We start from the raw sequence: 71,553 nt of genomic DNA, 5'->3' as shown, positions 1-71,553 counted from the left end.
ACACAAAGAACACAAAAACACTAATTCAAAAGATACATGCGGCCCTGTGTATATTGCAGCATTATTTACAATAGCCAAGATATGCAAGCAACCCAAGGGTTCAACCATAGAGGAATGGATGCAGAAGATGTGGTATATATATATATACAATGGAATCGTCCTCAGTCATAAAAAAAGAATGAGATCTTGCCATTTGTAGTAACATAGGTGGAGCTAGAGAGTATTATGCTAAGTGAAATAAGTCAGGCAGAGAGAGCCAAATGCTACAGAATTCACTTCATGTGGAATCTAGAAAACAAAACAAATGAGCAAACAAAGAAGCAGAAACACACTCATACCTACAGAGAACACACTGATGGTTGCCGGAGGGGAGAGGGGTGAGGGATGGGTGAAATAGGCGAAGGGGGTCACGAGGTACAAGGTTTCACTTATGAGATGAAAAGTCACAGAAATGAAAAGTACAGCGTAGGGAATATAGTCAGTAATAACGTAATAACGTTGGCACACGGGGGTTACACTTATGGCGGTGAGCATTGAATAATGTGTAGAACTGTTGAGGGACTATGTTGTACACTTGAAACGTGTGTCACATTGTATGTCAACTATGCAAAAAAGGAGAAAATGAATAGTTTTCCTTGACGATCCCACTGAGGACAGCAGTATAACAACTTGTGTCTGCCCCAGAAGGACAGCGATATGTCCTGACATCACAGAGCTGGGGGGGGGGGGGGGGAGAGGATTCAGTGCGTAATTAGATCACACACTCCGAGGATCTCTTCCTAACAAAGCTCCTGACTTTAGGAGACCTGCTCTGGGGGTGCTGGAGATGAGATGGGGGAGGACAGCATGAGAGCAAGAGGCTCCCAGGAAGGGATTCCTATATTCCCACGGGGCTGTGGGGCTTCTGACCTCAGAAGGGGACTGGCACCCTAGGTAAAAATCAGAACTGTTGAGGAGGGACCTTTCTATCCCTGACAAGGACCAGATGCACAATGGCCTTCCTACTGGAGGGTAAGGAAGGAACCAGCTGTCTGTGATATGTTACCTGTTGGCCTATCTCGACTCACTCCAGATGTAGGACTTCCACATCTGCAGAGAACGTCTGTCAGTAAGTGGGGGGCCTCAAGTTTACAGACCAGCAGTACAATGAGGAGGAGCTTCTTTCCTATTTCCAGTGCCCATCTGCCTTCTAATGGGGACTAGGGTGTCTCACCAGCCGGCTCCATCCCACACAACCCAAGATGAAATCTGCTTCTTCCAGTGTCAGGTGCAGTGAGGGACCTGACAGCCCTTGATTTGCGGGGGCTTTGAGGAGGCATCACTGAAGATGGGTCCCCATCTATATGCCAGGCAGAGGTGGCCATGATAAAATCAGGCATCCTGATGAGAACCAACTCAGGTGCCTGCGGCTCTTCGTTAAGAGGTCCCAACCCTCAGGCTCCAAGGCTGTGACCCTAGGTGTGAGGGTCAAGTTCTTGCTTTCTAAGTGCACTGCCTCTCAGGACCCCTCTGGCGTCCTCCATGTTAGGTATCCAGAACCACCATCCTGCTTCCCCTTGAAGAAATTCAGCACTAACTGCCTGAAAGGTGTTCTTTTTTTTTTTAATTTTAGTATTTATTTAAACCTGCACATACCAAATATAATCATTAATGAGATAGTTTTTTTTATTTCTGATGTTTCCAGCATTCTTTTTAAAAATTTTATTTTATTATGTTATGTTAATCACCATATAGTACATCATTAGTTTTTGATGTAGTGTTCCATGATTCGTTGTTTGCATATAACACCCAGTGCTCCATGCAGAATGTGCCCTCTTTAATACCCATCACCAGACTAACCCATCCTCCCATCCCCCTCCCCTCTAGAACCCTCAGTTTGTGTCTCAGAGTCCATAGTCTCTCATGGTTCTTCCCCCGCTCCGATTCCCCCCCTTTTTTCCTTCATTTTTCATTTTTCCCTTACCACTATCTTTTTTTTTTAACATATAATGTATTATTTGTTTCAGAAGTACAGATCCGTGATTCATCAGTCTTGCACAATTCACAGCGCTCACCATAGCACATACCCTTCCCCATGTCTATCACCCAGCCACCCCATCCCTCCCAACCCCCACCACTCCAGCAACCCTCAGTTTGTTTCCTGAGATGAAGAATTCCTCATATCAGTGAGGTCATATGATACATGTCTTTCTCTGATTGACTTATTTTGCTTAGCATAATACCCTCTAGTTCCATCCACGTCATTGCAAATGGCAAGATTTCGTTTGTGTTTTTTTATGGCTGCATAATATTCCATTGTATATATATATACCACATCTTCTTTATGCATTCATCTGTTGATGGACATCTTGGCTCTTTCCATAGTTTAGCTATTGTGGATATTGCTGCTATAAACACTGGGGTGCAGGTGCCCCTTTGGATCACTACATTTGTATCTTTGGGGTAAATACCCAGTAGTGCAATTGCTGGGTCATACGGTAGCTCTATTTTCAACTGTTTGAGGAACCTCCATACTGTTTTGCAGAGTGGCTGCACCAGCTTGCATTCCCACCAACAGTGTAGGAGGGTTCCTCTTTCTCCGCATCCCTGCCAACATCTGTCGTTTCCTGACTTGTTAATTTTAGCCATTCTGACGGGTGTGAGGTGGTATCTCATGGAGGTTTTGATTTGGATTTCCCTGATGCCAAGCGGTGTTGAACACTTTTTCATGTGTCTGTTGGCCATTTGGATGTCTTCTTTGGAAAAATGTCTGTTCATGTCTTCCACCCATTTCTTGATTGGATTATTTGTTCTTTGGGTGTTGAGTTTGATAAGTTCTTTATAGATTTTGGATTCTATGAAAGGTGTTCTTTTTAAATCCTCAAATGCACACTCTGATGATAACTCAGCGGGGTGAGTCAGAACCTCCCCTCAAAAGCACCTGAGAAGGACGGAAACCTGCAAATACACATTGGGGCTAAGGAGACCCATGGGATCTCCACTCTCTACGTTGTACCTGACTTTTCCTGACCACACTTCTGTATTAAGGATCCCTGGAGATGAGTAAAGTCAAGGAGGACATGAGGCTCCTTTGGTATTTGGGATTTAAAAAGAGAGAGAGAGAAGTATAGATATGAAGAGAGTAGAATTCTTGAACTCTTCCAAGTGTTTGGGTTTCTCTATCCATGGGCACAGCATGACTAACATACCTGGGGCATCACTTACTACGGTTCCGGTCTTTATGACTCTGACTCCTATAAATACACAACTGGCCTGAGATAAGGATTGACAAGGATTCCTAGATGTCTGATTAATCAAGGGCCTGGGAGGAGAAAATTGGAAGGTCACTGATTATGAAATCTGGACAAAGGACTGTGGATGTATAGAAGGAAGTGGACATTATGTCAGTGGAACTCAGTGTTTTGTCAAACTTGAACAGAGCATCCACCACAGGTAAGACACCAAACCAACAAGCTTATACCTCTGAGCAGATGAGCTGTCCTCAGTCCTTATCTCAGGTTCCATGTTATTGGCTCACAATGTTCATGAGTGATGCAGCCATGGTGACATGTATGGAGTTTATGCATATGCCCAATGGCGTGAGTCCACCACCACCATCTTCAATAGGGAAGAGCTAATTATTGTCACCTCTGGGTATCTGAGCTGCCACCAGCAGGGACTAATACCACCAACCACTTTTTCCTACTTTTGTACATCTCATCAGTTCCCCTGGAGAGGGTGTGATGCATCAGTCCTGGGATTAGTTGTGTTCCAGCTGCAGTAAGCCTTCCTGACCCAGTGAGGCTCAGCTGCTGTCACCATCCAAGAGTTCACAGAATTTTTGGTTTACCCATGAGAGTATTGGTTGTGACAAGAAATCTAGTTTGTCATGAAGATCGTGTAACAATGAACTCATGACTATGGCATCCATTAATCCTACCATATATGACATCACACAAAAGAGTCTGCTTGGGTATGAAATCCTGTAGACTTCAGAGACTCTCCTTCAGATGTGCTATGTATTTTGATATAGTGACCGTGAGTGCAAGAATGAATAGGTTTGGGGACACTTTCAGGCTCAGTCAGTAGACTATATGACTCTTGATCTCAGAGTTGTAGTTTAAGTCCCACAATGGGTGTGGACATTACTTAAAAACAAAAGAAATCTGTAAAAAAATAAATAAATAAATAGGATTTGAAACCAACTGCTGAAACTAGGAGCGAGGTCTCTACACAAAAGTGACCAGCTGGGGAAAAACAGAGTGACCTAATGCAACAGAACCACTTCCCTTACCAAGGGAGCCTGCCCACCTCTGGACTGTTACCTTAGAGACAGAGAAATCTTGTCATACTCAATCAACTGTATTTTGAGATTTCTGTGTAACAGCCAATTAGATTGTCCTCTGACTCTCCATGGTGTCTCCTTTCAGTTTTATGAGATCATTAATTTTTTACTATTTTGTTTTGAGCACAGCCATTTGGGATTCGAGCATCATGTAAGATTCCTCTACCTAGTTCAACACACTGAGGGACTTTGGCTTTCTCTCCTGACATCAAAGCAGAAATTCCAGATCACAAGGTGTGTCAATCGTGTGGGCTGACTATGGCCCTGCTGGTCTTCCAGCTCTCATTGCATTTCCTCCCAGTGCTTCCATAATCCCTTTCCATCATGATCATGCATTTATCAATATTCTAAAATAATTAAGTGTTATAAGTTCCATGATTTGTGGGCTCCAGTCTACTGGATTTCTATATACATTTTTCCACACACTATCAAAGCTACTGGAATTGACGTATTAGATTTAACTGTACTTGTGTTCATTACCTTGAGATAGGCAATCATCTGTAATACACTTTATTTTGTTATCTACAAACAAGTTTGGGTGTTTTGCGAATTCAATCACTCTTACTTGTATCATATGTGTAATGACAATGCATGACCAATTTCTAGGTCAAGTGTCACTCTGAAACATTCTTTTGAATGGAATCTAGTCAATATATAAATTTTCTATACATTTCCAAAAGAACATCCTATTCAGGGTCATTTTCAGTTAATGACCATATCCTGTGAAAATAATGCATTTACTTATCGCTCAAAATCTATTTTTACAATAATAAAGCACCAAATTCATCACAACTCAAGCAGTGTTTGGGTTCTATATACTTAACATCCTTACCATTTTGGAGAAAAAGAAAAACCTCATATATTTAGGATTTTCCTGTGATATACAAAGGTAACTTTTGTCTCTATCATTACTTAGCTGTTTACTTTCAAAACCACTTTTGAAATTTCAGGAACCCCTTGTCACTCAGGAAAATGTATTTGAGGGAAATCAAAGACACTTGGCATTGGAATCTTATAATAACCAAAAATTTGTAAGTGTTTCTTTTGATTTATCAGATTTAAAAAAATTTTTTTAAAGATTTTTTTTATTTATTCATGAGAGACGGAGAGAGAGAGAGAGAAGCAGAGGGAGAAGCAGGCTCCCTGCTCAGCAGGGAGCCCGATGCGGGACTCGATCTCAGGACCCTGGAGTCATGACCTGAGCTGAAGGCAGACGCTTAACCATCTGAGCCACCCAGGTACCCTATCAGATTTAAAAAATTTTTTACGGATTTTTCTCACCCATACTCTCCCTGAGGACAGTTGTGTAGATCACTCTCTTGAACATGTTAATGGAAAGGATAGTGAAGTAGTAGAGAAGTAGAAAAAGGAAAAGTGAGAAAATACCACTACTACCAATCTTGGCAAATTTGATCTTGTGGAAGATATAGCCCACACTGTTCATTCCAATAAGTATTCAGTTTCTACCACAGATCTATGTCACTTGTCTGGGTACTAGAGTGACTACATTTACTTGAGAAACAAAGGCACAGCCAGAAGATTAGGTGGAGGAACCCTCGTTTGCTCTTCCTTTCACCTGACATGACAGGAGCCCCTAGATTCCCCTGCTGCTTCTGCCATGCCAGGCCGGGCAGCTGTCGGGGCCTTAACATGTGGAGCCTGACGCCCAGCTGCAAGCTGCGCCCCCGGGTCCTCCAACTCCTTCCTCTGACACAGACTCAGAGGCTCTCCTGTGATTCCCCAGAGAAGCCACTCCCTCGGGCAGCTGGACGCCCCAGGCAGGGAGGTTTGTGTGCGGGCATGAACCACTGTGCGAAGAGACTGTAGATACTGCCCGCAGTAATACACTCCCACATCGTCAGCCTCCACCCTGCTGATTCTCAGGGTGAAATCCGTCCCTGACCCGCTGCCACTGAACCTGTCTGGGACCCCAGTGTAACGGTTGGAAACCAGGTAGATCAGGCCCTGTGGAGACTGGCCTGGCTTCTGCCGGAACCAATACAAACACGTGTTTCCATTACTATGTAGGAGGCTCTGACTGGCCCTGCAGGAGATGGAGACCGGCTCTCCAGGGGTGATGGGCAGGGAGAGTGGGGTCTGTGTCATCACGATTTCCCCACTGGATCCTAGGTAAGGAGAGAGAAGTGCCATGATCGTTACAAATATATTTAGCTACTTTCATTGTTTCCATTTGGTTATTTAACCAAAATACTGCTTTTTACTCTCATTATTTGAGATTTCAAACATGCTGCAAAAATGCACATTCAATAATGAGCCTGAGATCCGTGAAGTAGAGAGAGGCCTCTGAACATTGCCCACCCCATCCCCACCTTCTCTGTCACAGTCCTCACTAGAGCACAGGTCCTTGTTCCTTCTGGAATCTTCCTCACCTCCCACATCTACACATCACCTGCCCCACCCTGGAGGTCAAGTCACACACCTCCTACAGGCACACACAATACATGTGCAGAGCAGAGGAGTCCCCACAGCTCACCCCCCACCCCCACTAATTCTCTTTCTTCTCCACCCTCTGTCCTTACCAGGGAACCAAAGCATTAGCAGCCCAAGGAGCTGAGCAGGGAACCTCATTTTGAGAAGCTGAACTGAGGAGTCCTGGTAAGTCAAAGCAAGATTCAAGCTGGCCTTTTATCTCAGACTTGCAAGGGCAGGACCTCCCTAGGGGACACTATGCAAATCCCCTGCTGGGTGCAGCAGTGTGGAAGGGGCAGGGGGGAGGTGGGAGGGGCCTACCTTTGAGCAGATTGAAATAAAAGGTCTTTGGGACCTTTGTGTTTGAGAGAAAACCAATAAAGTCAAGTCCATACTACCTGCAGCAGTGGGAAGAGCAATCCCACTGTGAAAGTGTGGATCACAGCAAGCACCCAGTGCTTATGGTTCCTTCACTCTGAGCAAGCATCAGGGAGCGGATCACACATGTGAGTCCGGGGTCCATCTCTGGAAGGTGAATGCCATGTTCCTCACACTCTTCCACTTATTTGAGTTGGTTCCAGCAGAAGCCAGGCCAGTCTCCACAGGGCCTGATCTATAAAGTTTCCAACCCTTACTCTGGGGTCCCAGATAGGTTCAGACAATGGGACCTATCATTGACAAATTCCTGGGCTTTTGTTTAAATACAGTCACTATGGAATAGGGTGCTGGGTAAGAGCTGCTCTGGGGTGTTGGTCTACCTCACCAGCCTTTATCAAATAGTGAAATAACCTGATTTTACTTCTCATGTCAGCCAGATGCAGGTCATGTGGAATTGAACAGCTCCTGAAAAATGGTACTCCTGTCAAGTTGCTTTTCTCTTACAAGTCAAATTCGGGAGCAAATGAAAAAATAGATTTTGCCATCTGATTATATGTTGAGTAGTCATCCCAAAGTCAGATTTAATTGGCCAAGAACACAAATTAACAAGGACAGTATAATATGTAAGATTCTTCAAGACTGTTTGGCCTGAATGTCTTCTTCGGAAAATCCTTAAGAATAACATTTTCAAATAATGCTGAGAACGTCATTTGACAAGGATTTTGTTGAGCTTTCGACCCTGAACTCTGGGGCAAGAATCCTGGTCACTGAGAGAAGCTGTGGTGTCAGGTGGATGTGGTATACATATGTCCTGTATCTCACTAGTGACAGTATGCTTCACCCCTTCATTCTGCTACATTAGTTTAGGTTTTTGGTTTTCTTGGCCTGGTCCTTCCTTACGATTGTAAGGAGAGTGACTCTAGGTCTCCCTTCTGGCTTCTAATGGCACCTGTACAAATAGGTGTTTCTATTAGCAGGTAGCAGTCTGTGTCCTGACAATTCCAACCCTCCTAATTAAATACACCAATGAAAGTTGTCAGAAAATTAAGTAGTGAAAGAAAGAAAGAAAGAAAGAAAGAAAGAAAGAAAGAAAGAAAGAAAGAAAGAAAGAAAGAAAGAAAGAAAGAAAGAAAGAAAGGAAGGAAGGAAGGAAGGAAGAAAGAGGAAGAAAGAGACTCTATAAATTGTAAAGCTAGTTTTGTAGGACTATTTTCAAATGTACTAAGGATGGTTTCTATACAGTATTAGTGGTTGAATTATGTCCCACCAAAATTATGTTAACTTTTAGTCCCCAGTACTTCAGAATGTGACATTATTTTAAAGAGTCATTAGAGATACATATAGTTAATTTTGATGTGGTCATATTGTGGTGGGCCCTTCATAAATATGATATCAGAAATGGAGAAAGGACACACATTCCTAATTCTAAGGAAGAATTTCTGTCTCTTTGTTTAAAGTGTACTGAGGCCTGGAGAACAAAACTGACCAGCAAGCTACCTGAGTCACTTCACAGCACCGAGAAATAAGACTTTGTATGGGTTGAAAGAACAAGGAACCCCAGTTGAGCATCAGTCTTTGGGAATCTCCAACCTTGACCATCAACCACTGAATGAAGAGGGACTTGGCAGGTGGGTCTCATTGTACTTTTTTTTTTTTTAAGATTTTATTTATTTGACAGAGAGAGACATAGTGAGAGAGGGAACACAAGCAGGGGCAGAGGGAGAGGGAAAACCAGACTCACCGCTGAGCAAGGAGCCCAATGTGGGACTCGATCCCAGGACCCTGGGATCATGACCTGAGCCGAAGGCAGACGCTTCACGACTGAGCCACCCAGGCGCCCCAGGTCTCATTGTACTTTGTGTCTGTTGTCAGATGCTGTTGGTTTGAGCTCCATAAAGCTGGAAGCCAGTGTGTGACTGTGTGACTGGGAAGACTGTCTCCTTGGGGTCTGAGTCTGTTATCCTGCAGTCCCTTTATGGGGCATGGAGACTCTGCTACTCTTGCCCATTCCGTGCACTGTGTTCTCTAGACTTTGTCAACCCAAACAGCCAGACCCACACTGCTTCGGATGAGATTAGAGACACGGAGACCTGGGCACCTCCTGCATCCAAAGGGAGGCTCTTCTCTCTGATTAAAGGGGAGTTTGTTTGTCCTTGAGTGAGATCACCCCGCCCGGCAGGGGAGCTCCCCCCGCTGCAGGTGGGCTGGAGTGGATTGCTGAGCCCTGAGTCACCTGTGACTGAAGCTGGTTGCCTTGGACCAATAACTGCAAATTGTCACCCAAAAAGGTAAAATCTGTGGCGAAGCATTCTGGTTACAGGGAGCTCAGGGAAGGCTCTGTGCATGTGTTTACCATATATGTTCTTTCAAAACACTGAGAGAAACAGTTATGTTGACATGCCCGACTTTTCTGTATCCTCAAAACCGTATTATCCATCTGCCTTATAGGAGTTTAGTTTTTTGGAATAAATACAAAAATTCTTTAGAAATACGCCACTGATTCATAAGGATAAGTGGAGAAATAGTGTGCTGGGGATGAAGGCTTTTTGTCTATAAATGTTAAACTGTCTGCTAATCCCAGCTCACCTGTAGACTAGCTGAACAGAGTAAGACAATCTAAACCTGCTTCTTCCCCAAACTATCACCACCCATGGGCAGCTGCACCACCCAGAGGAAGGAGGTTTGTGTGCAGGGCTGGAGCACCGTGGGAGGATTTTGTAGAGTTTGTTGGCAGTAATAAACTCTAGCATCCTCAGCCTCCACCCTGCTGATTCTCAGGGTGAAATCTGTCTCTGACCCGCTGCCACTGAACCTGTCTGAGACCCAGGAGTAACGGTTGGAAACCCTATAGATCAGGCCCTGTGGAGACTGGCCTGGCTTCTGCAGGTACCAATTTATTTTTTTTAATTTTTTAATTTTTTTAAGATTTTATTTATTTTATTCATGAGAGAGAGAGAGAGAGAGAGAGGCAGAGGGAGAAGCAGGCTCCCAAGGAGCAGGGAGCCCGATGCGGGACTCGATCCCAGGACTCTGGGATCATGACCTGAGCCAAAGGCAGACGTTTAACCATCTGAGCCACCCAGGCGCCCCTGCAGGTACCAATTTATATAGGTGTTTCCATTACTGTGTAGGAGGCTCTGACTGGCCCTGCAGGAGATGGAGACCGGCTCTCCAGGGGTGACGGGCAGGGAGAGTGGGGTCTGTGTCATCACGATTTCCCCACTGGATCCTAAAGTAAGGAGAGACAAATGCAAGGGTACATACAAACTTTATGAGCCATTTTCAGAATTTTTCTCTTGTTATTTATTTCAGGTTAAATCATTTAAAAATGTTGATTTCTACCCTAGAATATCCAATTTCAAAAAAGAACCCAAGATTTGCAGCATACAAAGGGGTGTCTAGAAGTCACCTACACCATCCCACTCTTTCTGTGTCACAGTCTTCATCAGAGCACAGATCCTTCCTTGCTCCTTCTGGAATTTTCCTCAGTCTCATGATCTAAACATGCCCCATCCTAGAGAGCAAGATGTATGCATCTAACATTGGACAAATATACATCATAAGCAGTTGCGTCCCCAGAGCTCCCCTTCCCCACCCCCTCCCTATTCCTTTCTCATCTCCCCTCCATCCTTACCAGTGATCCGGAGCATCAGCAGCCCCAGGAACTGAGAAAGGAAAGTCATTTTGGGAGGTTGAACTGATGAGTCCTGGGATAAGTCAAAGCAAAATGAAAGCTGACCTTTTAATCTCAGACTTGCAAGGGAAGGGCCTCCCTAGGGAACAACATGCAAATTCCTTGTGTGGAGAGAACCAGTGGAAGGGGTTGGGGAGGCTCTCCTGTGAACAAAGTAAGATCAAATGTCTCTGCATTTGAAGGAAAACCAATAGAGATAAAATCGATGGTGCTCAAAGGGTAGAGGCACACAATTACATGTCCCCTTCTATTTCCTCTACCAGTTTTATGGGTTTTCAGAACTTTCCTAGTCATTTTACATTTTAGTGGGGTTGGGTTGCCACAAATATTTGGTGATTTTTGTTTTTTTCTTATGTTTGTTTAAAAGGCTCTGGGTTTTGTCCTTTTTCATTTTGATTGAGATAAAATACATACAGAATAAAGAGCAAACATTTTCAGAGCACAAGTGAACAGTGACAAGTGGTCACCATTGTGATGAAAATACCGAGTATTTCAAATTCTCCAGAAGCCACGTGCACTTTTCTGGCCATAACTACTCCCAACCACGCTAACTGTCCTTCCTACTTCCTTTGTAGTCATTTGGGTTTTCCTGCCCTTGAATTTTCATATAAATTGAAGAAATTCTTCTGTTTCTAGCTTGCTGCCAGTCTCTTTACTTCCGAAGACTGCCTTTACTTAATTTTTTCCGATGTTGGTTCTGTTTCAAGCTGCTGTGTCATAAAGGATTTTGTGAAAGGAATTAACTTCACCCTACATGAAAAGGGATCCTGAGATGGCCATTTTCCACACAATGGAGTGGATGTTATGCTGTGTTTCTTTTCCAATAAACAGTGAGGAGCCATTGGAGATGGAAATGCAATGAAATGGATAGTGGAAAGAAAAACCTTGATGAACTCCTTGAGGAGTGTAGCCTCCGTGTGAGAGGTAAAATAACGAAGCCTCTGAACAAAGCCCAGGAGGGTAATTTCAGACTCTAAGGTAAGGCAAGTATCTGTTACGTGGAGCACACATATACACACACAAAATTAAGAGAGGAAAAAAGTGGATAAATTAGACCCCATTGAGATTAGAAGCTTATTTTCTTCATCAAGAAAGTTAATAGACATAACAAAAGATAAGCCCTCTCTCTCACCCCCCGTATCTCTCTATCTCTCTCTCATCTCTCTGTATCTGTTTTGAACAGATATTTCCCAAGACATCCAAATAGCCAATGAAAAACATATGAGAAGTTACTCAACATCGTTACTCATCAAGGAAATCTACATTTTCACCACAATACCACCTCAAGATCTACCAATATGATTATAATAAAAAGTGTGACAGCACCAAGTATTGCCAGGATTTGCAGCCACTGGAACTTGCACTCACAGTTGCTGGAGCAGAAATAGAAAGGGGCAGTGTTTCCTGAAGCCAAACCTGCGCGATTCAGCCCTTGCATTCTGAGGAATGTACCCAAGGGAAGAGAGTGTGAAAGTCCACAAAAGACATTGCAAAAATGTTCCTAAAGTCTTTATCAACAAGAGTCTCCAATCTGGAAGAACTCATAGATTGAAAAATGAACTGTGATAGATTCATATACTAGAGAACTTTTCTGCGGTAAAAAGGAATAAATTATGACCACACCAACAACACAAGTGAAGTTCAAAAAAACATGTTGTCAAAGGAAGCTGAAAAGTACATACTGTATGATGTCATTTATGTGAAGTTTAAGACCAGGAATGGAGCCCTGGTGGCCGCTGGTACTGGGGGAGGATGGGGTGTGGAAGTTACTGCAAGGAGAGTAAGGAAGCCTTTGGGATGTTGGAGGCAGCAACTCTCTGGAGTGAGTAGCAGTTAGAGGAGGCTATGTGTATGTGTATATTCATTTAGGCGTGTATTTAAATTCACCTTATATACAGGAAATTCACTTTGCTGCATTTAATATTATCTACTTTTTAAATGAATGAGTTAATTAATGAATAGCACTTACGGAGTCCGAAAATCAGATTTTTGCCCCCCATCTTCTTCCCTAAAGCACTGGTGTCTTGAGTAACCTGAGCTCTGAGAACCTCTGATTTCTTATCTCTAGAGGATGATGTGTGACTATTTGCTCTGGATGCGTAAGGCCTTGGTGCAGCATATTGGACACAGGGCACATCTCCAAGACTTCAACAAATGGCAACTGGCAGAGTAATTAGAGTAATTACTATCGCTGTTGACTGTCATCACTAGTATTATTGTTATTATTACTATTATTATTAATAGTATTAGTAGGAATATTTTCTTGGATATGGGCTCCTTTTTCTGCCTAGTTCTCTGTCTTAAAACAAAACAAAAAAACCTCAAAGAGTGTTTCTCAGAAAAAGGATTTGCAGGCCTGAGCTAGAAACCTCCTTGAGAGAATTCACTGAAGGTTTGGTTGTTTTATGTTGTTCAAAAAGGAAGCTTTCGAAGGACAAGGTCCCTTGCAGGTCATGACCCTTGAGCCCTGCAAGCCCTTCCCCAAAGCAGCCCCTGCCCCGACGAACAGACCACAGAGCAGAGCGCAGGTGCTGGAACGCCCGCCGCACCCCTCCCCACCCCCCACAGCCCGGGGGACAGTTTATGCTCAGGGCTGTGGCACCGTGGGAGGAACTGTATAATCCTGCTGGCAGTAATAACTGGCAGCATCCCCAGCCTCTGCTGTGCTGATTTTGAGGATGAATTCTGTGAGACTGAATCACAGAGAACTGATCTGGGACACCAGACATTAGGTTATCAGCATCATAGATGAGAAGCTTAGGAGCCTGGCCTGGTTTCTGCTGATACCAGCTCAAGTAATCGCTGATGCTCTCGTTGGCCCTACAGGTGATGGACACGCTCTCTCTCAGGGACGCAGAGAGGAAGGCCGGAGACCGGGTCAGCCCAGAGCTCCCGCTAGCGGCTGGGAAGGGAGCAAAACACAAAGTCACCATTGTCTACCAGGTCCCACTCCACTTTCCTCCCAGAAGATTCTGGCGGCCCTGATCCCCTAACCTGAGAGCACCTGGGTCTCCGAGGGGAGGGGAGACCCCGGGTCAGGGATCCACAGAGCCCTGGGGCGATCCCACAGTCAGGAGGAGAGGACCCCCCAACCCCATCTCGGGGATGTCCCCTGCACTCCCCTCCTCGCCTGGGAGGCAGGCCAACAGAAGGCAGAGGAGCTGGGTCAGGACACCCATGTTCCATCCAAGGCTCTGCCTGAGGCTCTTGTTTGCCCCAGATGTCTGAGCAGCCTATTCATGAGGATTCTGAAGAGCAGAAATGGGCTCTGGGGGAAACACGCAAATCACCGAGGGGTTGGGCGGGTCTGGCTGCAGCTGCAGAACCAGTGCCTCCTGGGGAATCACACAAACCCAGGATTCACGTCCAGTCCCAGAGGAGCTTCTGCCAGGTGTTTGTCAGAAAAAAAAACTCTCTCTGGGGCGCCTGGGTGGTCAGTCGGTTAAGTGTCTGACTCTTGATTTCAGCTCAGGTCATGATCTCAGGGTCCTGGGATGGAGCCCTGTCTCAGGTTCCAAGCCCAGTGGGAAGTTTGCTTGAGGATTCTCTCCTTCTCTCTCTGCTCCACACCCATTTCCACTCACTCTCTCTCTCTAAAATAAATAAATATTTAAAAAAAAAAAGAAAAGAAAAAATCACCTCTAATTTTTCTGATCTCTATATATCCTCATGGCTCCAAATTTTGTACATCTTCTCAAAACAAGAAAATAATAGATCTGGGATGACCCTCCAAGACTTAAATTTTTGTATGAACATAAACTTTTCCCTATAGAATTCATGAGCTCTCATCTTCTAGGGATGGGTGTGAAATATCAGTTCTATATTGATATGTTACTTGGACTAAATAATGATGAATCATGGACAAAAAGATGAGAGAGTATATCCTGGGATCAAATCCATGCACTGCCTCTTCAGGCACTATGCAGTAGAGAAGGCTTATACATTGTTAGAGGCTATTTCCATGGTCAATATTATTCTTTATTTTGGAGGTTAATGTCATCTGGGTATTAACTTTCTCTGCTTTCTATTTTTACTGTTTCTCATTCTTCTCATCAGTTTTTGCTGATTATATTTCATGCCTTAGAGTAACTATAAGTTCTCTTTTGTCTGACACAGTCCCAATGTGATCTTTAACATTTAATAGCACCCCCTTTTTGCTCTCACAAATAACCCAGTTTGGGTGAAAACTTATATGACAGCCCTCTATTCTGATCTTTTTTATTCCTAGTTTACTAAGACATTTCTTAACTAAAAATTAGTAATGAATTGTTAAATTTTATCAAATATATTTATAACTATTATCAGCATGATCAAACACATGTATTTATATATTTTTAAAATATATATTTATAGTTACATCACCATATATACATATATAATAGTCCCAGAACATGAATACATGTATATTTAAGTATGTGCCACCTTAAAAAATATATATGCACCTATATGTATATTCTATATATATATGCATATTTTTCTATAAATAAGGTAATTTTAACTTTTTCTTCAAATATTATTTTGTCTTTGTTTCTTCTTAATATCTTTATGAACAGATTGCTAAATATTCATATTGAGGTCAATTTTAATAAAATGCATCTAAGTAAGTGTGTAGGTGTATAAATATTGTATTTGTCAGCTTTTGCATGATGATTAGTAATAAACCACTCACAACCAAGTGGCACACAATACTAAGCATTAACTTTAACATCCACAGATGTTCATGTTAACGATGGTTTGGCTGATCCAGGCAAGGCTCAGCCAGGTGGTTGTGTTACATGCCACTGAGATGCTGTCTAGCTTGTGGATAGTGTTTCATCTGGAACCAAGATGCAAGGGCAGTGACTACGCATTTTTCTTTCTTTCGTTTTTATTTTTTAAGTAATCTCTACACCCAGTGTGGGGCTTAGAACTCACAACTCCCAGATCAAGTCGCATGCTCTACCAACTGAGCCAGACAGGCACCCCTGCTCTGGGCAAAATATTCTAATGGCAAGTTTCAGAAGTGAGCAAAATCCCCAAACCAAGCTGCACAAGGGAATTTAAGTCCAATGATCTCCAACACAGGTGAACAAAATTTATATTCTTTTGCCTTTGTAATTCCTCAAGTTTCTAAAAACCTTTAATCTATTAAATTTTCAAAGTATTCCTCAAAAAGTTAAAAATAGAACCCTACTACCCGGTTAATCGCCCTACTAGGTATTTACCCAAAAAATACAAAAATGGTAATTCAAAGGCATACATGTACCTCTATATTTATAGCAGTATTGTTTACAATAGCCAACTTTTGGAAGCAGCCCGAGTGTCCATTGATAGATGAATGGATAAAGAAGATGTGGAATATTATCAGCCATAAAAAAGAATGGGGGCACCTGGGTGGCTCAGTCTGCCTTCGGCTCAGGTCATGATCCTAGGGTCTTGGGATCGAGCCCCGCATCGGACTCCCTGCTCCGTGGGAGGCTTGCTTCTCCCTCTCCCACTCCCCCTGCTTGTGTTCCCTCTTTCACTATATCTCTCTCTGTCAAATAAATAAAATCTTGAAAAATAAATAAAAAAATAAAAAAGAATGAAATCTTGCCATTTGCAATGACATGGTTGAAGATAAAGAGTATAATGCTAAGTGAAATAAGTCAGTCAGAGGAAGACAAATACCATATGATTTCACTCACATGTGGAATTTAAGAAACAAAACAAATAAGCAAAGAAAAAAAAGGAAAAGAGGGAGAGAGAGACAAACCAAGAAACAGACTCTTAACTATAGAGAACAAACTGATGGTTACCAGGGGCGTGGGGGGTGGGGGTGGGTGGGTGAACTAGGTGATGGGATTAAGGAGTGTGTTTGTTGGGGTGAGCACAGGGTGATGTATGGAATTGTTGAATCTCTATATTGTACACCGGAAACTAATACGACACTGTACGCTAACTATACTGGAAATAAAATAAGTATAAAATAAAATTAAGTTAAATTAAATAAAAACAAAGTATTTGATCATGTCATTGGCAGATAAGTGTTTTTAGATTATACCATTGTAAAAGTGTTTTCAAATCTAGTTTTGTGTTAACTCAAAATAAAGCTGAATGTGGTTTCAACATACAGCTTTAATAGAAATGGTCTTAAATGGCTTCATTGGAAAAAAAATCTTTTTAGCTGAAGTAAACATTCTCTAAACCTGGTAACTTGTTAAGGTGCAGATTCCCATCTCAAGGTCTAAGGTGACCCGCAATTTTGTGTTTATAAGAAGTTTGCAGTGATGTAGATGATGCTGCAGGCCGCTGGGAAAATGTTGAGGGAAAAGAATGGTATATTCATGTTTAGTGTTTTTGTGTGTGTCAAAAATGTTTTTCATCTATTTGTTAAATGATTGCTATATTTTTAATGTAATTTCCTCATTTTCTGTTTACCATATAACTCAATAAAGTTTCAGGCTGTGATCCCAGACCTGCTGATAATACTTGGAAGCACATTCAAGCGTCTTCTGGGTCCATCCTCCAGCCAGCAGAGCTCCGAGAGCCGGCCACCCATCATTGTCATCCCTTCTGGAAGCACATCTCCCCCTCGTTTTCTCTATAGCTTCCCTTCGAGGTGCTCAACGAGGCAGCCTCACTGGAATTTGGAGGTCAGAAGGGGAGGATTTGATCCTACCTATCAGCAGCTGCAGGCAGAGTGGACGAGGTGAGGCCCCGAGGATCACCAGGTGAGGGGCTTCAGAGGCTGCAGCATCAGCACCTCACCCCTCGCCTTCCCAGACAGGCCTGAGAACCACATGGTTAGGCAGCCTGTACCTTCGGTGGCGACATGCTCTGGCTTCTGGGGGAGCACCAGGGAATCACCCATTTCTAGCCTCTGCTCTCCTTCTTATCACACTCCCTAGACTTTGAAAGGTTTTGAAAGGTTATTGTTCAGAGTCAAACTCTATGAATTTGAAACATTCCTGCTTGGAATACCTAGAGTGGCTTCTCTTTTGCTGTACGAAGCCTGGCTGATGCCATACCCCACACTCCTCAGGTGTAATCATCTGGGGGAAAGGGAGTCAGTCAGGGGGCCGAGGAGCCTCCCTGCCCCTCTCCCAAAGCTCCCAGTGACCTCCAAAGTGGGGCTGCCTCTGTGAAACTCTCTGAGCAGATGTGGGCACCAGGGGAGCAGCGAGGGCAGCCCAGCGCCTCACGTCTGCTTCCCTGGGGGTTTATGTTCTGACCTGTAACACTGTGGGCGGGTTGCTGTTATACTGTTGGCAGTAATAGGTCCCAGCATCTTCAGGCTCCAGACTGCTGATGGAGAGGGTGAAATCTGTCCCAGACCCACTGCCGCTGAACCGCGACGGGACCCCAGTTTGCAACTTGGATGCTTCGTAGATCAGGGGCTTAGGAACTTTCCCTGGTTTCTGCTGATACCAGGCTAACCACCTGTTAAGTGTTCTGACTGGCCCGGCAAGTGATGGTGACTCTGTCTCCCAGAGATGCCGACAGCGAGGATGGGGACTGGGTCATCTGGATTTCAGAACTGGCTCCTGGGATTGGAAACATAGAAACAAATATCCACACTATGAATCATGTTATAAGAGGCCTTCGCTGGGGGACCACACTGGCTGAGTAAATTCCCAGGGTTCTCCTTCCTTACCTGGGAGCCAGATCAGTAGGAGGCCCAGGAGCTGAGTGGGAGCCTTCACGCCCATGCTGTGTCCTGACTGGGACTGCGTCCTGCCCAGGGTGTGACTAGCCTGTTAATTAGTGTTCAGGGAAGTGGGTTGTGCTCCAGTGATATGCAAATCAGCAGGGAATGGAACATAACTGGGCACAGCCGCAGGGTTGAGTTATCGCAATAATGGTACAGATGCAATAACCCTTCTGCTCTGGGTAGCATAGACGTTGTCACAATGTTTATTCTTCCAATCCATGAGCATGGAATGTTTTCTCACTTCTTTGTGTCTTCCTCAATTTCTTTCATAAGTGCTCTGTAGTTTCTAGAGTACAGATCCTTTGCCTCTTTGGCTAGGTTTATTCCTAGGTATCTTACGGTTTTGGTGCAATTGTAAATGGGATCGACTCCTTAGTTTCTCTCTCTTCTTTCTCACTGTTAGTGTATAGAAACGCAATTGATTTCTGTACATTGATTTTCTATCCTGCCACTTTGCATGAGTTCTAGCAGTTTTGGGGTAAAGTCTTTTGGGGTTTCCACGTAGAGTATCATGTCATCTGCAAAGACTGAGAGTTTAATTTCTTCTTTGCTGATTCATATGCCTTTTCTTTCTTTTTGTTGTCAGATTGTCCTAGCTGAGGCTACAATTTCTAGTACTATGTTGAACAGCAGTGGTGAGAGTGGACATCCCTGCTATGTTCCTGATCCTAGGGGAAAAACTGAAAGCTTGAGAATGATATTCGCTGTGGGCTTTTCATAGATGGCTTTTATGATATTGAGGTATGTTCCCTCGATCCCTACACTGTGAAGAATTTTAATCAGGAAAGGATGCTGTACTTTGTCAAATGCTTTTTCTGCATCAGTTGAGAAGATCATATGGTTCTTGTCCTTTGTTTTATTTCTTTAATGTATCACATTGATTGATTTGCGAATGTTAAATCATCCTTGCAGCCCAGGAACAAACCCCACTTGGTCCTGGTGAATAATCTTTTTAATGTACTGTTGGGTCCTATTGGCTAGTATTTTGGTGAGAAATTTTGCATTCATGTTCATCAGGGATATTGGCGGGTAATTCTCCTATTTGGTGGGATCTTTGTCTGGGTTTGGGATCATGGTAATCCGGGCCTCATAGAAAAAGTTTGGAAGTTCCCTTCCATTTCTATTTTTTGAAACTGCTTCAGAAGAATAGATATTAATTCTTCTTTAAATGTTCAGTAGAATTCCCCTGGGAAGCAATCCGGCCCTGGACTCTTGTGTGTTGGGAGATTTTTTATTATTACTACGTCAATTTCCTTGCTGGTTATGGGTTGGTGTTAGAAGTTTTATCACACTTAGGAAGCTGGAGCGCCTGGGTGGCTCAGTCGTTAAGTGTCTGCCTTTGGCTCAGGTCATGATCCCAGGGTCCTGGGATCGAGCCCCGCATCGGGCTCCCTGCTCGGCGGGAAGCCTGCTTCTCCCTCTCCCACTCCCCTTGCTTGTGTTCCCTCTCTCGCTGTGTCTCTTTCTGTCAAATAAATAAATAAAATCTTAAAAAAAAAAAGAAGTTTTGTCACACTTAGGAAGCTTTTCACTTGTGTTGCCTGGTCGGACAGAGCACTCAGAATGATGGAGGACACACGGCTTAGCTGGAGACAGGTTAGCAATGGCAGATACTCAATATCTGGGCACTTACTTACACATCATGACACCCACAGTTTTTTACTACTCTTCTACCTCATTGCATCTCTGGATGGTAGTGATGATAATTTCTTATGCCAAGAATAGCAGGAAATTATAGCAAAGAAAAATCTCTGTGGCCTCAATAATATTCACAAGCACCAAATAAGAGGAGTCTGTACAAGATCTTAGAGTATCTGGGATTGTATAATATCTGATGGATGCCGTCTTAGAGACACAGTAAGAAAAGTGTACCGTGAATCTTAAAGAGACCAAAAGAACTCTCTATTCACAGGACAGCAGACTGATTCTGTCCCGTAACCTCCAGGGAGAAACACCTCTGCAGGCAAATTTGTGCTGCTCTGGTTGAACCTGGTCACTGGGGGGTTATTGCATTTTAAAAAATGAAAAGAAAAAAAAAACCTAACACCAGCTTTGGCAGCCAGAGGTTGTTGCCTACATAAATATTTTTATTCTAGAAATCAAGAATTAATAGAATTCTAAGAACTTATCACAAGATAAATATTGATATAATCCTCTTCGCTTCTGTCAGGGCTGGGCTTTGCTGCTGGACGGACTTTTTACAATAAGAGCACCAGGTGCAGTGTCTCCCGGGAGTCCCAGGCCAGACCTGCACAAAGAGAACATGTTTGTCCATGAGGGCCACAGGACAGAATCAGAATGACAAAAGCCCAGAAATTCAAAGAAATTTTACAAGGTCCTTGCATTCGGTGATTATACATCTTTTAAGACAGAGAGTCTTCTTCTTCACTCCGATACCCTGATGTCCTTGGTGTGAGAAATTAGCAGCACAGGGGCGCCTGGGTGGCTCAGTCGGTTAAGTGTCTGCCTTCGGCTCAGGTCATGATCCCAGGGTCCTGGGCTCGAGTCCCGTGTCGGGCTCCCTGCTCCATGGAGAGCCTGCTTCTCCCTCTCCCTCTGCCTGCCGCTCTGCCTATCTGCACTCTCTATCTCTCTGTCAAATAAATTTTTAAAAAATCTTAAAAAAAATTATCAGCATAGAGAGAGAAACCCAGGATATTTACAGATTGTTCCTCTCAATATTCAAGTGTGTACTGATCAACACATGCATGTCAAGAACCTACTGAGGCTGGAGAAAAAACTGCACGAGAATATTACAGGGATAATTTGTCAGAGCTCACACAAGGCCAGAAAGAGTTATTGTGTGCACCAGTGAGAGTAGAAAACCTCGTGATTCACAGGGCATCCAGCTGAGGACTCAAAAAGCCTTTGCCTTGGGAGTGGGGCAAATTACCCCTGGACAAAATGCTATTCTGGTCCCAACTAACAGAGCTTAAAAGCAAGACGCAAGTTCATCAGACAGATTCAAGTGGCAAGATTTGATATTTCGAAAAGAAAGATTAGTAACTTTAGCTTTAGAAATTGTCTAAAGTGTAGTATTGTGAGAAAAACAGTACTTAAAAAAGCATGAACAGAGAGAGCATCAGTGAACTGTGTGACAACTTCAAGCAGTCTGTTACATGAATAATTGGAGTCTTGAGAAGAGAAAGTGAGGAAGTACAAGAAACATTTTGAAAAAAAAATTGGCTGATTTTTTTTTCAGTTTTAAGAAATCTTTATCAGGACTTGCACAATTAAAAATCCAGAGTCCACTTGAAACCATGTACTTGATGGTTGAATATAGAAGTGCAAGGCAGATCACACAGAACTTCCTCCATGGTCCTGGTGCAGTTGCAAAGAAGTTCTAGAAATTGAGTTGTCTGGGGAATGTCAGAAAAAAATTGTCTCCAAAATGAAAACACATTTTCAGGGGTGCCTGGCTGGCTCAATCAGAACAGCATGTGACTCTTGATCTTGGAGTTGTGAGTTCGAGGCCCATGTTGGGTGTAGAAGTTACTAAAATAATCAAATAAACTTAAAAAAAAACCCCACATTTTCAGTAACTGAGAAACAGACTCTACACCAGGAAGTCCTCTTTCGATTTGAAGCTAGTACGTATTCATTTATTTAGTTATCTGTAAGGTTGCCTGTTTTGAGTGAGACCCAGAGAAGACCAACACTCTGCAGTAAGGATAATCTGCAGAGGAATTGATGACCCAGCAGGGCAGTGATGCTTAAGGGGCTTATGGCGCATAGGGAGAGCGTTTGGAGGCTCCAGAAAGCTCCAAAAGGAGAAGTACAGTACGGACCTCTAGAGTATTGGGATAGTGCCATGATCTCTTTGAACAACTCTCTTTTTAAGATAGGGTCCTGGCTTGCTCTTAAGTCCTGGAGAGACTACATGTTTTATATAGATCCTGAAGTAGACATGTGATCTAACCTGTACGAATTGAGTGGTAACATCCAACAAGCCATAACATACCCATGCACAGCAGTATCCTATCATCAGGTAGAAATGGGGTATACAGGCTAGGCCTTGACATAGTTCCCAAGGCACACAGGTAAGTTGTTCAAACTCTCACGGCACCTGCGCTTGCTGAATTGCTCCCTTTCCTTCATCCTAATCCTATGGGGATTCATAAAAAATAATAACAATTCAGATCCAGTGTATGCAAGATATGCATAAATTGAAATCAGAAGTAGAGTTTTATAGGCTTAAAGACCACTTTAAGAATAGTCAGGGAAGAGCATGTAGGGAGAAATTCATCTAGTGGGCAGAACTCAGAATTGGGTTCTCCAGTCCACTTTACCTCTCATAGAGATAACTTGAATCAGAGTCTTCACTCACTCAGGGGCAGCAATTAACAGTGTGGTCACATGGTCAGAACACTGGATAAAACAAGACTGGGAGATTGATGAAAAGGAGCGCAAAAGTAGAGTTTTATGAATAGACCTCTGGCCTGGACACATACTGTAAGAGTATTTGTGTCCTACACAAATGTTCACCTCAACACACACCCTGCACAAGGAGCTCTCAATCATCAGGCAGAGTAAATGACCAACTCTGTGGATGTCAGGTAGCCTCTTATCCAGACACCCCAGTGCTTGTTCATTGAGCTCGGGCATAAAGTGGCCATGGTGGCAAGGATGGAGGCTATGCATGGACTCCACAACATGGACTTTCCCTAAACAAGACTTATCCAGCTTTTTGACTCTAGGTAACTGTCGAGCGAGACAAAGGAAGAGATCAATACTGATCCCTGAACTCTCACAATGGCTTCAGGGCCTGGGGCTTCTAGCTAATCACCTGGTGGCTATATCCCCTTGTCTTTCCCTTACTTTTTAAATAAGGTTTATTTGTAGTGATCAACCTGATAATTCGTTCTTTAAATTACCTAATATAAAAGTGATTGTGCCTGACCTGGAAAATAAATAAGCATCCCCTTCCGGGGAAGAAGGAGAACATGTCTTGAGTTTTACTGGAATCACGGCATCATATTAGCTAGATGCACGATGGCACTGGACTTTAGTTGGAAACATAAACACACATAAACAAGTGTTTTGGACATTGGAGGACAAGGGAGTGGAGCAAATTGCCTATATATCTGCTTAGCATCACTGCTTTGCCCTTCTACAGACTCATCTGCATCACTTCCCACAAACCCTTTCCCCTATGACTCTAGATCTTGTTTGGTTAATGGAAGGTGTTTGTGTAAGATCTAAAAATTGGAACAGCATGGGAAAAACTTACTCTCCAGTGGCATTATGGGCCAAAGTATATGCAGGTCACAGATGGGTTTCTTCTAATTCTTGAGGTTTATCATGGGTTCTGAGCTATCTCTGGGGACTCATCTTCTTTGGAGCTGCCACTGAAATTATTTGTAGCAGATTTTCCATGATTCAGGAATTTCTTGATTTGAGGAACTCTGGAAGTGGCTTCCTTGACCTTTACTCCTCAGACTCCCCAGTGTTCAACCCTATAATACCCTGGGCTAAGCCAACTTATTTGGAAATTCCATGAGGGCATCTGTTTTCCTGAGAAAAGCCCAACTCCATCTCTCTTTTAGTACAGATTTTGTATCTTTGAAATAAGTTCTCTTATTTAAAGTCTTAAGATGCCCATTAACTGCTTCCTTCATCCCATCGTTTTCCTCCTGATGATGGCAGGCATTCAAGGCACAAAGCATTTTTTCCTCATCCTAGTCCCATAGGAAAAAAGGAGTCCTTAACTCCCATGCTTTTCTGCTATTACTTGGAAATCCTTGTGTAAATTTATAATGTATAACATTCCTAATTTAAAAATAGAGTCTGTATGTTTAATAAACATAAAACATGCTTTTGGGTTTAATAGAAATTAACTGGCTCAAAAATTCACATAAAAATTAATTGATGCATCTAAGGGTACAATTTCTAATTACAAACTTAGCAAAATGGTACATGAAATTGGATACATAAATTATAAGATAACACAATTCAACTTGTTCTGAGAGGCTCTGAACATTCAAAATAATGTTATCAAAATAGAAGTACAAAGGGAAAAAAACCCCAAAAGAATGAAAAAATTACTAAGGAAGGAAGGAACCCACAAGCCCACCATCTTGTGCAGTAATTTCTCTTGAAGTGTGTTGATTATTATTTTATCAAGGAAAGAGTGAATCACCTTCACTATGAGCTCAGCAAACCTTTCTGCTCAGCAGCTGTTGAGACACCAAGCAGTCCCCTTGCCTAAGAAGAAATAGCTAGAACCACAAGGCCTCCCTGGGTGACAAGCTTGAGCGCAGTAGGTTTGTGTTCACAGATGTAAAGTTGTGAAAGCAAGTTATATATTTGACAAAATATCCAGTATCACAAAGCCTTTGAGTTGCTGTTTACACCCAGAATCTATGAATTTTACAGAACTAGGCTAGGGTTCCAGAACATTGGTTGATCACTTTGTAAACGAAAAACTTAGGAGCCTCTCCTCGTTTTTTGTGTTTTATAAACTAAAGTCACTGGCTGGCTGCTGATGGTGAGTTTGTCTCCTGGAGTCATGGACTCAGAGGCTGGGAACTTGGTCAGCACGATGTCACCTCTGGCCCCAGGGAGTAAACATGAGGCAAGTGTCCCCAGTGTTCTCCAGATTGAAGCCACCACATTCCCAGCAGAGTGAATTTGGCTCCTCATGCCCCAGTGTGGGTACAATGCTCTCTGCCTTGGCCCCTCCAGGATTCTTCCTCCCAGTGATTTCTCTGCCCATGGCCACATCCCTTTGCAGCTCCATCCGTCAGGCGGTAGAGGCTGTATGCTCCGCCCTTGATTCTGGGCTAGCCTGTGTCTTGCGCTGGTCAATAGAATGTGGCAGACAGGATGTTGTTCTAGCTCCAAGCCTAGGCTCAAGAGATCTTGCGTAATTCCTCCTTAGTTTCTTGGTCCCTACAACTTCCCTATGAACAAGGCCTGACAGGCCTGCTGGAAGATTAAAGACCATGTGGAAAAGAGTCCAGCTGCCAAAGATAAAGCTATTCAAGAGCAGCCTACAGCCAGCCAACCCTCAACAGTCCATAGAATTATGAGCCGAATAATAACTAAACATTCTCCAAAGCAGATGAAAAAGTCAACCCACAGATCCAAGGAAGCTCAACAACCCGCAAGCAGGATAAACACAGAAAATAACAGTTAGGCACATTGTAGTAAAACTGATGGAAACTGGTCATAGAAGAAAACCTTAAAAGAAACAAGATAGGAAAAAAAAAGTATCAGAGCACAAAAAAAAAAAAAAAAAAAAGGACTGCACACTTCATGCCTAGCTGACCACAGGACAACATCTTCAAGCACTGAAGGAAAAATATGTTAATTTAGAATTCTATTTCTAGTAAATATATCCTTCAGAAATAAAGGTGAAATAAACCATTTAAAGATGAAAAAGAAACAGATAATTTGTCACCATCAGACCTGCACCACAGAAACTCAAAGGAAAGTACTGGCAGAAGATAAATTTCACCAGATGGAGACACAAAAGAAATGAAGAGCACCAGAAATGGTAAATGATAGGTACATATAAAAGACTTGTCTTCTGATTTACAGTTTCCTGAAAGACAATTGACTAAAGCAATGTGAATAAGAATACATTGCGAGTTTTAAAATATATGTAAAAGTAAAATGCATGACAAAAATAGCACAACGATGGGCATGGGGTGATGACAGTACATAGTTATAAGGATCTCACTGTGTAAGTGAAGAGGGAGACTATTAACTTACAGGAGACTGGGATACCTGCCAATGCAAAGAGTAACCCATGGAACAAGGCTTCTCAGTGTGGGCACTGTTAACATTGTAGACGTGAAAATTCTTTGTTGTGGGGAGCTCGCCTCTGCATCCAGTGGCGTGACAGGGGATGCAGGTTGGGGAGAAGTATTCACAGTGGTCAGTGGATGGTGAAAATACAAGTTGCGTTATTATTAATTTATAAATTTCTACGGTCAGGTCAACCCTTTGGACCCTGCACCTGGGGGTGGAGGTCTCTAACTACCCCTTCCCTTGTTTAGACTAAGAGGAGTCCCGAGGCTCCCAGCCAACAACCAGCACCAGCTGGCAGACATGGGGTGAGACCAGCTTAGGTCTTTCAGCCCAGCTGACCTTCCAGCAGACTGCAGGTGCATGAGCAAGCCCCGGCAAACCAGCAGAGAAAACACCCAGCCAACCCACAGCATCGTGAGAAATAATGAGTTGTTGCTCTTTTAACCCTTTAAGTTTTGGGGTGCTCTGTTATGCTGTAATAGATAAGAGAACAGCAATACCTGAATCCATCTAAAGTTTCTGTCTAGATCGCTGCTTGGCTCTGTCCACCTCTGCATTTTCCTCTATGTAGATCTGGTTTAAATGGGAGACGGTAACTCTCCAACCTGCCCCTGCTGTACCAGGTCAGAAGACTTGGACTCTGAGAGTATGGAATCTAAAGTCTGGGTACATCACTCCTCTCATGCTGTAGCCTCCTGCAGGAAGCAGGTGTCTTTGTTCAACAACTGGCATCCACAGCCCAGAAGGGTATTTTTGTCTGAGGACCTGTCACTGGGAGAGGCCAGCGGAAGTGCTGCTGGCAGTAATACACCCCCGCGTCTTCAGCCTCTACTCCATGGATGGTGAGGGAGAAGTCAGAGCCAGAGCCGCTTCCCCGGAACCGGAATGGGGTTCCGGCCGCCCGGGCAGAAGCCCCAAAGATGAGCAGCCTGGGAGCCTCGTTGGGTTTCTGTTGGTACCAGGCCATGGAGGTACCTACCTCCTCGCTACTTCTACAGGTGATGGAGATGAAGCTGTCCTGAGATGCTGCTAGGGTCTCTGGGGTCTGAGTCAGGACGAGCCGCCCCCTGCAGCCTGCAAGGACACCCCATCCAGGCAACACAGTGTATTACGTCAGTCAAAGGCTTCGAGGAAATATCGTTCCTCAGAAGAACCATGCCATGCTTAAACTTGACAGAAACGAGAAGTCAAGAGCCCCCGGGCCTTCCCACCTTTGCCTGTGTCCAAGAATTCACATAGTTTTCTGTTGATGGGTCCTCGGGCCCAGGGTAAGCTATGAAACGTGACCCAACAGGGCACAGCTCCCCCCCCCCCACAAGAGGCCGATGGACGCATCCCTCCCTTATAGCCTAAACGGTCCCTGGTGAGCTTCCAAAGACAGGGTGGGCATGCGGTGGGAGCATGGACAGGGTCCTCCATGGTCCTCAGGTGGCCGAGGACAGGTTCAGGGCTGTTTGTGCCTCTGCCTCATTGTCAGCCTTGGGCTCTGTGCCCGGATTTCCTACTAAGCATTAAGTCAAAACCACACCACATATCCCACTCTAATTGCCCAAACCCCCTTTTGAGCATATGATCTCTGTGTCAAAGGCTAAAGGTCCAGTTCCCGATCAGCAGTGGGAAACATGCTTACCCTGAAAGCCCATCACCAGGAGACAGAGGAGCTGGGCCTGGAGGCTCATCTTGGAGTATCCCCTGAATCTGTTGCTTCTGCACCAAAGGGCAAGAAGGATGGGGCTGGGCAGGTAGATCGTGGTCAAGGCTGCTCTGGAATGAGGGCCCATGCCCAGGGTTAAACAAGCACGGGTCTCCATGGAGTCGATTTGCATGTCTGAAGGCCTGACAGAGCTCTTCTGTCCTGCCTCTCAGGCTGGCAGGCTCCCTCTGCCTGCAGCTGGAGGAGGTAGTAGAGGTGATGGAGGTGCCTCTGGTCCCACGGAAGCTGAGGTTGGATTGAGGGAGACCAGGGAGGCTGGCCTATTCACAGGGCTCCTCTCCAGAGATAGCCAGCTACCTGCAGAGTGATCACTCAGGGATCTATTGTTACAGAAATGGGGTCTTGTTCTGCTTTCTGCTCTAACTAGGTGCCAAGTTAACCATTGATTGAAGCCCAGACCAGACAGATAAAGCAAAATAGTCAAGCTACACTGCTTCATCACAGAGAATATATTTCTGAATATACACAACAACAGAGACTGGTACTTAAAATTAAAGTTAAGTTGGGGTTGAAGAAAATAGTTATTATGAGGAGCCGGATGCCCACAAAGAGAATTCTGGTACACATTGCTGACCCAACAATGCAGCACAATGTCTAGCCCATGTCTCAAGAGAAGGGATGGTGTTTCCTGCCTCTGGAGACCACAGCTGTGGCCTTTACCTTCACTCCTGTGTGTTGGAAGCTGGAGCAGCCCAAGGGTCTCAGGTTGGATCTTCTGCACACTTCTGCAGCCTTCCAAGGCAAGGTTATAACTCGAAGGTCCTGTGGACAGGACCCAGAGAGAACAATGGGGATGAAGTTTTGGGGGACCTCCTGGGATGTTGGGAAGATATTTTCAGTGTCCTCCTAACTGGCTCCATGGAGCATGCTTGTATGGTTCAACCTGGTCCCCTTCTTTTTGTCTGTCTATTTGTCATCAGCCTCCCTAAGGAAGACCCTGTCAGTTACAGGTCAACAGAACACAGGGAAAAGAGGTAGTAGGCAAGTCCCCAGGGGCAGCACACAGACCTGTGGTCACCTTGACTCTTCTGCTTCTAGAACCTACCAGTGTTCAGAGAACCTGAGTTCTGGGAAAACAAAAGGGTTGAACAATCCCGCTACTAGCATTTAGAATCCCCCAGGAATTTAAGGAGACATTTAGGAATAAGTTATTGTCTCCTCACTGGAAGTAAAGACTTTTATTGGCTCTATAAAAGAATCTTTCATGACCAAGGAAGAATCTACATGTTGAGGAGGGTTGAAATACAAATGAGGAGCCCGATGTGGTTAGAGATGAAGATGAGGCTGTGTGGTCACTGGATGCCCCCCTGCTTTCTAGATGGCAGCCCTGTGTAGGTGCCAAAGACTCAGAATGGAGAGGGACATCAGCAAACTGCCCACAGAGAGAGTATGCACCTTCCTCTCCTGCAGACCTGCTAGTAGGCAGCAGGAGATCAGCTCTAGACTTAGCACTGCTAATCTGGGCTGGTGGGACCAGGGCGTGGGTGTTGTGTTGTGTGTGATAGAACCAAGCTTACTGCTCTAAAAGCACTGGCCCCGGTGGCAAGTGGGACAGCCTCTGAGGGAGACAGGAGTGAAGAGTGAAGGCTGGATTTGCACAAAGTGTCCCTGGCCTGGTGAAAGCTCTTCAGTAATTATCCTCTTCAGGGCACCTGAGTGGCTCAGTCAGTTAAGCATCCAACTCTTGATCTCAGCTCAGGTCTTGATCTCAAGTTCAAGCCCCATGTTGAATTCCATGCTGGGCGTGGAGCCTACTTTACACAATAAAATAAATAAAATAAAATAAAATAAAATAAAATAAAATAAAATAAAATAAAATAATCCTCTTCTTCATGAGAGATACCCTGTCCACTGGAAACAGATTCTCAGCCGTCTAAATTTAGAAACTCCTCAGCATCCAAAGCAGAGTGAGCCTTTCCCCATAGTTGGGCAAAGTCTAAAAAATCAGGCATACAGAAAGTATCTCGGTCTGATCTTTGAAGAACACCATGGTTCTTGGGAGAGAAAGGTAAAGCCTCCCTCACTCCTGGCTCTCCAGGGAGGGGGAGAAAGACCCCGTGAGGCCCTAGGGAATGAAGAACTTCAGCAGTGAGTGCTGCCTCACGCTCTGCCTGGAGTAGATAATACTCTCCCCCCACCTTGTCCCCCTGAAAATCCCTTTTTCTCTTTGAAGCCTCTCCTCTCCACACCGTTTCCCTGACTCCCATAGCCAGTGCCCCCTTTCCTCCACACACTCATCTTATCTTCACTATAACCACAGCACATCTCAGTTAAGCCGTAATATGTATGTATTCATGAGTACATAATTATTTATGTGTCTAGGGGTCCATCTTTCCTAATAGACAGTGGCTTCCTTGAAAGTAGGAACCAAAGATTTCAATATTTATATCTCTAGGGCCAAGGGTCAATAGCCCTGTACTGTGTAAGGAAGTCCCCACCAGCAGGGACAACCCAGAAGCTCCTGTCATTCTCCAATGCCTCTCTTCCCCAGTCATGGAGCAGGAGTGAGGGGAGGGAGACACTCAGGTAGAAGGGGTTCTTCCAACTCTTCCATCCCCTCTTCATGGCGATGTGATCCCAGGGCATCAGCTGATTTGGAGATGATATCTTACCAGGAGCCCTGGGTTCTTGGCTGGGCACTTGAGAGATTGGGTCACAGGAAGCCTCCCTGGTCCACAGTTGGCCAGATTCGTCACTGTAATATGAGAGCAAAATATTTCCCTGAGTCCCTGCAGCCTGTCCTGGAGGGGAGAGATGTATCAATTTGGTAGGAAAGTGGACCATTCTAATAGCCTTCAGCAGTAACTGAGGTCAGGTGAGGGGCAAGTAAGCAAGAACTTGATTTTTGTGTCACAAATCAGAGAGACAGTAGGATATTATATTCCTAATTGAGGGATATCTCCTATCTCCTGAGCCAGGATATGTCCAGAAAAATGATTCTTACCCCAGACTTTGCAAAATGTTTCAAAGTGTCTCATGAGCTTAAGAAAAATATAACCAAATTATAGTCATTTCCATACTTCGGGTAATTTAGGTATGCCACTCAGCCAATACCAAATACCCTGTCCCCAGTAAGTAAAAAGGATTAAAAAGGGAGACAACCAGTTAGAACAGCAAAAATTGAAAAGACAAGAAACAACAAATGTTGGAGAGGTTGTGGAGAAAGGGGAACCCTCTTACACTGTTGGTGGGAATGCAAGCTGGTACAGCCACTTTGGAAAACAGTGTGGAGGTTCATCAAAAAGTTAAAAATAGAGCTACCCTATGACCCAGCAATTGCACTACTGGGTAATTACCCCAAAGATACAGATGTAGTGAAAAGAAGGGCCACATGCACCCCAATGTTCATAGCAGCAATGTCCACAATAGCCAAACTGTGGAAGGAGCTGAGATGCCCTTCAACAGATGGATGGATAAAGAAGATGTGGTCCATATATACAAAGGAATATTACTCAGCCATCAGAAAGGATGAATACCCAACATGTGCATGAATATGGTTGGAACTGGAGGAGATTATGTTAAGTGAAATAAGCCAAACAGAGAAAGACAATTATCATATGGTTTCACTTATTTGTGGAACATAAGGAATAGCAGGGAGGACATTAGGAGAAGGAAGGGGAAATGAAGGAGGTATATCGGAGGGGGAGATGAACCATGAGAGACTGTTGACTCCGGGAATCAAACTGAGGGTTTTGGCGGGGAAGGGATGAGTGAGCCCAGTGATGGGTATGAAGGAGGGCACGTTCTGCATGGAGCACTGGGTGTTATACGCAAACAATGAATCGTGGATCACTACATCAAAAACTAATGATGTACTGTATGGTGAATAACATAACATAATAAAAAATTATTTAAAAAAATAAAAAGGGAGACAAAAGTGGATCATAGTTGAGACAGTGACCACAAATACCCTCCATGAGAGCTGAGGACCACAGCCCCTACATACAATCAGAGGTCCAAAAGATAATAGCCCATGACTTTCTCTGTAAAGACAGCTTCTCTCCAGATGGTTAAGGGTTATCTCTGGTGATGTCTTTTTTGTTCGAGGTAATGGATGACACAGCAGGTCATTAAAGAAAAATCCTGAGAAAGGTCTTCCTTTGTGTGCCCCTCCAGGCCTAGACATACTTGACGTTGGATAAGAGAAATGCCTTGTGAACATAAGAATGAGAGAGAGAGAGGAGAGAGAGAGAGAGAGAGGTGTGTTCACAGAGAATTGATACTGCAATAGTAGAGCAGGCTATGGTCATGGCCCCTAAAGGTATCAGATCCTAATTCTGCAATCCAAAACATTACCTGATATGAAAAAGGGTCTTTGTGATTAAATCAAGGATCTTGAGATGAGATTATATTGAATTAACCTAAGTGCAATCACAAGTGTCCTTATAAGAGAGAGGCAGAGGGGGTTGAACACAGCAGAGGAGAAGGCTAAGTGAAGTTGGTGGTGGGGATTGGAGTAGCAGCAGCCACAAGAACCTACAAGAGGTAAGGCATGGATTCTCCCCTACAGCCTCTGACTTCATCATGACCCTGCCATAGCCTGATCTTGGCCCAGAATTCTGGCCTGAAGAGCTGTGAAAGAAAACAGTTCTGTTAAGCCACTGTTTGGATAACTTGCTACTGTAGCCATAAGAAATAAACACAAATGGGGCTCCAAGAAGCTCCATACTAAAGGCACTGTTGTTTGTAATCTCCTTGGCTAACTTTCTAATGCTGTACCTAAATGAATTGGGGAACATTTTTATGGTGGAGAGTGATGTTAGCAAGATGGTGGACTAGGAGGTTCCACCCTTTGTCCTCCTATAGAAACAATGATTTAATGGCTACTCATGTACAAAAATTGCTCTGAGAGAGTTCCACACTGCAATTAAGAAGATGCAGCAACCCAGGGAGTCACAAACACTAAGGATGGCTGCATAGAAAGTGTGGGAAGCATTTTACCTGTGTCACCCCATCCCCCAGACCACCACAGCTTAGCACCAAGAGGAATCCCTTTGAGCATGACTTCTCTCCTTGGAGGAAAAGGAGAGGATGCCAGCAGCCTTCCCCAGAGGTGGGGGGCCATCAGCACCATTGTGGATGTCACAGTCTTCATAGCTGAGGCCCCCCACAACCTTCCTCAGTATGGATTGCGTCTGACGGAACTGCCCAGATCCTGCACCATTGTGCCCCACCCCACCCCAGCCAGAACCTCTGTGCCACACCCTTGGCCCCAGCCCCCCAGGGGTGAAAGGAAACACAGTAACAGAAATGTGAATCATATGACAACATAAATCTCACTGGTAAAGGTCAATATATACCTGTATATAAAATATTTTTAACCCTAATATAAAAATCAACCTTAAAAATGATATTAAAAAAATAAAAGGTCCTATTAGTTTAACCTTAATATTAAAAAAAAGAAGTAAACTCTGAATAAAAGAACAAAATTTGGGGGTAGTACAAGTGAAGATTCTTATATGTGACTGTAGTTATCGCCAAAGTAAAAAAGTTATAACTGCAAGTATTTCATACAAGCCTTGATATAATCACAAAGAAAAAACTTGTCATGGATATACAAAAGATACAGAGAAAAGAGTCAAAGGAAATCACTACAAAAAAATCAAATAACAAAAGACAGGAAAGGAACAAATCAACTACAAAAGCAACAGCACAATTAACAAGATGGCAATAGTAAGTCCTATCAGTAATTACTATAAATATAAATGGATTAAATTCCCCCACTCAAAAGGCATAGAGTATCTGAATAGAATTTTTAAAAAAGACTCAGAGATATGCTGTCTATAAAAACTCACTTTACATTAAAGACACACATAGGCTGAAAGCAAAGGGATGGGAAAATGTACTCCATGCAAATGGTAACCAAAAGAAAACAGGGATGGCTATACTTATATCAGACAATATAGATTTTAAGTAAAAAAACTGTCTCTAGAGAAAAAGAAGGTAATTGTAACGATGAAAGGTCAATTCAACAGGAAGAAAACAGTTACGCATTTATATGCACCCAACATCAGAGACATAAACATGAAAAGCAAATATTGACATATCCAAAGGGAAAAACTGACAGCAATACAGTAATAGCAGAAACCTCAACAGCCCACTTTCAATAATAGATAAACACATCCATATAGAAAATGAACAAAGAGTTAAAAAAAGAAAATCAATAAACAGTTGATCTGAACAACACTATAGACCAAATGGACCTGACAGACATATACAGAACTTTCTCTAAGATGCTCAGGTGTCCCGTGTAGGCAGCATATTACAGAGGTGCAGGGGGTGCTGGCCGGGGAGCAGGGGAGTGAGACAGGGAGAAATGGATGGTAAACTGCCCATCAGCAGGGCAGGTGAGGATGCCTGCATCTCAACCCCACATGGAAACAAGGGGAAAATGTCTCTGGGTGATTCCAGCTGAGAGGTGGGGAGCTGGGGTATTTTATCCACTTCCTCCTGTCAATCACAATTGAGGGCTGTCCTAGGGGGTGCTCATTCCAGGCCACCGGTGGGCCATGTATGCAGGCAGAGCTGCCTTCTCCAGCTGCAGAGAGAGCAGGAAGGCCCAGAGGGTCCTCTGGAAGTCAGCAGAGGTGCACTGAAGTGGAAGGCTGATGATATCCACCGAGAAAAAAAATGGTCTTTTCAATCAGGAGGAGCTCCACATGCCCTGCATCTCTCTGGAACATGATCCTGGCCGCCTGACGGCAAGCTGTTCCCTAGAAACCCAGCGGGTAGGGGAGGTCTGTGCACAGGCTGCCCACCCTGGTTTGGTGTTGATGCTGAAGGTTTAGTCCATTCCACTTCTCCTGCTGCTGGGGTGGTGGGGGCCAACGTAAGGATGTGAGCTATAAGGGGTTCGAGTCCTTGTCCAAGTTTTATCCAGATCCAAGATATTTCCCCATGCCCATTTGCACTGGCTTGACAGGAAATGGTGACTCTCTCCTGGAGACACAGACAGGGAGGCTGGCTTCTGGGTCAAGATGATGGCCCCATCACTGCTCAAGAGTAAAAGAGAAAAGTGGCATTTATGGTGCACAGCAGGGGTCATGCACAGGGAAGAAACCACCCTCACTTGGGAGAGAGGATTTACTAACTGGCCTCCCCGCTGACCTGCCCTCCAGAAAGCCAGGCTGCAGTCTCCAGGAACATGCGGTCAGGGAGTGTTCAGAGCCCAGGGAGTGGGTGAGGCTGAGGTTTTATAGAGACTGGGGGTGGGGTCGTGGGGGGGCTGTGAAGGAGATGAGATAGGGGAGGGGGGAGAATGCAAAAAACGGGCTCCAGGGAAATAATGTGGGTAGTCCTATGGGGCTGTAGGTTTTCTGACTGGAGATGGGGGCAGAAATCCTTGTTAGGAAATCAGAAATATTGGGGCGCCTGGGTGGCCCAGTCGTTAAACCTCTGCCTTGGACTCAGGTCATGATCCCGGGGTCCTGGGATCGAGCCCCGCATCGGGCTCCCTGCTCGGCAAGAAGCCTGCTTCTCCCTCTCCCACTCCCCCTGCTTGTGTTCCCTCTCTCGCTGTCTCTTCCTCTGTCAAATAAATAAATAAAATCTTAAAAAAAAAAAAAAGAAATCAGAAATATTAAGAAGGGAACTCTTTCATCCAGGGAAAAAGACCCTGCCTGGAGTCAAACAAGAAGCAGCTCTCCACGATGTTTCTGCGAGCTGTGCCTCGACCCACTCCAGACGCTGGACTTCACAGCTGCCGAGGAGAACGTCTGTCAGTGAGTAGGGGGCCTCAAGTTTACAGGCTGTCAGTACAATTAGGAGAAGCTTCTTTCCTACCTTCAGTGGCCATCTGCCCTCTAACGGGGACTCGGGTGTCTCACCGGCAGGCCCCATCCCACACATCCCAGGGCCCATCTTACTTCCACTGAGGGACCTGACAGCCCTTGATTTGGGGAGCCTTATGTGCATCATGGAAGGTGGGTCCCCACCTACATGCCAGGCAGGGGTGGCCCTGATAAACTCGGGCATCCTGATGACGACCCAACTCAGGGACCTGTGGCTCTTTGATAAGAGGTCCCCACCCTCAGGCTCCAAGGCTGTGGCCCTAGGTGTGAGAGTCAAGTTCTTGCTTCCCACGTGCAAAGTCTCTCAGGACCCCCTCTGGCCTCCTCCATGCTGGTGGTCCAGAATCACCATCCTGCTTTGCAAAGCAGCAATCCAGCACTAACTGCCTGGAAGGATTTCTTCATAAATCTTCAAAATGCACCCTCTGATGGGAAGCCGGCTGGATGAGTCAGCACCTCCCCTTCAAAAACACCTGACAAAGGAAGGAAATCTGCAAACACACACCGGGGTTGAGGAGACCCATGGCATCCCCACTCTCTATGTTGTAACTGACTTTTCTTGACCACAATTCTATTTTAAGGACGCTTGGGTGAGTGAAATCGAGGACATGAAGTTGCTTTAGTGCTTAGGATATGAAAAGAAAAGTGTAGACAGGAAGAGAGTAGAATTCGTGAACTCTTCTCAGTGTTTGGGTTTCTCTAGCCCTGAGCACTGCCTGACTAAGACGCCAGGGAGGGCATCACTATTTATGGCTTCCTGTCTTTATGCTTCTGACTCCCTCAAAGACGCACACAAAAGTAGGATGTCTGCCCCCTACTGAATGGCAGGTTGAGGCCTCGCCAGGCCCTTCCCCTTACCTGTCTTTTCTGCATAAGTTAGAATAATTGTAAAAGCAAATGAAAGAAACATTAGCAGTAAGTCAAGCAATAACAAGAAGTCCGAAGTTTGGAGTTATTAGAACTGACGTGCTGAACCAAGCCGAGAGCCCAGCGGCTGGGGTGACAGCGAGGGACCAGGACCTCAGAGCTGGGCCTGGCCTCCGTGGGGCCCACTGTTCTCAGAGCAGCTCTCCCTGGTGTTCAGTGGCTCTGACCCCTCTGGAGCCCTAAGAGGGTGGCCAGCAAATGTCCCCACCCTCCAGTCTTTACTCAGCCAGATTCTATTCTGGTTAGAAAAGCCACGTATGTTAAATAAACAAACAATTGTACCATTTACATGTTATATGCAAACACTATGTATAAACTTCATATCTTAAATGTTTTATATAAATCATATTTTATATGATATTTATCCATAATATAAATAAAATAATGTGTATATTTATATATAAATAGATATGACTTCAACTGTTGATATAATGTATGGTTTTAAACTTGGATGTGAGCATGAACATTTAAAATCAGCCATGAGTTCTCAGCCCCATGGCCCCTTCCCCACTACAGAGCGGGAGTGCTGTGAAGCCCAGGACCCCACCCACATGACCTGCTGGGCTCAGCACGGACCTGCCTATTGCTGAGGACTCTGAGTGACCTGGGGTGGGGGTTCTGGGGACCCCATGAAGCAGCAGGTGCTAGGGGAGATATGCAGTGGGTCTGGGCCTCCTTGAGAGGAGAGACATTTTCCCTCCAGAATCCAGGAGGTGGCAGCAGCTAGCACCGCCCCCCCCTCCCCCCGCCCCCCGCCCGGGGCTCCGGACAGTAGGAGCTGCACAGAGGGCCTCAGGGGCCTGTGTGCTCACAGACAAAACCACTCCATGGCCTGGTCCCAGCCTCACGTCTGACCCGCAACCGGATGTGATCCACCTGCTCAGTTCTCACTGCCACTCATGGTTGCCAGGACTTGGTTCCCAGTTGGGGGGGATCTGTCCCCGCAGGCAAGCTTCTGAGTATTTATAGTTTACTCTCTGGTTTCCAAGAACCACCACTTGCCAATAGCAACCCTTCCAAAGGATTCAGAAGTGGAGTCAGAACCACAGCTTAACAGGGGCCAGGATGTGGGACAGAACAAGGCTCACCCTCTGAAGGTGGGGAAGGCCTTCGTGTGAAGTAAAGGCAAATTGGTGTCAGTTTATTCAGGACAGGAGCTGTACAAACACGCTGCAGGCTCCCAGAGCAGGGGCAGCAGCTGGGTGAGGTTTGTGTCCCAAGAGGTGACAGGAGGAGGGGGCCTGTTCTCCTGAAAGCATCTTGGTGGTGGATGGTGAGGGCGACGTCTGTCCAGATCCGCTGCCCCTGACCGGGCGGACAGCATGTCTAGGGGGCAGTGTACGTGAGCGGGAGCCTGGGAGCTCGTCCTGCTTTCTGCTGATTTCAGGCTACAGGAATATTAATACTCGGGCTGGCCCTGCAGGGGGTGGTGACCCTCTCTCCTGGGACACAGGGAGGGAGGCTAGCGATATCGTCCACACAGGGTCCCCACTGGCACCTAAGTGGGAAAGCCAACATGGACATCCCCAAACATTAGTAGCAAGCAGGTAGCTCATTCAGCTTGATATATTTCTGATCAGAAAACAAGCTAACAGCTTCATCTTCAGGGAAATGTCTGAGCTTAATGCAAACAACTGAAGGTGAAGCCTGAGCCCACCTTACCAGAGTCAGAACAGCAGGAGGAAAAGGAGCAGAGCTCCCCACATCCCAGAAGTTCCTCCTGATGCCTCTCTGGCCCAGACAGGGTGGGGATGGGATACTAGTCAGCTCAGGCTCCCATACCCAAATCCCAGAGGCTGGGTGGCTTATACAACAGAAATTTATTTTTTCACAGTTCAAGAGGCTGGAAAGTCCAAGATCAAGGTCCAGTAAGATTTACTTTCCGGTGACAGCCCTCTCTATCTGGTTAGCAAAAGGCCACCTTCTCAACATGTTCTCACATGGCCTTTCCTTGGTGCTTGCAGAGGAAGAAAGTGAGCTCTACCGTGTCTCTCCTAATAAGGACACTAATCCTACCAGCACAGGGACCCACCCTATGACCCCATTTAACCTTTATTCTAGGCCCTAGCTCCACAAACAGCCACATTGGGAGTTAGGCCTTCAACATACAAAGGCGAGGGGGACACAATTCAGTCCCTAGCAGATGGGCAGGACCGGCTTCCAGTCACACAACAGAACAAGTCAGCACACAGGTGGCTCCTTCCAGGTGTTTCCGCTCATACCCGGAGAATTCATTCAAGCCGTGGGGGCTTCCCTGTGGATAATGGGCCACTGTCACTCAGCGACTGCCCCAGTGTTTTTAAGATCTGGGCACTCTCTTTATGGAGTTTGTTTGCCATCTAGTGGCGGTTTGTTGCTATAGCAACTTATAGGAGTTCGGTTGAGTTCCCTCGAATCCTGACGGTGAAACTTTTCACTCACACTCATGAAGCTGACACTGTTACATCCATCACTAGGCCAGTCTCACTAGGGAGCACAAAATGACTCCTCTCCTCCATAAGCCAGTTACCCGGTTGAAAACATAAGACTAACAGGTAACCAGGAATGAGAGAAGATACTGGTCATAGGACAGTGACGGGCTAGGTTCTGTGATCCCTACAAGATGCCAGAGTTGCGCTTTTGGAAAAGACAGGTGGGCCGGGAGGGAGCCTGCAGGCATAATGGCAGGGGCTGGGGTGCGACGCAGAGGGCTCCTGCTGTAGATCTGTCACCCCAGCCTCACCCCTCCCATCCAGATGCCCCGCCAGAGCAGCTCTGAGAACCACAAGGACGCATCTGGGCCAACAGCTGGGGAGGTTTGTGTTCTAGCTGTAACACCATGAGTGACCATTACCGACCAAGAGCACTTCCTGTGATGCTGAAGTTGTGTGTATTTGTGCTGCCCAACAGTGTCGCCATTAGCCATGTGTGCCTATTGAGCACTTGAAATCTACTAGTACAAGTAAGTTTTCCTTTTAATTAATTCTAATTTAAGTTTATATAGCTGTGCATAGCTGGTATTTACCACATGAACAGTTTCGTTTTTGACAGTAATAACTAGCACTGTCACCAGGACAATCAGCTGATCACTGTTGAGCACAGAGCCTGCCCCCACGGCCACTGCACCAAGCTGGGGGTTGGGGTGTGGTTGTGGCCGAAGTGGATGAAACACACAGTAGATCTTTGGAAGCTTCCCTGGTTTCTGCTGCTTCCCGGCAGGCGATGGAAACTCCCTCTCCTGGAGACACTAGGAGGAAGGCTGCCTGCCGGGTCACCACTAGAATAGGAGATGGAGACAAAACACAAATGTGTCCCAGTATTGGTGATGTCCCACCGCCTGGTCTTGCCAGCGAAATGGCGCTGGTGACCGAAGGGGGCTGGGAAGGCCTCATTCACTGGGCAGCGGTCTCAATCTCAGTCCCATAGAACGGGTGCACTCTGCACAAGATGGCCCCCCATTCCGTCTCTCAGCTCGAGCCAGAACACACGACCCAGAGGGCTAGAGCCCTGAGTCCACAGCCTGGGCTGCCCTTGCCTGCCATGCATCCTGTCCAGAGGCTGTGACCAACCACTGATAAGGGCTTGAGTAACAGAGGGGGCGTCCTGGGAACATGCAAAGCAACGACGGATGCAGATCTGGGCTCCCAGCTTCTGAACAAAGGACACATCCTGTCTCATGGGTGTGACCCAGGCCAAGGGGCTTGATGAAAAATGTAATGAATTTTACCTTTCCAGTGAGAAAACCCTCAGAAGTCTCCTCATTCTTACAGGACTGGTTGGGCTTGGACTAGAGAGGGAAAAATGTTCTTTTTAAATAAACACTTAATGGTTTGTTGGGATCTCCCGAGGAGATAATGATTTTAAACACTATCACCGCCCTCTGATACAGTCAAGATGCTGAGCAGACAGAGAGGAAGGGAAAGTTACTGTTGATCCTCAGATAGGGTTCCTGTGTTCCCTAGGGAGTAAGAGATAGGACTTATAAAAGAAAGTTATTGAAATGTTCCCTCTTTTCCATGTCCTCCTTCTTGCTTCCACTCCCCAAATATCTTTTTTCCCCCACACGTATCTAAACTTCACATCAGATTCAAATGGTTTTGAATACAAAGGCTCATTGACCCCTGGCGAGAAAAAGATTTTCAAAATACAACTGCTAGCTTGGACCCAAAAACCTCCTCTGCCTCCCCAGTCTGGGTAACAGAGCCAGCTAAGCTTCCCTAAACTCTGCAGACTACAAGCCCTGGAATGAGGCAGTTTCTCTCTCCGACCCAACTTCCAGAAGTTTCCATGGCAGTCATGGAGATGCATTTTGTGAGTCTTCCTATAAGAAAGACTGTTCAGCTGTGAGATATACAGTAGGCTGACAGCCTCCAGCTGTGGCCCCTCAGGACCTGCCACAGGTTTGATTAGAATCAAACCCACATTCTTCCCAGACAGCTCCCAACCAGTGACTGAACATGGCGGAGGTGCTAAGGTCTGGCCAATTCTGCCCCATGGTGGTGAGGGAGCCCTTCTCTTGGGCAGGGGGATTTCCCATTGGGTTGACTAAGACTGTCCAATTTCTGTCACGGCCTGGGGTTCTCCTTATCCAGCTCTGCTTCCTCCTCCTGTATCTTTCACAGGAGGAGGTTCATTGCCCTCCTCCTGTATCTTTCACAGGTAGGAGGTTCATTGCCCTTCTAATGAACCTCCTACCCTCTCAACTCCATCTCACCACCTGCTTCCCGGAGGATCCAAATGGATATAGCTGGCACCAGGGAGGATCTGAGAAAGCAGGGGTTGGGGACAGGGTCACTCAGTACCCAGAAGGTAATGAGGATCCCCATCCATGGTCGCGGCGGCTCAGTTGCTGAAAGTGTGCTGAAGGTTACTTGGGGGAATGCGCCGGTGGAGAGGAGACAAAGGTGGCTGCAATGATTCAGGGATCTGGGGAGGAAGGGTAAGGCAGTGAGCCCAGCAGCTGGCTGGCAGGTTGCACTGGCCCCAACAGGGCCTGAGGACAGGTGTGAAGGGGCGCCTGGGTGGGTCAGTCAGTTAAGCAACTGCCTTTGGCTCAGGTTATGATCCCAGGGTCCTGGGATCGAGCCCCACTTCAGGCTCTCTCTTCAGCGGAGAGTCTGCTTCTCCCCCTCCCCCTGCTCATGCTCTCTCTCTCTCACTCTCTTTCAAATAAATAAATTAAAAAAAAAAAAAAAGCAGGTGTGAAGGCCCAAGGACATCCTTAGCAGTTTAGGAAAAAACCTTTTTTCCCTTTGTGGGAAAGCAGAAAAAGCCAAAGACCAAACTCAGAGCCTAAAAGCCTGAAAAAGATGAAATGCTCAGCGGAAACAAGGCTGCCATGCCAAGGTCGGAGGCCAGCTGGGGAAACCTGGGACCCTGGCGTGTGGATGGGGAAAAGGAGACTAATAAGATACTGCATGTCAATTACACCTCAATTTAAAAAAAAAGAGAAAGTGGTCGACTTACTATTCCTTAGAAACACTCCATGTTTTTTCAGTTTCCACTTGTTTGCTCACACATCTTCTCATCTGCATCAGGATCTGAGAACAGAAAAGTTACCCTGGACGGTCCATGCCAGGAGGCCACGTCTGCACCATCGACTGGTAATGGAACGAGAGCCCAGATATGTGCTACCCTTGGACTGAATTTTCTACAGGTCAAACAATATTCGTTTTATACTGCCTCCTCCTGGGGCACCTGGGTGGCTCAGTCTGTTAAGCATCTGACTCTTGGTTTTGGCTCAGGTCATGATCTCAGGGTCATGATCTCACGGGTCATAAGATCAAGTCCCGAGTCGGGCTCCATGCTCAGTGGGGAGTCTGCTTGAAGATTCTCTCCCTCTGCCCCTCCCTCAGCTTGCAGGCGTTCTCTCTCTCTCTCATAAATAAATAAATCTTTAAAAAAAAATATATATATATATACTGCCTCCTTTAACATGTCCTATTATAGTATTAAAAGCCCTCATATCAGTATGTTACTTTTTTATCCAAAGATCTTATTTGTTTGTTTGTTTATTTACTTAAGAGAGGGAGAGCACAAGCAGGGGGAGCGGCAGGCAGAGGAAGAGGGAGAAGCAAGCTCCTCGCTGAGCAGAGAGCCTGATGTGAGACTCGATCCCAGGACCCTGGGATCATGACCTGAGCCGAAGGCAGACGCTTAACGGACTGAGCCACCCAGGTGTCGCAGCATGTTACTTTTTAAAGATTATTGGAAAAATGGCACTTTTAGAAAATATATATGGAGAGTTACTGTACCCCTTGTTATCACAACTGTCTCCTGCCTGTGCATCTTTCTGAAACCCCGATTGTTTATATTTTCCTTTAGATTCTACAAAATTTTAACAATATCCTAAAAATTGTCTAAGACCCCGCTTAACTGCTACCTCCTTCATGAGGCCTTCATTGATTCCTCCGGCCAATATCTTCCTCAGAACTCCCAAGGAACTTGTGGCCTGACTGCTACCTTCAAGTTACATTTACACGGTCGTTGTTGGTATATATGTTTTACATCCTCTTCAACACTGTGAACTGCCTGAAAGCGAGGATCACAGAGGCTATAAGCACAGTCCCCGCCCTGCGCAGGACAGCGGACTTCATGTGTTTCCCTGCTGTTCTTATATTCGATTGGAGAAGAGGATGGAGTCATCCTCTCTGCTCTTGGGGGAAGGAAACCATAGCCATGAAAGGATCAATAAACAAAGGGTCAGTGACCAAGTCACTGAGGCAATAAACTTTGTGTGGAAGGTCCAGGGAAATTAAAGGCCAGATGAGTGAGCACCCCTTGCAGACTAGGGAGCCACCCTTCAGAGACGGCTTGGAAAACTTCAGGGTGGTGGTTGGGAGTCTGTGAGGGGAATAGGAACAAGGACAATGACTGGTGGTTCCCAGATGGTTAGGATAAGGGAACAGTTTTGGCACAGCGTTTGGGCAGATGGGAGGCAGTGTGGGTGAACGTCAGGGAGGACTGCGTGTGAGGAGAGCCGAGCCCTCAGGAACCCAGACCAGGAGCACAGATGAAAACTAGCGCTGTAGGAATGGGGTCACCACTGCCTTACCCTCCAGAGATGTCCCCTGGCCAGTCCTGAGTCTTAGCCGCGCAGCGGGCAGACAGGAGGGCTAGTGATCTACAGCGCCCTCTGTGGGCAGGGGAGGGCATGGCAGCGATGGTGGTGGTGATTCCCACAGGCTCCCCTCGCCCCCTCCACAACTCCCACCCCGCCCCCCGCACCACCACCATCAGGCACTGGTCTCTCACCTGCTCTTCCGGGGCTCTGAGCTGGGACCTCGTATGACCCATATGACCCGAGCTCTAGACTTTCTGACGGTTTGCATTCTCAGGCAGTGTAATTCCATTTGCATAATAGTTCATAGCAGTTACAGTTACATGAACTGATACATCACATTAGAGAAAAATACGATTTTTCTAGGACGATAATTTCCTTTTTAAATGATGATAATTGCCTTTTTAAAACAAGTTAATATTCTCATAATATTCTTTCTCTTTTTTGTTGGTTGGTCAAGCCAGACTATTCTAGTCATACTCTTAAATAAAGAATCAAATCTTGGTTTCCATTCTTGGGTTAAGAGTACTTTCAGTTTCATTTTTTTTTTTTTTTTACTGTTACAATTAGTTTTTTTGTAAGGGCTGACTGATTTGTTGATTTCTAACTATTTTAATTACTTGGTGAGGTGTTCCAAGGAGGATTTTTTTTTTTTTTAAGGTCTGGATTATTGCTATGTATTTTACACTTGCTACTGTTTTCCCTGCATCCTGTATGGTCACTGGTTTTATCTCTGGTATATTCATCAGCTCCAGATGGTTGTTTAGTGTCTCATTCTTTTTATTTGTGACTATGGTGTTATTGAGTATGCATTTTCCCTGTTTGTCTGCATATTTCTTTGTCCTAGATTCTGATATCGCACTATGCCCACATCTGAAACCAACAAGCAGACCAGCATAAACACTGGCTCAACGGCTGCCTGCAGGAATTCTCAGCGGGGACTCTCAACAGGAGGTAAGGCGCTGTTCCTTGGCCCACCAGGTTGGGATCCCTTCGAGGTGTAATACCAGAAAGTGCCTCTTCCCCCATCTTCTTCAGACAAAGCCCTCTGAAAACACCCCCGAAGTTCCTGAATGTCTGCAATTGTGAATTAAAAGGACTAGGTCCCCTCTAGGGGCCTGAGAAGTCTTCAGCTCTCAATACACATTAGAATCCTGTTATGGGCTTCTTTGAAAAGATCAGTACCTCGGTCCCATCAGAGACCCCAAGAATCCAATCTCTGGAGGTGGGGCCAGCTCCCCGGTTGGCTGTCACTTGCAGCCCACGAGGCTTGGGAGCCACCAAGCCAGGCTGTCCAAAGTTGGCTCAGGAGTTATAACTGCCGGGGGTGGGGGTACCACTGCCGGGGGCGGGGGGCGGTGTATCTTTCCCGACACCTGGGACTGACAGGCAGGCAGAGCTGGAGCCCATAGCAGAACAGACTGGGAAAACACAACCCCAGAGGACCCACTGGATGACGAGGAAGAGTAGTGTGAGGAGGCTTTCAGCCAAGCGTTAGCATCCATCGGTCCAGCTGCTGGGGCTCTGCTTTATCGGACTTCTGTGCTACGTGGGACAAATTGAAATTGGCTAGGACAAATGGCTTTACAAATCTGATTATCTTGGGGCGCCTGGGTGGCTCAGTCGTTAAGCGTCTGCCTTCGGCTCAGGTCATGGTCCCGGGGTCCTGGGATCGAGCCCCGCATCAGGCTCCCTGCTCGGCAGGAAGCCTGCTTCTCCCTCTCCCACTCCCCCTGCTTGTGTTCCTTCTCTCGCTGTGTCTCTGTCAGATAAATAAATAAAACCTTTTTTAAAAAATCTGATTGTCTTGAAAAAGTATTGGCTTTTTCTCTCAAGAACAAAATAATTTTGTCGTCCTTTCCCTCTTCCTTTTCTTTAGGAGTTCTTACAACTCGAGGGTTATTCTTCCTGGATAAACTTTCAAGGCTGTCAATATGGTTGTTAAATTGCACTGCTGTCTGAGTTATGGGAATGAAGTTATCTGCTTTCTGCTTGGTCTCTTTCCCTAATTCTGTAAGTCTGTTCCCTGTTGCCTTTATTCAGTTGTTAATGATTTCCAGTTTGTGTCTGAGGTTCTAATTGGATCTCGTCCTTCGCCGACTGAGAAACTAATTCTTCAGAGCTTCTAGGTAGAAGAGGTGACGGTGCAAATGCGCTGAGCTAGCTGGGGACAAGACGCCCCTCTCCCTGTGCATCTCGTCCTTCCCCAAGCAAGTGGGTGGATGGGAGGGCTGACTCCAAGCGGGTATGGGGCAGGGGGGATGTGGGGAGCATGATCCCCCAAGCTTCCTGCTGGGCCGTCCAACCTTCCTCTACTGTGAGTCGTGCTACCTCAGCATCTGGAAGAGCTGCCATGGACACCTCTCTTCCTTTCTCGCTTGCTTGATTTCCCCCACCCTCCCTCTCTCCCTCCCTCTCTCTCTCTCTCTCTTTTTTTTTTACTCTATTATACTCAGCTGGAAAACCTAAGCTGTGCAATCCAGCTGCTCTTTTGGGCCATCACAAGGTCCAAGCAGAAATCTCTCAGTGTTAATTTTGTTCTTGATCTCTGATCACGGTTCTGGATTCATGGAGAGCAGCAGAAGAAATGTAGGCACTTCTCTCCCAACTTGGCCAGGACCGAGAACATTTCGGAGGAATTCCAGGAATAAGGAATGGGTCAGTAATGAAGGCCTGAGCACTGACTGCGTGATAAGCGCCACGTCCACATTGTTGCCTTCACTCAGACCCTGCGCAGCGGGGGCCCCCTGCTGCCACCTCGGCCAGCTCTTCCTTGCACATAGCCCTGAGTCCGCTCTTTCAGTCTGATGAGTCTAGGTGCTGGCATTGAACTGAGCCTCGCTTCCTCTTCTCATAAGCTCTGCATCACCCCCACCAACACCCAGGCCTGCCGGCCCCTGGGCTCTCAGGTTGGGTTTAGCCCCCGGGTCTGCAGCATCTGCCCACTACCATTTACAACTAGGCGTTCCTTCGACAACATAACAAGTGCCAATAAATGACCTGACCACACTGGGGGAGGGGAGTCCTTCTTCTCCTTCTCCTTGTCACTGTGGATGGACATATCTTTCCCCCAAGGAGTTACTGTATTTGGGGCTCGGATGGGGAAAAGCAAGCAAGACAGCCAGACATTCTCTAGTATACATCAGGTCTCTTAATGGAGAATAATGAAATCATCTCTCAATGTTACACTCAATGACAAGTATCCTTTACCATCCCTCAACCGTATGAGATTACATCCTCAGCGCTTCTCAGAATCTTCCAGCTCGGCCCACAGTTACCCAAACTGATCAATGGGATAAGGCACATTATAAACTCCACATTCCTCCTCCATCATGTGGACTTCTGTAGGGAACATGGGCTGGTTTGGGTCACACAAGTATCAATTGCCTGGTGTGACAGCACCTGATGGTTTTCTTCTAGTGAACTGTTCTCTCCTGACTCCCAGCCCTTTTCTTCAGATGATGGTACTGAGTCCAGCCCCTGCTCCCAGGATGGGACCATGACCCACACCACATCCGTCAGAGCCTTTCATTTCCCTGGCCATTGGTTGATTCTGGGATCAAGCCACATTTGAAGTTATATCCTTAAACTCTCTGCCACCTAACCCCCGCCTGCCTCTTGACCTCATCTGGGAGCACTCTCTTGCGCTCTTGTGAGCCAGCCCCCCTGGCTTCATCCTTCTCTCTCTGTCTGGGAATGTCCCTTCTTGTGCCTGACTCCCGCTCATCATTCAGTTCTTGGGATAAACGTCCCTTCTTCCGAGGTGCCTTCCCTGGCCCCCCCAGCCAACGTAGATCCCCTCTGCCGTCACGTCATCACGTAGTCTTGTTTCAGAACATAGTACTTAGCACTATCTAACGTTATCTTGTTGTTCTCTGTATTTATTACCCATCTCCGTCCCAGACACAACACACACCCCAGAACATAAGCCCAAGAAGGCAATAATTCCTTCTTTTTTCCCCCCTCTATATCTCCTCGAGCACAAGGTGCACTCAGCAATACCTACTAAATGGAAGGAAACATTCCCCCGCAGCGGAGGAAGAGCGGCAGATATCAAGTCCCACCACACGGTGGCAGCACCCACCCGGTCAACTGAAGGTTCTACTCACCCACTGAGAATAGAGTCTGGAGAAATCGTCAGCCAAGTAGGCACTTCTGGCTTTCCATCCTGCTATATCTGTCTAAAGAACCTACGGGCAGTGAAGACGAGCTGTCAAATCATTGAAAAGGAGTTTAGGACTTTAAACTGTCCTTACTTAGCCTCAATTATTCTATCTTTATAATGGACATGTTAATATTCTTCCAAAATATGTGGCATCATCTAAAAACTGGCTGCAAAATCATTTAAAAGGAAAAATTTCAAATGCTACAGAAATAAGTGCTGGGAAGACTTTTAGAGGTGAGAATAGAGACCAGGGTTTGGGGAAGAAGTTAGCTAAGGTTGGAGCTTTAGGACCTTCTAGTTTATTCATATTTACGGAGCAGCTCCCATCTGCTTAACCATGTTGCTAAGCATAATTGAGGATATAAAACAAACTTGCACATTCCTTGCCACAAATAGGCTTTAATAATAATTATTATTATTTGCAGTTGTAAGTTCCTTTATTTTTTTGATAAAACATCGCCATATATTTGGAAACACAAAATGAATACATGAAACATGCAGAGATAAAGTGCTAAACTTTGGTAATTCACACAGCTAAAAATTAAGACAGTGTCATGGAAGGGGAAAAGAGGACATGGCTTGGAGAAAGGTGACCTGAGTTCAAATCCTGTTTGAGTTTGTGCCAATCACTTAATCTCAGAGTATCTGGTTTCATTGCCCAGCACGGGGCCCCACACGTGCCTGGTGCTCCACACCTGCTCGCTGAATAAGTGAATGCTTTTGTAAAGTGGGAATGATAAAATAATGCTAGTCTCTGTGATTGCAAGGATTAAATGAGATCATGAATTCAAACAGGCTTTGTAATTCATAAAATGCCATGGCATATTGTGTATTATTATCGAAAGCTAATTGTATGGCCAAACAAGGAGACAGGCTTAAAGTAGGGTTGGAGGGGTCCCTGTCCACCACAGGTCCTCCCACGAAGGCTGGTCCAGGATGGGGAAGGGAGATAAAGTTCCAAAGCAGATGCTCTACCGCTGTCAGCAAATGTGCAGTCAGCAGGTGCCCACCAGCAGGGGCCGATTTTGCCCTTACTAAGCGGGGAGATGTGTCCTTACTCGGGCACAGAGGCCAAAAACACTTCCCTTGTGGCTAGGTCTTCTCCACAGTGCTGAGAGTTGTCTTCTACCAAATTGGATCTGATCATATTTCTGGGAGGACCCGTTCCATCCCCACCTCGCACACATTAGCATCCTCAGAAGCAAGGCTCTCCATCCATTCAGAATCTTAGCATTGCCTCTATAATTATTATAGTTATGACTATGACAATCATTATAAAGAAAATCATCCAAATGCAGTAAAGCAGAGGAATGGGGGACCCTACGGCTCTGAGTGCAGTCACAAGGCCAGCAAACACAGAGAAGTAGCAAGGGCTCCCTCCAGGCTCACGGGGAAACAGGGTGTAAGCAGCCGGGGTAGAGGGTAGCTATACCATGGCCAGAGAAATCCCTTCCTTCCTCCTCCCCACCCAAGCTGTGTGCATTCGCCTTTCCCCTCCCTCCCCTCTGTGACCACCCTTGCTCAGGCCCTCACTGCCTCATGCCTGGATTACTGCAACACGCCCATCCCCCCACCCTCCCAGCCTCCGGGCTCACCCTCTAGAGCCACCCCAAAAGTGTCTTCCCCAGGGAGGGGCTTTCATGTCACTCCCCTGTTCGACGTCTGCGGGAGCTTCTCCTTGCGTAGAGAGTATATGCGGAGGTCTTCATCACAGCTGGAAAACCTCTGTGGACTGGCCACCTCTTTATCCTACTCAGCCCGCAGACAGAAAGACTGACCCGCTGTGCCTGCAAACATACCACTCGTTCATGCCTCACGTCCCCGCTTCTGTCTGTACTCATTCTCTTAGCCTGACTGTTGGGAATTACCTACCATCTTTCCACCTGACTCAAAGGCCTTCAGAGCCCTAGCTCAAACTACCTCCTCCATATATTTCCCACTGTCGGAATTCTTTACTCTTCCCTCTCTCCAAAGGATTTTATTTGCCAAAGGGAAGCCAAACAGCTTGGCCTGCGCCAAACCAACCAAGTGGTGCAACCATACAGAGCCAAGTTCAATGCAAAAGAAGCCAGGGCCGGCGCACTCTGTGATGGGGAAACCCCTGATGTGACTCTGAGTCAAAATATGTTACATAGTGATTAAGGAATCCAGACCCTGTGTCCAGGTCCTGGTTTCATGATTTCTACTTGTACGATCCTGGGGAAGTTTCTTGACCTCTCTGAATCCGCTTCCCCACTTAATAACCTCATGGAATCGCAGAGGATAAATTAGCATCAGATACCTCGCATTGAACCGGGCACATACGGATACACAGATAAAGCTTGGTTGTTATGAAATCAGCGCTGAGAGCATTGGAAAACAACAGACTCAGATTTCTCTTTTCTGCCTGGGAATCGTGGCAAGGAGTCCAAAGTACCATCGCAGGAACGGGGAGGAGAGGGAGAGGCTGCAAAAACAGCCCCCGATGGGCTGAGCACATTCCCAAGATACCAGGCCACACATCAGCATTTCCCAAGCAACAAGTCACTGTCGCTTCCTCCCCCGTGCCCTGGGAAAGTGCACAAATTGAGTTCATTTCATGAGCCTCTGTCTCCTGTTCTCAGGCCCAGTCATGACCCTCACTAGCTATTTGATACTCCAAACTCCAGGTATGGGCCATGTTGCACTCGGGCCCAGGGGTACCTGGAGGCCCACAGGAAATGAAAGCAGTTTGCTGAGAAAGGGTTAGCATCAGGCATGGAAGAGATGCCTCCCCGCTCCCCTGCATCCATGGAAGTATTAACTAAAGTGGAATGCAGTCAATCAAATGGAAGGCAGAAGACAGTGAGAAGAAAAGAGAAGGTTCCAGGGCGCCTGGGAGTCAGCAGAGAGACCTGCTTTCCAGGTAGAGTTGCAGAAGCTCAAGAGTTCAGGGTCGAAAGTTAGCCTGGTGTATGTTCAATTTTCTGCCCCTTTTCTTCCAGCTGCGTGGCTTTGGGCAAGTTATTTAAGCATTTTGCAATTCATGTCCTCACCTGTAAAGGAAAAGTACCACTAGCCGCTCGCTAGCGTCTGTCCGAGAAAGGTGGTGGGGAGTAAATGAGATCACACCCAGAAAGTGCTTCCCACGCCACGTCGCCCACCGCCCACCGTAGGGGCTCACTCGGGGAGGAGGGTTGGTGAGGATGATAATTTGGTCCCGACACAGACTCACTCCAGTTCCGCTCCTTTTCTGCCCAGGCCCCCAGCTAGTGATCCAGATGTCCTGAGGGGGAGGAGCTGGGACCGGAATGGGCATTCTTCTTGGGAAATCAGAGGATGAAGGAGAGCCAAACCAAGAACCAGCTGAGCCTCACAGCTAAGTAGACATTACAACACTCAGAATCATTACACTGAACTAGGTAGGAGCGCATCTGCCGAGGTCTCTCTCCTCTGCCTGAAAGGGCCAACTTGCACAGGATTTAACCATGTCTCCCTGCCGGATTTGTACTCCTGGGGTCATTTAAATCATGGCAGGTCTTATTACACGGGGGCAGATGTGAGGTTTCTTCTAGAAGGAGCCCAAGGTCTGTGGGTTTCAGCAGCAAAGGCAAGGAGGCCTCCAGGACTATTTCAGGAGGGCCTGAGCTTCAGAAAAAGACCACCTCTCTGGGATCCCCATCTACAGGCCTCTGTTCGACCCTGGGTGAAATCTGCTCAATTAGAGCATCGAGGCAGTATTTAGTGAGCAACTTCCTCAGGGGCCAGGGGTCAGGAACTGCAGCCATGCCTTGGGACTAAGAGGAGGAGGTGACTCCTAGAGTAACAGATGTCCCGAAGAAGCCATGAGCTGTGGCACTCGCCACCCTTTGGTTATTGTAATGTCACCGGGAGCTTGCCTCTGACCTGTCTTTGCCCTGACCCCAGCACCCATACGACAGCCTGACAGGTGCCTCATAAACACCTGTCCAGCAAACAAACGGAAGTCACCATCATTAGAATTGAGCTTGGCCACACCCTCTGGCAGCCATTCTCCCCTTTGGTCCCCACGGCAGCTTGAGACTTGCCCTCAGCACGCATTGTTCACACACCAGGCTCATCTGGAGACTTCTAGCAAGTAAGCAGCAGCACGAGGTCTTCTGAGCACAAATCTTGGAGCCTTCCATGATGCCAGGGGGTAGAGGACTGTGGGAGAAGGTGTAGGGGGGATGCGTAGTGCTGCCTGGTGTGTCCTGGGACACGTGTCAGCGTTTTGCTCCTTTCTCCTCCTCCTGCACGGGCTTTGGGGGAACCAGACGTTTGGGCCTCATGGGGCACCCCGCCTTAGGTTGTTGTCACTCACTAGCTTCTCTGAGCAGAGGAGCTGGGTGAGACACTGTCAAAGAACTGTGGCTGCTCAGTGGGAAGACCCAGAGTCTAAGAACAGCTCAGCTCCCTGCTGGCCCTGGGCGCCTGGCAACCTCATGTGGTATTTCTGGCCCTAGGTCTCCAGCCCGGCTCCTGGGGTGGGGGAGATGGCCCGAATGACAGTGGGAACGTGGAAGGAGCTCGGGTGGTACCTGGTGCCTGATAGGTGCCGCAAAAATGGCAGCGAGCCTATGTGAGAAAATTCACGCCGAGGCGTTACCGCGGGCCCTGGGTTCCATGCACGTTGCTGCTGTACTTCTTGTTTCTGACCAACTTTGTCCCTGGGATGACATCTGTCGAGTGTCCTCACACCAGGAGCCCCCTCCCTCCCTGGCCACCTTGCCTTCCTCCTCCCCTGCCCTCTGACAATCACCCACTGCTTCTCCACCCTCCCCAGGTCCCCTGGCTGCTCTGGGCCTCCCATCACCCAGCCCTCTGGGCCTGAGTCGTGTCCTCGGACCCCAGTCTGGCCCCACTGCTGTCATCCTCACTGACCTGCCGGAGCCTCTGCTTCGCAGACATACATCAAGTCCGTCTGGCAAAACTCTGGGTCATGCTGAAGGGTCTCATCATGGCTTTTATGTCTCTTTCCTGAGCTGGGCCAAGTTTTAATCATCTCATGTCCATTTCAAGCACATTCCCCACTTAAGCGATCTAAAAACTCCTCCAGTCTTCTGGAGTGGCTGACTCTACCCCGGCCTTCCTTCTCAGTGACCTTGCCTCTCAAGAGCCCTGGGATGAGTGACTTTCTCTGTGCTATCAAGGAGAAGTCAGGGGCCACACGGCCCAGCTGCAGAGCGACGCAGGAGGAGGGGGAAGGAACGGGAAGGGGGGAGGCAAGGAGGGATGCGGGGCACAGTGTAGGTAGAGGTGGGCCTTGGTGCCAGCCTGCTGACTCTGACCAGGAGGCCTGAGGGGGCAGCAAGGCCTAGTGTCAGTAAATTCACTCGGGTCCTGTGTTGACATTTAATCAATATTTTGTATTGCTTTCAAAACTACCCCAAGAATGCCGGTGTCCAGGACCAACATGCCCACCTCTCTGCCATCTTTTGGACTCAGTCTGGGCAGGAATGGGAGAGGGGACACCCACGTACCCAGCTCCTATAACCCTGGATAATATGCCAGCGCTCGCCAGGAGCCTCCCGGAGAGGTGCAGGGGACTCTGGCCTGGTTCAGTCCCAGAGATTTATCCTGAAGAAAAAAGATGGACGGACGGGCAAGGCAGGTGGGAGGGTATATTCTGAGGGCCAGCAAGCAGGTGTCTTCAGAGCTTGGGACCTCCAGAGTCGTGCTGTCCAGGACAGTTGGGTTGCAGGCTGAGAGCCTGGATGGAAGCACGAATGTCTGCTCTCCTGGGGTCGCTGGCCACTGGCCTGACTCCTCTTCTGTGCCCTCAGAGGCAGGATGAGAAGCAAGCTGGCGAAATTGCTCACAGAGAGGGCAACCCAGAGGTCAGCAGAGAGCGCGGGGCGGGGGGAGGGCAGGAGAAGGTGTGCAGCACTGAGTCTGGAAAGTGGCTTCTCACTTGGGCTCCCCAGCTGACTGCCTTCAAGACAAGGAACAGGACCTTCTGCCCCACAGGGCCTCAGTGTGAAATTTAGAAGTTGGCCCAGATCCGTGGCCCCCAACTTGGGATTGTCACTCAGAGGGCTTGTTAAAACACAAATGGCTGGTGCCCCCTACATACACACATATGCATACACACGCAGAGAGTTTGGGATTCAGCAGGTCAAGGGTGGGGCCTGAGTCTGCATGTCTAACGGGTTCCCCCCCAGGGACTGATGCTGCCGAACGAGGGCCACACGTTGAGAACCACTGGCCTCCATGAGGACTACTAGTTCCTACTTGAGTTCCGAGACCTTAGGATTTGGTTTCCAAGAAGGATATACATGGTAAGAAATGATTTTCAAATAATGGAGCATTTCAGAAGAAGAAAGCAGAGAAGTTTCCAGACACCTAGCCTGGCCATGACCAGGGGCCAGTGCCCCGTTCCCAGTGCCGGGATGGGGCGATGGCCTGATGGAGCTTGCGCTCTCCTTCCTTCTGCTCTCGGGTTTCTCTTCATTTGCTTTTCATTGGATTCTACATCTGACACTGTATTTCACGACGTCAGCTGCTTGAGTCTGTAATGAAATACTTCATGGGAAAGCATTTTGGAAATAGGAAGTATAAGGCGGGGGGGTTATTTTTAATGTATGTTCATATTTTCTGGTTTATCTCCTTCAACACAGCAAATTACGGTGGCGATAAAGGAGTATAGTTGATGGGAGAGCGTTGAATGGGGTTGGAACTGAACTGATCTGAATTAAATAAGAGTTGCATTATCCCCATTCGGAGTAACCAAACACTGAATGAATGCCAGAGGGGAGCCTGGGTGGCTCCAGAGCTGAGAGCCTCACTCTCCCCAGGAGTGCAAAGTAGACAGGCGGCAGGTGTGTGGAGCGTGGAGGGGGTGCAAATGCCATGGAGAGAGGACCTGGGGCCACACGGACACGTGGTCTCCCGTACCTGCAACCCGAACTCTAGCTGGCCAAAAGGAGGCCTTGTGGTCGGAACATTCAGCAGCCAGGTCCCAGAATGAGAGCCAGGCTCCCTGGCCCCTGGCCAAGGTCCCCCCCACCATCTCCACCGCTTCTGTGGTCTTGGAGTTTCTTCCTTACGAGTACAGCAGAGCACCTTAGAGGCAGACCCGAACTCTTCTCATTTCGGTTTTCTGTCTACACGTGTTCGGTGGCTCCTTCCAGCCATCCACCCCAGCGCCCCTCCACACACAGAAGCACAGTGATTGACAGGGACTGCAAGGCTGACTGAAGGTGGTTTGCCCGGGAGCAATATCACCTGAGACCCTGGGACAGCCAAGGTCCCTGCCCGAGGCCCCACAACACCAAAGGCCTTGCCCTGGGCTCCTAAACCATGAGAGGAGGGGTCCAAGGGCTCATGCTGGCGTGCCGACCGTGTCCCGGGGCCCATGCTGAAGCCTGCGGGTGACCTGGGGGCCCTGCTGCGGGAGGGCTGTAATGGAACCAGGATACCCATAACACCTGTAGGCAAAGTCCCTCAGGGTTCAGGTCAAAGCCGGGCCTGGGAGGCAGGACAGGCCTCAGACTTACCTAAAAGCTGAGTTAAGCGCCAGCTTCACAAAGGAATTATGTCCTATTTGTGTTGGGAATGAGCCTGAAAAGAGCAAAGTAGGCCAGAGTCCCGGCAAAGTCTCAGGGCCTGCCCCTGGGTCTTGCCAGAGGCTCCCGGCCCGGTGGGTACATGGCTTGTAGAGCCCTGTGGCCCCTGAGGAGGCCCCTAGCCTGCTGGTGAAACTGTCCAGCGTCACTCAAGAGCCCTTCTCAGAGGGGCCAGCCACACTCTCCACCAGAGTTGTTACAAGCCAAGATCCCAGTTACTCCTGAGAACACTCGTAAGTGGACTGCCGGCCAGGAAGGCGCCAGGCAGCCCAGGCCTCAGCAACCCCACGACCTTCTCCTGACCTCTGCATGGGGACAGGCTGGACAGAAGCCCCAGGCTGAGCCCACCAGGCCGTATGGTGTGGAAACACACGTGAGGCACCAAGGACCTGTTTTCTGTGGGCATCACTAGAACCTAAAGAAGCTGGGGCACTGGACTACTATCGAGCAAATATACGTGTTGGATTTGGGTTCAAAAAATCAGCTGAACAAGTATCATTTGGGAGAGATCCCAATGAACCAGACCATTGAGACCTCAGAGGGTCAGCATGCCACAAACTTAAAATGGGCCAAGAGACGGCTAAAACAAAAACAAAAACAGAAAACTACTGTGATCTTAGATTGTGTTAACAGAAGTATCAGATCCGAAGTAAAAGAGGCAGGAATGAGTCAGGCCATATTTAGTGTATTGTGTTCTGTTTTAGGTAGCACATTTTTTTTTAAAGATTTTATTTGACAGAGAGAGACACAGCGAGAGAGGGAACACAAGCAGGGGGAGTGGGAGAGGGAGAAGCAGGCTTCCTGCCGAGCAGGGAGCCCGATGCGGGGCTCGATCCCAGGATCCTGGGATCATGACCTGAGCCGAAGGCAGATGCTTAATGACTGAGCCACCCAGGTGCCCCTAGGTAGCACATTTTTAAGACAAGAATTCCAAATTAGAATATTCTCGAATGAGTAGAATGCTACGTTGAGGAGCTTGGAAGGTAGCCTTGGAAGAATTTTTAAGGAAATGGTTGTTTCACCAAAAGGAGGCAGGAATGCAGATTTGGGAGCTACCTTCCAATAGCTGGGGGATTGTATGTGAGAATGCTTGCTCCCAAGGGGTTACATCGGTGAGCTGAGGAACACACATACCAATAGAAACTGATGCAGTCTTTCCCGGGAACAGCATGTTCCTCCATATCAAGGCCTTTAAAACTCCTCACACTGTGGATTAGGTCCAGGACTTCTATTGCTGGGAATTTTCTCAAAGAACTTATGGGAATGTGGTAAAGATTTCCCTACAGTGATTTTTACTGCTGTGTTATTTACAATACGGAAAAGTTAGAGACAAGCTAAGTGTCCAAAACTAAGGGTATGGTTCCACACATTGTGATACAGCCATGCTACAGAAAATATGACAAGCATTAAAAATGTGGCTTTGAAGACTATTTAGTGATATGAGAAATGTTCATGATGTCAGTGAAAAGAACGATCTGGACTCAATACCTATGGTCAACAGGATTCTAATTTTGTAAAACATACATGTCCACACGTGCACAAATAGGAAGAAATGCGTCCAAAATGCTAACAGCGTTCATCACTGCATTTGTTTATATTTATCAGTGAATTATTTTATGTTCACTTTGCATGTTTTTCAAATTTTCTGCAATGCATAGGTATCCTCTTTATAATCAGAAAACACATATTAAAAATATTTGAAGAGCGGTTGTGTGCAGGCTAGCTGATAGACCTCTCGGATGAACCTGCAGGAGGACCTGCTCAGTGACAGCTTCTCAGTGAGGCAGAGGCCCCCAGATATTGAGTGTCTGGCCTCCATCAGGTGGGAAGTTGAGCAAAAAGGCCACTACAGGTGAGAATCAATAGAACGAAGGGGAAGCAACGTTTGCCAAAGACCTGCTCTAGTTCGGTCTGAATGCTCCAAATCTAAGATTTGGAGTCAAGATAACTCCCGTCATGACCTAAGGTTGGTAAGAGTCAGAGCTGGGATCTGAAGTCAGGACTTTGTGCCTCTTCATCCCATGTTTGAAAGAGCCTCCTCCTCCCTTGGCAGGAGCCAAGCCCACGTTAGGCACTTACTCAACTCCTTGGGATCAAGAAGCAAGTAGGAAACCTTGCAGTTTGTTACAGAGACTTGTCTCCTGACAGATTTGTGAAGAATTAGGGTGGAGACCTCTCCAGGAGAGGAGGTACCAAAAGAGTGGCTAGAACACAACTGTGTTTCTCAGATTCCAGTGTCCCCTCATCACCAAACATCTTAGGCAGCCACTTAAGATAAAAAAATCCTCCTGATAGACTCCTTTTCTCAGTCTGTAGAACAGAGTCCCTTTCTATCCCTGAAGCATGATGCTACCCTCAGAGACAAATCAGCCGTCTAAGTGTAAAATATCCTATTTTCTCCCCTCACTTCTGTCATCTTGTTCATCTGACGCCATTTTGCTAAGGTGTCAAAGAGTGTCTAACCCAGCTCCCTTTCTCAGGGGGACAATTCTGAGTCTTCCAGGGGGCTGAGAGACCCATGATGAACTGCGGTACCATCAAGAGGTCCAGACACCAAACCTGGGACAGTCATATGCCCGTCTCCCACCAATAAGACTTTGAACTTATAGAAGGTAACTTGAGCGAGTGAGTTCTTATTTTCCTGAAGGAAATAAGGTCTCACACACAAAAAAGCCACAAATATCATAGTTCTTAGACCTTCCTGAGCCCTGATACATTCCTGATTTATCAGGAGTTATCCTCCTCGCACCAGCTACACAACAAATGAACACACACACACACTCACATACACACATCCTCCCCAAAACGGCTCTGAGTGTCAACTAAACTGGGCAGTTCTTGGCTCTAGCCAACAAAGCATGGGAAACAGGGTTTATTTTCAGGAAAGTCTTGCCTGAATGTGATCAGTGAATGTTCTCAGGGCCCGGGCCCCACCGGGAATATCTCTGTTGACCCAAGGGAGGTAGAGGTACAATCTCCATTTGCAGACACCAGTGTATCAAGAGATTCAGCTCTAAGGGTCGATGTCACTTGCATAGTCTATCAAGAAATAAAATGTTCTCCCATCTCAGAACGGGGTGGGCAGGGAAGGTAGACAGAGCAGTACATTTATTTCTTGTTTTCTAATTTCTGGGAATTTAAAAGTAGTCTTTAGTTTTCTTAAAGTAAGTTGTATTTCCAAATCCTCCTACACTAGAAACATTTTCTAAGAAAAAGCAGTCTTTGACCATCAGTACATATTTACGTGAGTCAGAAATGCTAAGCTGGACCATTTCCTCGAGCAGGAGAATATGTCATTGCCAATCTCCATCATGTCACCTCCAGAGGATGGAAGTATTCCCCCTAGAACAGCCAAACAACCCTAATAGCCTACTTTGGGGTTCCACCTGTATGGCCTTGGGGAGTTCATTTGACCCCTCTGGGTGTCTCTCTTCCTGCTTCATAGGATGAGAATGTGATCACCAAGATACCTCCCGGTTTTAAATTGTGAAATTCAACTTGACAATGAATTGATCTGGACCAAGGGTTGGCAAACTACAGTTTCCTGGTCAAATTCAGCTTCCTGTCTATCTTTGTAAAAAACGTTTTATTAGAACATAGCCATGCCCGTTTGTATGTGTTATCTACGACTGCTTTTGAACTGCAATGGCAAAGTCAAATAATTGCGACAGAGTTGTCCACAAAACCAAAAATATTTACTATCTGCTTTTTTACAGGAAGAGTTTGCCAACTCCTGGTCTAGACCATTAGAAACTGAGGTAGGTTGAGTTAGACAATGAGAAACTGGGGATTCTGTAGGGAGCTCACAGCAATACATCCATAGGCCAGGAATCTATTTATATTATCAGCCTATGCCACCTACTGGGATCACCCAGCAGGCAGCAAACTTATGGAACGTGTTAAATAGAACTTTCTTGTCATTGTCCTAAAGCTGCTGCTTCTAAGCTTCAGTGAGTGCCCCTTGGCAGGCACACCTGCCCCCTCCCTCTCCGTCCCTCCACTATCCCGTAGATTTCCATCACATCTCTGCTCACCCTTCCTCTTTCCAGATTTTACTCTTGGTTTTGTTTTGTTTTTTAAAGTCTGTCCTTAAACAGAAGCCTCTCCCTCCCCTAGAGTGTTTTAATTGCTCTTCTCTGGACCATGTCCAGGTTCATTATGTTTCATGGGAGCCTATGGCCAGAACTACCCACTTTCAGGAGCAAACTGTGGTTTTAAGCAAAGAGGGAAGTTTTGGCTGTGGGGCTCAGGGTAGAAGGCCGCTTTGTGGATGACGTGGGTTGAAATCCTGCCTCTTGATTCTTCTGGTTACGTGGCCTTCACCAGGAACAGCCAGGCCACCTCCAAATCCTCTAAGGTGGTTGTGTGAGCTGGTGAGACATGGGGCTCAGTGCAGAGGCTCACGAAAGCACACTCAGGATCCGGAGTTGGCTGATGATGCTCTTTGTGTGGACTTCTGTGTTCAGAAAAGTCACCTGTGTGGATAGGTAAATAAGTAGGTAGGTAGGTAGATAGTAGGTAGACAGATAGTGTTGAAATCACAACTGACTTCTCAGAAGATAAGTCTCTCTCTCTCTATATATATATATAAACATACATACACATATAAATATACAAAATCATATACATACACATATGTATATGTATGTAGTTGTGATAGGCATGCAAATATACACACTCACAGTGTGTATGTATTTATAGTGTATAAATACATACTATATATTGCCCTATATCTGTGCATATATTTATTTATAAATATTTGTAATATACTTAAGACTAACAAAATATATCTTGTTTCCCAGCTGAACACTAGGCTTCTTGTGGGGACTCAGCCTCACCCCCTTTTCTGGACGTTTAAGGGTGAGGGTGGCAGGTGCAATATCAGACTGCCTGGCTGCAGGACCCTGGAGACCACCAGGCAGCTCAGAAAAATGAATTCCACTAGAATTTAAATCTATGAAAGAGGAGCTCTCATTGCTCGAGAGATAGTTGTGGATTCACGTTTTAAGTTGAAGGGCTTTCAGAGCCTCTGTTTAAAAAGTTATGTGGAACATTTCAAATGAGCCGGCTCCCTTCACCTAGGACATGTCCTTTGCACCCCTAAGTATTGGTTTACAGCTCGTTTGCCATTTGGCAGGGCAGCTGGGAGGGCAGGGGGTGAGGAGAAATGTCGCCCCGGAGTGGCCCGCGCCGCTGTCACGGGGAGGTACCACCTCTCTGCGGTGTTAAGGGAAGCCCGTGAGAACATGTCTCTGTTCACAAGCACTGAAGGTATACACCAACGTTTAAGAAATGCAGACTACCCCATGCTTTCTGGGCTCCTACGTTGGTGCCCAGCTTCCTGGGAGAGGGGCTGAACTGATTTTCCCCTGAAAACTACCTGGGGACGGCCTTGCGAGTCGCTCGTTGCCCCTCAGCTGCGGCGACCACAGCGACAGGTGTTGGCCGGCAGAAGCCCGTGTCCCTCATCCCAGAATCTACCACCTCCAGTACAGACAGTCCAAAGAACATCATCAGAGGGCTGAGTGGAGCCCAGAGCACCTCCCCGCCTCAACCTGGATTTGCCCTGAGTAACTCTCCAGTGTTCTAAAAAGCAAAAAAAGTTTCCAAAGGCCTCGCTGGCGGCTCCCATTACCCCTGAGCAGACCCCTATCTCTAATAGGGATCACGCATTAATGACAGAGACAAGTCCTCAGGAAGATTAAAGGCCTTGTATAATTAAAAAGATAAGAGCGGGCCTGGGAGAAGGAAATTGGGATTCAATTAACACGAGAGCCCTCCCCCCGCTGCTCCCCCGCGATCAAATGTTCCACTCACAAGTGCCCTCTCTACTCACTGAGATCCAAAGGCTGAAGGGCTCTTATTTATGGCCTGCTCGAGTTAGGCCTGGGGCCTTCCTCAGCTAGGGAGTCTGTTTACTTAGAGCTCAAGAGGGGAGGGGAAAAGCAACACAAATCCTGCAGGAGGGGGCAACAAGGTGCTTTTGACTCCTTTTCTTTTCTCGTCTCAGCTCCTCTGATCTTCTTGACAGGGAAAGAAAAATACTCAATAGAAGGTCTATTTCCTTCCTCCTTCAGCCTGAGGCTGACACAACAGGCTAAGGGTCACTGCTGAGAAAGCTCTGTGGGGTTATTTGTGTTGGGAAACCAGGCCACTTCCCCCTTTCCGTCATTCTCAGGTTTCCATGGAGGCAGAGGGAAGATAAGGTTGGAGAAGCAGCTGCTCCGAGGGCTTGTGGGACGGGACATGTGGGGTGCGCCGGCCTCGGGGAACGTCACTCCTGATGATCTTCTGAAGGACGCGGAGGGGGGAGGAGAGTTCACTCGGGTCCGTGGGACAAGCTGGAGTTGGTAGAGTGGGGACAGCCCGGTGGGCTCCAACAAAGGGCAGAGCCGACACCAGGGTTAGGGGAGTTAGTCCCAAGGTGCCTTTACCGATAATTCTTACTTCAGAGCTAACTGGCGGCAAAGGCAGATCGAGGCCCTGGGACGTTACGGAAATAGAACATGGAGGTCTGTTTGGATGGATGGGCTACGCTTTACTACTGTGCTTCTGCCGAAGGCTGACGCGGCCCACACTGCTGCAGAGCCTCCCTCTCTTTTCCCAGGGGCTCGTGGAACCCTCGGTCCGAACTGTCCCCACTGGAAAGCAGCTCCCAATCTGCTCATGGGGCCTTGAAGCGGTGTGCAACCAGGCCAGGGGCGTCCATGAGGCTGAAGGGGATGGTCCCGAGGGCCTTTCGGTCCTAGGGCATCTGGGACCAAGAAGACAGAAAACAGCACAACAGCTGGAAGGAGTGGAGAAAACCTGCAGATAAAGTATAATAATCAGGATATTAGATCTTATTCCGTGACCAGTTAATCGTCTTGGAAGCTCTATTCAAAGTTGTACATTAACCTCACTTAAAAGGCCCTGGACACCTGAGGCTCAAGACATTTCAAACCAAACCCCACATTTTAACCACCCACTATCTCATCCTCCTGTGTTCCTTATTCTAGCAAATGCCTCTGTTAGGACTTTCTGAGCCTTAGTTGTTCAATCCACAAAATGGAGGAAACACGCTCTTCCTCCTCTCATCCTCAGGTCTTTACTCACACTGCTTCTGCCTCCTCTGAGCAATCCTTCCTGATGCCCCCAGCCACATTTCCCTTTCTCTCTCCCATCATATTTGGTTCCTCTAGCTCAGTGATCTGCTTTGTATTTGAATTACCCGTGTGTGCATCTACCTCTCCCTCTCCATTGTGAGTCATTATTAGGCATGATTGTGTCTACTGCCCTATACAATATCTAGCGCAGGGAATAATGAATCTTTATTACAGTGACTACCATTCTCTGTCTCCCTCAGAGTTGACAGACTCGAAGAGAGGGCCCAGAAACAGACACGTTTTGCAAAATATAAAATGTGAGGCCGATCGTCAGAGCTGGAGACCTTGGCTCTCCTCTCCCTCACTGCCCACATCACTCACTTCCTCCCTCTCAGAGCAAGGGCTCCATCTCACACAAATGAGGACGCAGTGACACCAAGTCAACTTCAATGGCTGGCACCTGTAAGTGACAAACCAGTGCAATCCAGCATGAAGAGCTCCAGAAACGTCCCTCAGATGCAACACACGGCCATTTCCGTACAACCCCAGAGAGACTGAAACTGAATTGTTAGTAGAGAACAAGGGGTTGATGATGAGAGTGTGAATTTTAAGCTAGATGGGAGAGGAGAGTAGCTGCTTAGCAGGCTTGTCAAAAAGCTATTTAGAGCAAGCAGCAATGTGGTTGCAGAGCAGAGACCTTGGAGATAATCAGCTGTCTTCCTTATTTCCCAGAGGAACCGTGTAACCTTGGGGAGGGTGTGGATGTCCGTCTCCAAGACGGTCTCCTGGAATTCCTGCTCTTGTGTTGTCCCCCTCTCAGACTGACTAGGGCTGACCTGTGTAACCAATAGGATGTTGAGGAAATGGCAATTTGTGACCGCTGAGCGTAGGTCATAAAGCATATGGCGACTCCTGCCTTGAATCACTCACTCTGCAGAAAGCTAGCTGCCATGGCATAAGGACACTCAAGTGGTCCCATGGAGAGATCCACGTAGTGAAGAATTGCAGCCTCCTGCCAACAGGCAGCAAGTAACGGTTGCCAATAGCCATGTGAATGAACTCTCTTGGAAGCAGACCCTCCAGCCTCAGTAAAGCCTTCAGATGATGCAGCCCCAGCCAATGTGTTGAGAGGCTGTGAGTCAGAACCTTCCAGTGATGCCACTCCCAGATTCCTGACCTGCAAAAACAGTGAGATAATAAATATTTGCTATACAACAATGGAAAACTAATACAGAGGGTGTGTATCATCAAATCATGTTCTGTCTTTTCACAATGTATCCACAGTCATTATCTCATTTTATTCTGATACTTACTTGATTTCTCTGGCTCAAAGGTAAAGAAGCTGCAGGTGGGAAAGGGTAAGTAGCTTTTTCAGGTTCACATTATGCATGATAGCAGAAACAGGTGACGAAGCCAAGCATTCTAACTTCTACTATTTTCTCTTTGCACACAGTCCAGCTGCTGAACTCACAGTATATGGATATCTGCCTCCTTATCCATTTTCCAGGGCCTGCTTTGTTTTGCAAGAGCTCCTTGCTGGATGATCTAGGACACAGCTGGAGGCAGCATCACAGGTGGATTAAGAAGTTACCTCAACTTTAGCACAAGCTGCTAAGCTAGACCCAGTATTCCCAGCCACCATTCAACAGGCCTCAACTGAGTGCCTACCATATGACAAGTGTCAAAAAAAGCCACATCTATAGGATGCATTTCGTAGAGGCACAGTTCAATAGAGAGCCAGGGGGTGAAAAAAAGAGAAAAGAAAAAAATAAGAAAACTATAACATTTGAGCTTGAAATGTCACAGGGAGCCAAGGAAGTTGTCTGATGGATTGCCCTGTCATCTCCAAGCCAAAAGAAAAAAAATTTCAGATCCATCAATTTGTTCCTGCCCTTTTAATCCAAACAATATTTTACAGCATCAGAACGTGAAGAAATTATTTTCCTAGACATTCAACAATGTGTGTGGATTGCTGAGCACTTCACCAGAAAGCAGCAAGTGAGAACTGCATGTTGTTCAAATGTCTGCACATCGTATTGATCCAGATTATATGTAAAAATATACTGTAACAGGCATAACAACCTATTTTGTGCCATGTGTTCATTTATTCATTCATTCACTCATTCGTTGGACCTTACTGTCTACATGGCTCTGCCCTAGACAATGAACGTGAAGGGGGACATCTGTGTACATGCACTCCAGCTGCCCAGGTGTAAGACCACCCCTGTCCACTCTGGACCTGCTCCTCCCTCTGGCTCACTTCCTGGTCAGTAGACATATTCTTGAGCATCCTTTCTTTGGACCACAATCTGGGCTTCCACCATCTGCTCCTTGGATCAAATGTTTGGCTCTTGGGCTCCGATCCTGTTGGGTTGTATCTTCTTCATTTGCAGAGCAGGCTGAAAAATTCCCTCCCCTAACACAGAAAGATGACTGGCAGCGTGAAGTACATGCTGTAGAAGTTTAGAGAAGGGCAAGCACTGTAGGCTGGCTTCACAACAAAGGCTTCCAATTGAGGTAGAATTTGATGGAAGCATTTGCCAATTTTCAAACACTCTTCCTCCTCTCATCCTCAGGTCTTTACTCACACTGCTTCTTCTTCCTCTGAGCAATCCTTCCTGATGCCCCCAGCCACATTTCCCTTTCTCTCTCCCATCATATTTGGTTCCTCTAGCTCAGTGATCTGCTTTGTATTTGAATTACCCGTGTGTGCATCTACCTCTCCCTTCTACATTTTGAATCTTCATTAGGCATGATTGTGTCTACAATCCTATATACTGCCTAGCACAGGGAATAATGAATCTTTATCACAATACCTATCATTCTCTACTCTCATTTTACAGATGGTGAAATGAAGGCACAGAAAAATGAAATAGCTTGCTCAGGGTCATACAGCTAAAAAGAGGCAGAACTGAGATTTGAACCCATGTCATCTGACTGTAGAGTCAGTGCTCTTAATGCTTTAGCAAGACTGGAAGGTATTTTTTGCCAGCGATTCCATACCTGCTAGTCTGGAATTTCTGTCTAATTCTATTTTGTAGAGGAATCTAAGTCGGTAGATGGAAGCTCTTTTTTTTTTTTTTACGTCCTTTAGAATGTATTAAGACAGCAATGATTATGTTTCCTCTGAATTTTCTTATCTGTAGGTTAAATATATCTATTCTCTCAAGAGTTCCATAAGATGGGCTGTTCCTAGCTCCCTCACCATCTTGGTCACCCTCTGCTGAACATACTTAAGTTTGCAATAATTCTCATAGAAAGTGAAACACAGAAGTAAACATAATACTTCCGGTGTGGTTCAGCCAGTGTACAGTAAAAGGAAGTTATGGCTCCCTGCTGGAGGTGGGGCAGGCAGACGAGGCCTGCAGAAAATCCACTTAGAGGGAGACAAGAGCGATACTGAGTCTGAGAAGGAAACAGGAAACGGGGAGTTGGTAAAGCCTTAAGAAGGTAACTGCTAGTAAAAGTCTGAAGTGCCATGAAAACTGAGAGAAGAGGAAGTTTGAAGAAGCAAGAGGGTGGCTTGCAACGTGAGATTGTGCAGAAGGGCTAGGGAGAATGAGAACTGAGAAGATGGACAAATCTGGGGACGTGCCCCCAAGAGCAGGTGGGAAGAAATGCAGGAGTTATGGAAAACCAGGTAGTGAGCCAGCAGGGTGATTGCTCGCTGTCCCTTCCCTGTTACACAAGGAAAGGATAAAGGACAGTGGCTGTCAGGAGGTGGAGCAGGCAGCAAGGTCAAGTAAAAGGTTGTTTATATGCCCAGGAGATGGGGACAGGGGTGTGTTTCAATAGAGAAGAAAGAGTGGATGAGAAGCTCAAGACTGAAGTTGTTGGAGACAGTGGAAGATGGAGGGAGCCACCCAGATGGAAGGTACAGGAGCAGCTTGGGAGTAGAGAAAGAACTATTGGAAGGTCTGAAGGTACAGAGGAGGGGGCTGATAATAACCCTCACTTGGTGCTTCATGGCGTGCCAGCGTTTTCCTTGTTCATTATTTCGCTGCATTGCATACCAGTCCTGGGAAGGAGGTCTTACTCTTTCTAGTCTACATGTAAGACAACAGAGGTTCAGATTAGGTAAATGGCTTTCCCAAGGCTGAAAAAAGGCATAAAGTTTTCTAACGTCTAGACTCTTTTTCTTGACCTTTTGCCTGCAGGCTTTTGCACTGTGCAGCAAGGTATAAACCAAGTCTGTGCCCTAAAAGGGCAGCGAGAGAAGTGGGTTGTTGGGAAGAGTTTGAGGCTAAGGAGACTGAGAAGACTGAACACATAATTGTAGAAAAGGAATCAATGTGAAATGAAGAAACAGTTTATCTGGCAGCATCAAAAGCATCAAGGGAGACAGTCTAAGTTTACACTGGTCCGAAGGAGCCCAGCTCTAATTTTCTCTTGTATTCTGAGAAATAATAATCCATGCATTAACTTCACTGAGCTTAGCTGAGTGCTACTGTGTTAAAGAACCAGGAGGTGACTTAGGGCAGGCATTTTGCGGGCCCAGAGAATGAGTAGAATGTACAAGATGTCCAAGATGAATCAGGACAGTGGCCAGGCATGGTGGAATGAGCAATCAAAGAGTGAAGAGCCTGCACAGAAATCCAGGGATAAAAGGGGCTCCATGGAAGTGGGTAGTCTGAGCAGTTCCCTAACAGAGTGTTGAACATAGAATTATACCCATGTGCAAGCCTGGTGGTGAAAGTATATACAGAACTAAGAAACCCTAGTGTTATTCAACACTAGGATAAAGTCAAGTCTTGTTACTAGGTCTGAAAACGCCCCCCCCCCCGCCCCCAGCAGGGCTGGAAGAGGAAGCCTTCTGACTTGGAGAAGGGACATGATCAGTCAACAGAGCAATGAAACTGTCCATGAGAAATCAAGTCAGGGGGCTACTGGAACATGATTCTGGAAGCCTAGACCAGAATCCTGACAATAAAGATGGGAAGAGAGGTCATGAAAGGAAGAATGGATAAGATTTGATTACTGAGTAAGAAAGAATGAAGAAGAACGGAGAGGTCAAAGATGACTCTTGATCATTGTAAAATGGTAACAACATTGTTGAATAAAGAAAAATGGGAAGGGTCACAATTTCTGAGGAGAAGGAAGCTTAAAAGAGCATAGGGATATCACAGTGAAGCCTTTTATATCTGGAGTTGCAGAGTAAAGTTCCCTCTGGTTGAGCCTAAGTGAGGAAGATTTCATCTACATGGAAGAGGCATGTGACTCCTTGAGTATGGGCTATAAGGAGAGAAGAAGAGAGGTCATTGTCTGAGCTTTAGGTCACTTCAAAGAGAGCATGACGAGCCACAGAACTATCTTCTAGAGTGTCAGGAAGAAGTATTTCAATTAAAAAGGGGACAATAATAGGAGATGTTGGAGAAGGGGGCTGAAGGCATTGAAACTTAGAGATGATACAGAGGTCCTTGGTATTCTTGGGATCAGTACCTGGGACTGGGGGCAGGGAGAGTAATATCTGTGCGTGCAAAGGGTGGTCTAGAGAAGATAGGTCTAGAGTTGGAGAGGAGGTCCAGAAGAGGAAGGACTCTGAACTTTTCTAGCAGAGAATACTTTTCCTTAAAAGAGAAAATTATAAAGATTCAGAAATTCCTTAAAGTTGATACTAAAGATTCATTAACAGCAAATAAGGAGAGCCTCAGGAACTTGGAATTCTTTCAGGCAACTGTCAATCTCCCTTTGCTCTCAAAATACTGCTCTCAAGGTGCTGCAGTGTAAGACCAAGTGCCTGGAGGCCCAGGCTACAACTCTGAGGTTGCTAAAAACTGGCCTGGATCTCCAGGCACCACTTTGGCCTCTGAGCAGGTATCTAACTAGCTTCACCATTGTCCCTAAATCAATATACCACTGGAGGACCTTGGTTCTAGCTAGAACTTTATAACAAATGCATGAGAGGAAACCCATTAGAACATATTTCCATCTGTGTACAAATTAAGACTTAAAGCTGCTTGCATTTTTACGAGCTGAGAGAGTTTGACGGTTGTTTGGAAGAATACGCCACCCACTTCTGCTAGAAATCTGGGCTCAGTCAGTGACAATGTTCTCTGAACCCCAACTAAACTGTGCGATCTGACCTACAAATCTACATATGAGGATGACGGGACAACATATTCAAAACTGTTCCAGCACATACGGCTAGAGTCCCATTTGTGTGGTAATAAAAGAGTTTGAGTTGGCCAATGTTGGTTTGAGCCCTGGCAACCTCACTTACTTGCTCTGTGAACCTGAATGAGCCTGTTTCAGACTTTCAGAGCCAACTTCCTATCCCAGACCACCTCATGGTATTACGAGAATAAGATGAACCAGTCTACTAAAATGGACGTATGATATAAAAGCACTTATAAATTATAAAGTGCTATATTTTATTATCATTATTGTAGTGCTAAGAAATGGTAAGGGAGTCTTTCTTCAAGTTAGACTTGGGAGACTAGAGTTTAAGCATTTGACAATGACTTCCCGTGTGAGATTCTTCCTCATCTACCATTCTGAACTCAGTAATACATATCAAGTCTCCATTTGCCAATTATCCTCGATCATTTTTAGCAGAAAAACTTCACAGCCCCATGCCCTCTAAAATAAATTTGGAACTAAGTCAGTAGGTTTGGAGAAGAGAGTTTGGTGAACTGAAACTAATAATCATTTGGGGACCTATGTCTCATTGTCTTATGGAGTAATTCCAAGTCTTGACTCATTTTGGACTGGAGCTATCAGGACACATCCATGTGGCCTTTGTCTGGGAGACCTACAAAACACATCCCCTGGCCGCATTCTAAGTGCCAGGTACTTTCCTATCCTTTCAAATACAAAATGTAATCCAATCCTCAATGCATCTTCTGGGTTGAAATGACTATTCCCACTTAACAGATGAAGAAACTGAGGATAGGAAAAGATTAAGAATGTGCCCAAAGTCATACAAATAAGCGTCAGAGGAAGGATTTTAACTCTTTTCCTCAATTCCTACATTCTTTTCATTATACCACTCCTATAAAGAAAAGTCACTGTAAACTAAATGAATTATTTGGGGCTCCTTCTCACAGTATTTTGACTCAGGAGCTTCACTGAATTCTCTAGTCCATCAGCAGAGCTGAGAACAACAAATTATCCCATGGAATGGACTAATGGGACCCAGAGGCAGATCTACATGTATATGGACACCACTTAATATAGAACACAACCAGCATTACAGATCAACAAGGAAATAATGGACTATTCAACAAATCTTGCTGGGACAGCTGGTCAACCATAAAGAAAAACTAAATTGGAATTCTACTTCACAGCATACACAAAATCAATTGAAAATGACTTAATAATTTAAATGTGAAGAGTAAACTGTAAAACTTTAGAAGAAAGTATGGAGGGAATATCTTTATGACCTCAGGATAAGAAATACTTTTATTTTAAAACACAACATAAGATGCACCTGGGTGGCTCAGTCATTAAGCATATGCCTTCGGCTCAGGTCATGATCCCAGGGTCCTGGGATCGAGCCCCGCGTTGGGGGTCCCTGCTCAGCGGGAAGCCTGCTTCTCCCTCTCCCACTCCCCATGCTTGTGTTCCTGCTGTTGCTATCTCTCTCTCTGTCAAATAAATAAATAAAATCTTTAAAAAAAGAAAAAAAACCACAATATAAAAAATAAAGCTCATAAAGAAAAGATTGTTAATTTTGACTGTGTTGAAATTAAAAACAAGGGTTCATCAAAATACACTATAAAGAAAATGAAAAAGACAAGCCACAAACTGGGAGAAAATATTTGCAACATATAATCAACAATAGATTTTCAGAACAGAATTTCTGAAAATCCGTGAGGAAAGACAATTTAACAGAAATAAAGAAATCATGAGTACTGATTTCCCAGAAAGGAAAATACAAGCTGCCAATAAACATACAAAATTCACTCAATGTCACTGGTAATCAGAATATTAAAATTAAAACCACAGTGAGAAATAATTTCACACCCCAGCATTTAAAACTCTGATAATACCATGTGTTGGTGTAGAAGTGGACAAGCAAACTCTCGTTGCTGGTGGGAATATAAATTGACACAGCCACATTGGAAAACCATTCAGCTTCATCTAGTACATTTGAAGATATGCATGCCCTGCAACCCTGAAGTTATACTCCTAAGTATGTACCACAAAACAAACAAAAAAACCAAAAAACAAAACAAAAAAAAAACCAAGGAAAATCTCTTGGCCTGTGCAGCAAGAGACATTGAAAAGAATCTCCATAGCAGAACAGCCACCATAGAAAAATATACTGGAAACAAATCAATAAAGCAAATGTTCATTAATGGGAAAATGGATATATAGTATAAAATATATATAAAATGGTATAGTCCTACACTAGAATAGCATATAACCATGGAAAGAGAGTATAGATTCAAATATCAACACACAGGAGCCTCACAAACATATTCTTGAACAAAATGAGAAAAAGCTAAACTGCACTAGAATACACACATTTCATGAAACCATTTATATAAAATTCTAAAATATGAAATAATGAACAGTCTATTGTTCAGAACATAAATTTGAGGCCAACTGTAAAGAAAAGTAAAAGATCTAGTGAGGCCAGGATTTGGGATAGTGGTTGCTTATGCTGGGAGGAAGGAGCCTGGGGCTTCTAATGGTTCTACAGGTGATGTTCTATCTCTCAGCTAGTGTGGTCTTTATATTGCTGTTTGTTATACCAGTCTTTACACCTTATGAATGCCATCTAGGCTGTGTTGTGAGTATGAGTTTGGTAGAAGAACCAGACAACGAAAAGTAATAAGTATAACTCAGAGTGAGCAGTCTTCCAGCACCCTAGGTACACCCCAACCCCGTACTAGCTCTAAGCTCCTCTTTTTGACATCTGTACGGCCAGCACCTGGCACAGCAACTAAATCCCTACAGATGAATAAGAGTAACTTGATGAGGGAATGAATAGGGAAGGATTGACTGGGGGTTGGGTGGCTGGACAGATGGATAACAGAATGACGTGGACAACTCTAAGCCTAAATAAGATGAAGGTATGTAATAGAGACT

The 71,553-nt window shown here is 46.0% G+C and overlaps 1 protein-coding gene, 2 long non-coding RNA genes and 2 gene segments (V, D, J or C); 1 reads left to right on the top strand and 4 right to left on the bottom strand.

The window, feature by feature from the left end:
- The window catches only part of LOC112821049 (immunoglobulin kappa light chain-like), a 163,433-nt gene extending 156,484 nt beyond the window's left edge, over window positions 1–6,949 (bottom strand). Inside the window, exon 1 of the mRNA XM_073897429.1 lies at window positions 6,865–6,949. Within this exon, the coding sequence (XP_073753530.1) occupies window positions 6,865–6,913 (49 nt within the window). The 5' untranslated portion in view covers window positions 6,914–6,949. The remainder of the gene's footprint in view (window positions 1–6,864) is intronic.
- Window positions 6,950–17,160: 10,211 nt separating this feature from the next.
- LOC112821300 (immunoglobulin kappa variable 1-5-like) lies at window positions 17,161–18,509 on the bottom strand. The segment is given in 3 exon segments: window positions 17,161–17,476; window positions 18,020–18,331; window positions 18,442–18,509. Coding segments are annotated over 3 exon segments (433 nt in total).
- An 8,462-nt stretch (window positions 18,510–26,971) lies between these two features.
- Window positions 26,972–28,115, bottom strand: LOC112821298 (immunoglobulin kappa variable 3-15-like). The segment is given in 2 exon segments: window positions 26,972–27,327; window positions 27,884–28,115. Coding segments are annotated over 2 exon segments (552 nt in total).
- A 315-nt stretch (window positions 28,116–28,430) lies between these two features.
- On the bottom strand, window positions 28,431–35,832 carry LOC141373585 (uncharacterized). Its single transcript, XR_012379741.1, has 5 exons — window positions 35,750–35,832; window positions 34,726–34,959; window positions 30,580–30,662; window positions 29,485–29,721; window positions 28,431–28,729 (listed from the first exon to the last, which is right to left on the bottom strand). It is a non-coding gene; the product is annotated as an uncharacterized lncRNA (long non-coding RNA).
- Window positions 35,833–39,117: 3,285 nt separating this feature from the next.
- On the top strand, window positions 39,118–51,407 carry LOC141373584 (uncharacterized). 2 transcript variants are annotated; one of them, XR_012379739.1, is made up of 6 exons: window positions 39,118–39,218; window positions 39,420–39,625; window positions 42,201–42,319; window positions 42,988–43,364; window positions 44,571–44,677; window positions 51,108–51,407. It is a non-coding gene; the product is annotated as an uncharacterized lncRNA (long non-coding RNA). The 2 variants fall into 2 exon arrangements; XR_012379740.1 differs by lacking the exon at window positions 42,201–42,319.
- The last annotated feature ends 20,146 nt before the right edge of the window (window positions 51,408–71,553 follow it).

The sequence above is a fragment of the Callorhinus ursinus genome, unplaced genomic scaffold (genome assembly GCF_003265705.2).
Source record: "Callorhinus ursinus isolate GAN/ISIS: 27379988/994484 unplaced genomic scaffold, GSC_fseal_2.0 scaffold10, whole genome shotgun sequence".
Taxonomy (NCBI): Eukaryota; Metazoa; Chordata; class Mammalia; order Carnivora; family Otariidae; genus Callorhinus; species Callorhinus ursinus.
This window is presented reverse-complemented; position numbering and strand designations above follow the sequence as displayed.